Here is a 65,639-nt window from a genome sequence, read left to right as displayed (position 1 = left end):
CCACCTCCTCGCGAGCCCGCCTGATGAGGTTGCCTCTAAGGAAGCTTCCGGTCGTCCGCCCCGCGAGGCTTGGCCCCTCGCGAGGGTCTTGAGCTTGAGCTGATAAAGATGGGTCGTGCTAGGCCCCCACTTGAGCCACGCCGCAGGCCGCGGGCAGGCAAGTCTGGAGACCCTCGTTCTCAGAACGCCGACAGTAGCCCCCGGGCCCAAGGCGCGCCCGGGCTTGGCCTAGTAGGGAAGCGAAGGGGCGAGCGCGAAGCACCGCGGGCCCCAATAGCCTGCGGCCTTGGGCGCCGCGTGGCGATTGATTGGACGTGGGCGTCTGCGCTTCCCCATGATGCCTTGGCGACCGCACGACTTGACAAGTCCCTGCATGCAGAGAAACCGGTCATGATTACCTGCGATCGTGGTGCTCGGCGGTTGGCCTCCTCCGGCTATAAGTACGGGGCTGCGTGAGTCCCTTTAGCTCATCCCTTCTTGCTGCTCCTTTTCTTCTTCTTGGCTACTCGCCGTTCCCATAGCTCCAAAGAGATTCTCGGCCGCGGAGAAAGGAAAGGCCCGCCAGGCAGGGCCTGACTCCCCCCGACCAAGCGCGGCCGAGGCCGCCCTTGCAAGTATTCCACGGTCCCCCTAGTGGCCTCTCGCGGCCATGGAGGCGGTTCCCTGCGCGGTGGTGAGCGCCCGGTCACCGATGGGGGGCACGCCGTGGCTGCGCCCCCCCTAGGCCACGCTTTCGCTCTGCGAAGGTGTTGCCGGAGTTCGTCGTGTAGTCAGCGGACCTCACCAGCACCCGGCTCCAGCTCCCCCATTTCTTCGTAGGTGATCTGCCGGCCAGCGCCCGGTGCGCTTCTGGCTCCAGGCAGACGGCTGCTGCAGCAGGGCCTCCTGGGCTTCGCTGGAGGTCTCCGTTTCTGGGAATGGGGCCCTGACCCGCGGTTGGCAAACATTTGCCTGCGTGCGCGGCCTGGGCCAGTGGTGCACCCTGCACTTCAAGTTCGATGGCGACGCCACCCTCTACGTGAGGGTGTTCGGGGAAGACGGTCGCCGTATTGGGTGCTGCCCCGAAGACGATGACCGCGGCCGCCTGCCCAGCCCCGGTACTGACCAGGATGAAGACAGTGACAGGCGTACTGGCGGCGGTGCTCGGGGTTCGCGGAGCTTCGGTGACTCCCTCTCAGGCAGCAACTCCTCCAGCGGTGGCCGCGACCAGCCCCCGCGCCGTCGCGCCCGCCTGGGTGAAGGTAGCGGGTCAGCCCGCCGTCGCGCCCCAGTGAAGCGAGAGGAGGGATCCGCCTGAGCCCCAGGAGTAGCTCGAACCTTCGTTGTGGGTTGGTGCAGGACGAATCGCGCCCATTTTGTTTTCCTTCTTTTCCTATGCAGAAATAGAAGGTAGTATAGGGCCCCGCGGGGGCGTGTTAGAACTGATGCTGTTAACCATCGTGCTGCTTCCGCTACTTCTGCGCTGTGTTCCCGCGCCGTGCACCCATGTGCGGGAATTATTTTAGCTCGGTGGGGCTTGACGCGGTCCTCGCCTCCTGAGGCCGTGGCCTCGCCGTGCGCTTTGTGCCCTGCAAGGATCAGTAGGAGGGGTAACTTTCGGTCTTGGTTGTGAGGGCGATCGGCCCAAGTCCTGCGCTCGTGTCGTGATGCCCGTGAGGCACGGACTGGGAGGGGTGCTCCCACAGAGGACTCGGATAGGAAAGCTCCAAACGATCGGGGCAGAAGACACTCGCGAGGGCGCCCGCGAACCTCCCTCGTGAGACTTGTGCGAGAGAAAACGAGGCAAGCGAGTGAAAAAGACAAAGAGTCACAAGCCAAGAACGTCAATAGCTTCAATAAAACTTCAAACGAGAGTAAACAAGCCAACTGCAGAAAGCAAATGGAAAAGCCGCGTCGGGCACCTATTCTAGTCTTTGACGTCTTCTCACCAGCGCGGAGCTAAGTGCTGCCACTGGGCGTGGGCGGGAGCCCCCGAGGCCCAAGGGCGGCACTCCGGAGACTCCAGGGCGTGTACAGCCCCACTCATTATTACGTGAGAGTGTCACGGGCGGCGACCTTCACAGGCATTGGCCTTCTTCACAGGCACCGGGCCTTTCCCGAAATGCGGCAGCTTCACAGGCATTTGCCTTCTTCACAGGCACAGGGCCTTTCCCAAAACGTAGCAGCTTCACAGGCATTTGCCTTCTTCACAGGCATCGGGCCTTTCCCAAAACGCGGCAGCTTCACAGGCATTTGCCTTCTTCATAGGCACCGGGCCTTTCCTAGGTGCTAGGCCTCGCTCGGGGATAGAACCTCCGGAGATGTTGAATGTTCCACGCGTTCTGGATGGGTACCCCCTCCGTGGTCTCCAAGCGCGCGGTGCCAGGCCAGGAGACATGAACAACCTTGAATGGGCCCTCCCACATGGGAGAGAGCTTGTGCAGCCCCTCCCTGGAGAGAATCCGTCTGACCACGAGATCCCCTACCTCAAGAGTTCGGGGCGGATGTTGCGGCAGTGGTATCATCGCAGCGCCTGTTGATACCTTGCCGCTCGCAGCGCGGCTTCTCGACGGCGTTCCTCCCCCAGCACAAGATCCGTCCCCCGCATGGCGTCCTGCAGCGCCTCATCGAACGCCAGGACCCGTGCGGAGCGACGCCTGACCTCGTGAGGGAGAACAGCCTCTGCTCCATAGACGAGGAAGAACGGGGTCTCGCCAGTCGGCTTGGTCGCAGTTGTGCGGATTGACCACAGCACGGACTGGAGCTCGTCGTACCAGCCCCTGCCACAGGCCTCCAACTTCTTCTTGAAGGTCCTGGCTTTGAGGCCCCTCAGGACCTCCGCGTTGGCTCGCTCGGCCTGGCCGTTGCTCCAGGGGTGTGCTACCGAAGCGTAGCATATCTGCGTTCCAAGGTTAGCACAATACGTTTTGAAGAGATTACTGGTGAATTGCGAACCATTGTCGGTGATGATGCGGTTGGGCATCCCAAATCGGCTCACGAGGCCCTTGATGAATTTGACAACAGAGCCTGCCGGGATTGTGCGGACGGCTTCCACCTTAGCCCACTTGGTGAACTTGTCCACAGCGACGTAGAGGTAGCGATAGCCCCCTGGCGCCCGAGGAAACGGGCCCAAAATGTCCAGCCCCCAAACTGTGAATGGCCATGAGAGGGGTATAGTATGTAGACCCCCCGCGGGCTGATGTTTTTTCTTAGCGTGAAACTGGCAGGCCTCGCAAGCCTTCACCAGCTCAACGGCGTCGTTGAGCACCGTGGGCCAGTAGAATCCACTACGGAATGCCTTGCCGATGAGGGTTCGTGATGACGAGTGGTGCCCGCAGTCTCCGCCGTGTATGTCCGCCAGTAGCTCCTTCCCTTGCTCTCGGGAGATGCAACATAGGGACACGTCATTTGGTCGCTTCCTGTAGAGCTCTCCATCCTTGATGCAATAAGCTGTGGCCTGCCGCGCCACACGCTCCGCTTCCTCCTCATTCTCCGGCAGAGTCCCTTGCATCAGGTAGTTCTTGAGCTCCGAGATCCAACACCCTTCCTGAGGCTCTAACGCCAGGAGCAGGCGTGCCCCTGAGACCGGGCCGCAGACCGGGGCTCCTGAGGCAGGCGGCTGAGGGAGCTCCTCCCTTGGTTGCGCCGTGCTCGACAGTGACGACACCGCCAAGGGTTTGAAGAGCCGCTCCTCGAAGACGCCGGGCTCCTGAGGCAGCTGCCTAGATGCCCTCTTGGCAATGTCATCAGCCTCCTGATTGATGCCGCGAGGCACATGCTGCAACTCCAGCCCCCAGAACTGTTTCTCCATCTTGCGAACCTCGGCGAGGTAGGCTTCCATGTGCTCGTCCTTTGGCTCGTATATCTTGTTGGAGAAGTTGACGAGGAGCTGCGAATCGCTCTTGATGATGAGGCGCTTTACCCCTAAGGCAATTGCGGCCTTCAAGCCTGCTATTAGGACTTCGTACTCCGCTATGTTGTTGGAGACCTTTTCTCTGTGCTGGAAGCAGAGTTGTACGGCGTAGTAGAGTTTGTCCTGGGTGGGGGATACGAGCACTGCGCCAGCTCCCGCACCGTGTCGGGAGAACTCCCCATAAAAGTACATGACCCAGCCGTCCGGTGCTTCACTTTCCGGGGAAAGTGATCGGTCTTCGCCTGCCTCGAGACCCGGCGCTTCTGCCCATTCTGCCATGAAATCCGCAAGCGCGGCTCCCTTGATGACTTTGGTCGTACTGAATTCTAGCTGAAATGCATGTAGTTCAATGTTCCATTCAGCAACCCTTCCAGCCGAGTTGGGGCTCCTGAGTACTCTTTCCAAGGGGTATGCTGAGACGACTTTGATGGGATGGCCTTGGAAGTAGTGGCGCAACTTGCGTGAGGCCACTAGTAGCGCGAGGAGAAGTTTTTGAGGCATGGGATACCGTGCCCTTGCGTCCCGTAGCACCGTGCTGACGAAGTACATGGGATGCTCGACAAGGTTGAGGGTGCTGGCGCAGCTTGCGTCCTCCAGAGGTCGAGGCGTCTCTTGAGGCGACGGAGCTCCCAGTGCTTGGTCGCCTGAAGAGGCCTCTCCTGCTCCGGGTGCGCTCTCCTGCTGCGATTGTTCCTTTTCGGCTGTGGTCGCGGCCTTCGCGAGGCCCTCCTAGCTCTGCTTTGCTTCAGTTCGGACGGTCGATGCGGCCTTGGCATAACGCTCCTCCCTGATCGCCACCAGGGTTGCGCTAGCGGAGTAGGGGGTGGCCGCAAGGTAGAGCACCAGGGGCTCCCGAGGACGCGGAGCTACCATCACTGGTGGGCTGGTAAGGTACCTCTTGAGGTCTTGGAATGCCTTGTCGGCCTCTTCAGTCCATTCGAAGGGGCCCTTTTTCTTCATTAGCTTGAAGAAGGGCAGCGCTCGTTCCCCCAGCTTGGGGATGAAGCGCCCCAGCACAGTTACACGCCCGGTGAGCTTCTGCATTTCTCTGAGGGTCCTTAACGGGCTCATGTCTTCGACTGCCTTGACCTTCTCCGGGTTGGCCTCGATGCCCCTGTGGGACACGAGAAAACCTAGGAGCTTGCCCGAGGGGACTCCGAACACGGACTTCTCCGGGTTGAGCCGTAGGTCCACTTCGTTGAGGCTCGCAAAGGTTTCTTCCAGGTCCTGTATCAGGGTTCTTTCCTCACGAGACTTCACCACAATGTTATCGACGTAAGCTTCAGCGTTCCTCCCGAGCTGCCGGCCTAAGGCGATGTGCATCAGCCGCTGAAAGGTCGTGCCTGCGTTGCGCAACCCAAATGACATGCACGTATAGCAGTACACTCCACACGGGGTCAGGAAAGCCGTCTTCTCCACGTCTTCTACCGCCATCTTGATCTGGTGATAGCCCGAGAAGGCATCTAGGAAGCACAATAGGTCACACTCTGCGGTGGAGTCGACTATCTGGTCAATGTGGGGAGCGGAAATGGATCCTGCGGGCAGGCCTTGTTGAGGTTGGTGAAGTCGACGCACATGCGCTCCTTTCCTCCCTTTTTTGGCACGACGACTGGATTAGCCAGCCAATCAGGGTAGCGGACCTCGCAGATAACTCCTGCCGCCTCTAGCTTCCGGGTCTCTTGAACGATGAAAGCATGTTTCTCAGTGGACTGCCGCCTCGCCTTCTGCTTCACGGGGCGCACATTGAGGCACACATTGAGGTGATGCTCAATCACTTTCCTTGGGACCCCTGCTAGCTAATCAGGTTCCCACGCGAACACCTTTTTGTTTGCACGCAGGAACCTCATCAGGGCCTTCTCCTGCTCGGGCTTGAGGTTGGCCCCTATGGTGAAGGTAGCGCCAGTGGACCCGTCCTCGTCGACTGGTACCTGCTTGGTTTTCGCCTTGTCTTGGGTGAATAGCTACTTCTTTTTAGCCGGCGTAGCCCCCTTGGGCTCAAGGGCGTTGGTGCTAGTGGGCTGTGCCATTGCAGCCGCCCTGAAAACAAGCTAGAGCACCTGCAGCGCATCCCTTATGTCTCCTGACACGGTGAGGACACCGCTGCTCCCGGGCATCTTCATGAGGTTGTACGCCGGGTGAGTTGCTACCATGAACCGAGCCAGGGCCGGATAGCCGAGGATGGCGTTGTAGGGGAGGCTAGTGGGGGTGATGTCGAAGTCGATCAGCTCCGTGCGGAAGTTGTCGTGGGTGCCGAAAGTCACTGGGAGGCGGATCTGTCCCAAGGAGGCGGTGGAACCGGCTCCGACGCCCGAGAAAGGCATGCTGGGTTGGAGCCGCTCCAGCGGCACATGGAGGAGGGTGAAGGCCTCCACCGAGAGCACGTTGAGGCCAGCACCACCATCGATGAGGGTCCTGGTGATGGCCATTTGGCAGATGGTGGGGGTGCACAACATTGGAAGCGCGCTCGAACCGATGGGGTTGAAGGGGTGATCCTCCGAGTCGAAGGTTAGATCGGTCTCGGGCGCCACCAAGCCCGGGGGGCTTCCCGGCGCTTGGAGGTGGTGCTGATCCGGCGGGTGAACGGCTTGACGTGATGGCTCGAGGGTGGTGCCTGGGAGCCACCCAGGAGAGCTACGACGACGGGCGGCGCTGGTGCGGCAAAACGGGCGAGGAAGAGGTCGCGCAGCTCCTCCCAGGAGGTGACAGAAGCCGCCAGCAGGTGGAGGAGCCACGCGCGCGGGACGCCGGTGAGGGCCATGGGTCGTCGCCCCCGGCTCTGAGGACGGCCTCCTCATACGCCAGCAGGAAAATCATCGGGTCTGTCGGGCCGTTGTAGCGTAGTGGCATGTCGGGCTTGAACTTGTGCGGCCACTGCACCTGTCGCAAGGTGGGGGCCAAGGCCCAGAGCCCCCTGGCCCCAATGTCGGCATCCGTCGCTGGAGCGGGCGGCGCGTTGTCCGCCATGAGGGCAGGATGCGATGTTGGGGGAGAGCGGGTCGTCAGAAGGGAGAATTCCGGCGCACCCCTACCTGGCGCGCCAAATGTCGGGTTTTGGGTTTCGCCAGACCCTTGAGGTTCGAACACTGGGGTGCGCGCGGAGATCTCTCCCCTACCGATCTATGTCCAATCTCCTCGCGTGATCTAAGATGGAAACAACGAACAACACAAGGGACATAAGGTTTATACTGGTTCGGGCCACCCTTGTGGTGTAATACCCTACTCAAATGTGTGGTGTGGTGGATTGCCTCAGGGGCTGATGATGAACAGTACAAGGGAAGAACAGCCTCGCGAGAGGTGTTCTTGAGCTGGTGCGATGAACTGCTTTGGTGAGTTCAGTCGTCTCTCTCTCTCTCTGCTGGGGTTCTACCATATCTCTAGTTGTCCCTCTACTCTGTGGTGGCTAGCTCTATTTATAGAGGCCCTGGGCCTCTCCCCAAATAATGAGCGGGAAGGGCGCCAACACTTGGCCATTTTGAAGGGGAACATATAGTACAAATTATCCTGACCAAAGGTGGTCTTCGGCTGCCAAAAGCACTGGTGATGACGCCGTTTTGGGCTCCACGGTGACCTCCGTCCTGCCGCTCCGCTGGTCTTGGTCTCGTTGCACCGGAATGGTAACCTTTGCCCGATGCCTTGGCCTGTGCTTGCCCCCTTTGCACCAAAGGGGAAACAAGGACACTGCGCAGGCCGGCGCCCGCCTGGCGCCCGCCTGGTCTCGATCATCATGGCTTGCGTCACGGGCTCCTCGTGAGGTACCTCTGCCTTGATCTCTCCGCCTCCTCGCGAGCCCGCCTGATGAGGTTGCCTCTGAGGAAGCTTCCGGTCGTCCGCCCTGCGAGGCTTGGCCCCTCACGAGGGTCTTGAGCTTGAGCTGATGAAGATGGGCCGTGCTGGGGCCCCCACTTGAGCCACGCCGCAGGCCGCAGGCAGGCAAGTCTGGGGACCCCCGTTCCCAGAACGCCGACAGGCGCGGATTCCGGAGATTGTCCAAGAGCAAGTGCAACAACAACTGGGATCGACGCTCACTGGCATTATGCCTACCTTGATTCATGGGCTGACGACGTGGATTGCGAGCGGCCAACAGGGGCCGCCCCCGATTCCCAGCTTCACGGCCAGCAACTCGCACAACGCGCAAGCGGCGCCATTGGTGTCTCCGGCGGAGGCGGTATTGGTGTCTCCGACGCCGGCACGGGCATTGGAGCTTAATGCACCCGGGTGTACGCCGGCCGGCACCTCAGCAGCAAGCGGCCCCTCTGTCGGTTGCACGCCCGTCGTTGGCGGTGCCTCGACATTAGCCGAGCTCGACGCCATCATCAAGGTAACTAATTAAGCCTCTCGGTCGAGGACTTCATCTCCTTGCCTTTGACTGGGCATCCCTGACGCCCTACATGTTTTCGCAGGGCGCCGCCGACGGTCCGTGCACTCTCCTGCACTTCGTGAACGACGAGTTGGTTGATGTCGCCAAGGGCAAAATCGTTCAACCGGGCAACCCCGTGTTCCACGGTAATCCGATGCCACCCACCGTGTATAGGGTTCAACTGGTTCGGGTGCTGCCAGGCTGCGACGAGTTGTTACCTCTGATTCGACCCGCCGGGGCCGACGAAGATGATCTGATGACCCTCAGCGCCTGCCTAAGCTGGCCCCTGCTTTGGCCGAAGAGCCAGATTCGTTTGGGGCGGGGGACACCACCCCAAAGACAACACCGCCAGTCGTGCCGGCGCCAAGCCATGGCAAGACCGCCGCAACGCTACCGGACATGCCGGACATCCCTATGGCACAGGATCCGAACATGCATATGGCACAGGATCCGGACGACGATGACAACAACGATGGTACATTTACCAACGTCGATAAGTATTTTGCCGAACATGGGTACGATGAGGAATTCTCGGGGCCTCCTTCTCAAGAACCCAACCCTATAAAAGACGATCGCGATCTAGCTGGAACCGCGGAGAAACCCAATTGCAATAGGCGTCGTCTGGCGTTCAGTTCTCAGGAGATGCCTCCAACTGCCGACTTCACCGAGCCTCAGATAGCCGAGGTGCGAAATATTATCAGCCCCAACACACTCAAGAAGGCGGACTGTGAGCAGAACTCGGTCCCATTACAGCAGAAGAAGAAGGGACGGAAAATAAAGAGTAACAAGGGTGTGAGCCAGCCGGCACCGAGTACGATCCGTGCTTAGGACGGGCCACCTTCACCTAAGGATATCTCGAGGAGGGTGCATGTGGCGGGTAGGCTGATGCTACCGACTAATATGCTCAATGCTGCAACCGGTGCTATGCGGAGTCCGCATGACAGTGTTCTTTCTTTGGAGAAGCGGCGTCTCAGAGAGAATGACGTGGCATACCCGGTTTTCGTGGCCAAGGTGCTAGAGGGCAAGGGCTTTGTGGATAACGCCATCGGGGGTACGATCGTCCTGCGGTTTGATGACATCTTCGCTATGTTTAACCTTCATCCGCTGCACTACACCTTTGTTCGGCTATTTTCGCTGAGTATGGAGATGCGGATCATTAGAGACAAGACCCCGGACATCGTGATAGTCGACCCCTTCTACATGCGTGCCAAGATCTTGGGCAGCGCTGGGGACCGGGAAGTCGCGAGTTCTTACCTCGAAGGCGTCATTCTGGTAAACCCAGATAAGGATAACTTTCTCATGGCTTACTTTCCCGAATAAGTCGTCCCCTCAACCGCCCCGTAACATATGATTTCTTAGATTTCAATCGTTTTTTTAACATTCCGTGTTTTGTGCAGTGACACACATTGCACACGCATCCTCTTAAGCCCGAAATATTCCATGGCCACGTATTTCGACTCGGACCGTCAGTCGAAGAAAGACTACACAAATATCAAGAAAGTTTTTGATGGTGTTCTCCCCGGCTACGCCAAATCTGGAGGCACCTTCACCAGGGCAGTTCGTAAGTACGGCAAGCACGTGTTCGCCCACAATACGACGTTCTGCTGCGTCAAGCAGCCGCCTGGCGGTCAGAAGGATGCCTACTACGCCCTCCATCACATGCGGGCGATTGTACGGGACCATAATCACCTTCTGCTATCAAATAATCTCAAAGATTGGGCCGCGAGCTTGTCGGCAATCTAGGACGCGGACATCAGACAAGAATTCTTTCGCATTCAGTCGGAGTTTGCGGAAATCATCCATCAAGATGTCCTTCGTACCTCGGGGCAGTTCAACCTCAGAAATCAACCGTCCAATAGTGAGATAGACACAACGCTACAAATGCAGGCTGACAACGCCCACGATTTCATGAACATCACGATAGACGGCGGCTTCATCCACGCTCCGGTCCCTTGAGTCGAGTCCAAAGTAGTGATGCTATGTGTAGTTCTGAAACATCGATTGGCTCATGTTGTAATTAAACTTTAATGAACTTGTATGTCTCTTTGGTTTGGACAGTCGTTAAACTTAGATGTAATCGATGCTATTAATGTCTTGCTTTTCTCTTCTGATCCTTTTGTTGCATACTTATATATTGCTTATGTATCATCTGTGAATTGCTACTAATGTTTTGTTTGGCTAGTGCATAGAGATGCCGACGTATGTCGTGTACAAGGGTAAGGTTCCCGGAGTCTACGACGACTGGGAGGAGTGTCGGAGACAGGTTCACCGTTTCAGCGGTAACAGTTACAAAGGGTACACCACTAGGGCGGAGGCGGATCTAGATACGCACGCTATCTAGCGGGAGAGAGGAGGAAGCGTTGGAGGAACCGGATGAAGATCAGTTTCATCGCGATTATACTCATCGTGATGACCGCAGCTCTCTTCTATGTGATGGTAGTTTAGATGATCGATATCGACTTGTAATGTGAAGACAAACTCGCTACTCGCGGTCTCGAGACTTGTAATGTTCTATCTTTGTTCGGTTTTGAATTCGGAGACTAATATGATGATTTGTATTCAGAGACTAATCTTCTATTGTATTCGATGAATCTGCTGTTGCTGTGTGGTGTTGTCTAAATTATGTCCAATAATATATTTTGTAACCTGTGAAAATATCAGAAAAGAAAAAAATCTTTAATATTCATACTAGTGGCGCACCACTCAAGACACTAATGGCGCACTATAAAAATGACACTAATGGCACATCATCCACTAGTGCGCCATTAGTATGCCAAAGCACATGGGTACATATGACCCCTTGGGAGGCATTCTAATGACGCATTGTGGGCTATACTAATGGCGCACTGCTGGTGCGTCATTAGTACACCAGATACTAATGGCACATCAGTGGTGCGCCATTAGTATTTAATTCTAATGGCGCGGTGCTAGTGGCGCATCAATAGTGCGCCATTAGTAGGCAAAACTGGTGCGCCACTAGCATGCATTTTCCTAGTAGTGTATCGTTGTCGTCGATGCACTCTAGTGTAACACTGTGTGTTATGGGTAGCTATTAAGTATTAATTATATTCCATGCAAGCAACCAAACAACGTGCACTCATCTGACCACATACAATACGAGCAACCAGACGCGGTGCGTAGAAGCATCGTTATGATGCAGGGAGAGAACATGTAGGCAACCAAACTAAATGCAGATGTTGATTTTTGGTCTGTATTTGCTCGGCCCAACTGAGACAAGTATGCAAAAGGAGAAAAAACGATGCAAGTAACCAAACGTGCCCTTAGTTATGTATGAGTATGACCACAGAAGCATTTCTCCACGGTATGATAGTTGCCTGAATTGTGTGTCCTTGCGAGCAAAGAAACGTCGCATGAGAATCGCATGTCCATGGAAGCAACGATTTCTCCGTCAACTGCATTTGACTGAACGGTATTGATGCAAGTGTAGCACGCACTTAATGAAAGGACGACATTCTTGAGCAACTGAAACATCTAGTGGTAAAATTAAGTAGTGTGACACAATAAAAATGAAAAAGAAACTTGGTGTTTTTTTTATAAATTCGATCAATGTTAAAGAAGTTCGCCTTAAAAAAATTAATACATCGTATAACTACTAAGGGCCTCTTTGATTCGTAGGACATGTAAAATGTAGGATAAGGAAAACATCGGAATGAAGTGGCATTATATCTTCAATGCGACAGGACTAGTATGGTCGTTTGATAGTGCATAGAAAAACCGTAGGATTCTTCACATGAGATTAGAGTGGATGAAAATTATCCTATGAAAACTAGTACAAATTAATCCTACAGATTGTAATCCTACGAACCAAACAAGCTACATAGTTAACAAATCCTAAGGATTGGAACCCTCCAAAATCTTTAGGAATCATTTGAATAAAAGATGCCCTAAGCCAGCATCACCTCAGCAAAACGTACCCATCGACATATCACCATGCCCACATACATGCTAGCAGCAAATTAAACGGTTGCTTTGTAAAATCAACTGCAAAATGAACTAAGCTGGCTACTGCTTTTAAGATATTTTTTACCACATCTTTTGATAAGGTTTTTAGTAAGGATTACCCTTTTTAATAAATTTTCTTCCATTTTACCTCATTTAACTAGATTAGTATCACATTTTACCTTTTTAATTTGACACGTGTTCCTTCATACTGGACGCACCTGTCAATGCACATGTGGCGTGCGGGTTTACTTCCGAAAGTTTTTTCTCCGTTCAGCAGATTAGTTGGATATTCTTTTGCCATATTCATTTTGGAGTACATAATGATTAGTGATCTGTTTCTTAAGAATGAAATAAAAAATGCTCGGTTTTTATTTACTCTTCATATTAGTTTTGTCCTAAATTAAATTTTATAAAGTTTGACCGACTTTATAGAAAATAATATTAATACAAGTATACATGATGTGAAAATATATTCAATGAAGAATCTAATAACACTGATTTGGTATTGTAGATGTTAATTATTTTCTTTAAAAGCTATCTTGCGAACGTTCGCTAGGGGGCCAATTCTGACGAACGCGCTCTCTCCCGCCGGATTCGTTTGCACGAATCTTGGTGCGGGATTGGAGCCACTTTTGACTGTTAAACTAGCCATGCACCCAAAAAAAATTTTTCTCTTTTTTCACTAGATGACAGTTTTTCTAGATAATATTAACATGGGAGTTTATAATTTTTACAAACTATGTCATATGGAATTTTCAAAGAAAATCATTTTCTTCTTTTGTTTCACAAGTAAACTTTGCTTTTGTGCATGGCATTTTTATTATTTAAGAGATGGCATCTTTTATTACTAAGAGATGACATTTTAATTATTAACAGATGACATTTTTTATTAAGAGATGGTAATTATTTTATTAATAAATGTCTTTTTTTATTAAGAGATGGTATTATTTTGTTTAATAAGATAAAACATTCTTTATTTATTAAGAGATGGCATTTTTTATTTATTAAGAGATGGCAATTTTTGTTTTTTAATAGATGTAGTTTTTATTTATTGGGAGATGGCATTTTTATATTATTAAGATATGTCATTTTATTATTTAAGAGATGGCGTTTTTTGTCATGGCATTTTTTTTCCTCTTTGTTGATATGGCTACTCAGATTATAGACCACGACAAGTTTTAAATCCATGTTTTTAACACTAATGGTTAATTTTGATATTCGAGGGCGACGTTTTTCATAAATTCTTACATGGCATTTCAAAATTTAAATTTTCTCTGTTTTTATAAGAATTTTTATGCCATTTTATTTATAAAAAGGCAGTTAACTAGCCCTTTTGGGTCAATTGGGTCACCTTGGCCACCGCACGGCGAACGAATTGCTTGTGCGGTCCTCCTCGCTGGAGGTCGAATACCAGCTATTGGGGTCCCAATATTTTTTATAAATTTAGTTAAAGTTTATAAAGTTTGGCTTATGACAAAGTTATTATACACACTTAATGTCTGGACGTGTCTACGGACATTTGCAGAGAGAAATGCGTTGGAGATGCCCTTACACCCTACAATGTCGTCCAAGCAGCAGTGTGTTTCCATTTCAAGCCATGTGTGGGTTGTACGGGTAGCGTCTCTTTCTCATCAGATTGTTCATTTTCACATACACTAACATTATAAAATGCTCCAGTAATATTTGTTGTGAATATTGATCGTACACATTTTTTATAAAAAGCGTTTTTATTAACTTAAAATGTAGCATCAAGCGAATACAAAACATGATGATTTCATGCACACAACCAATTTGATTGTATACTACTTCATCCATTTCAAAATAGATGACCCAACTTTATACTAACTTTGTACTAAAGTTAATACAAACAGTCTGTTGGAAAGGGATCACTCTCTGATTCTGCTTCAAGTCCTGTGCGTGCCTGTTTCGAAGAATGCTATTCGCTCTAGTGTCCTGTGCCTGTTTCGAAGAATGCTATTCGCTCTAGTGTCCTGTGCCTGTTTCGAAGAATGCTATTCGCTCTAGTGGAAAAAGTAGCGATTTATGAAGTTGAGTCATCTATTTTGAAACGGAGGGAGTACTTATTACTCATATCCATATGGAAGCAAATCCATCGACATGGCATGCTACGTGTGCAATGGCAGGTGGACTAGCATGACAGAACATGCATGCACAAAAATTAAAGACACGATAAAATGTGGCGTAAGTTTAGTTAAATTGTGTAACATGAATGGAAATCCATCTAAAAATGACAAAATAGGGGATAGAAGGTGAAATTAACTCTAAACATTAGCTCAAATTTGTTTGAGCTTGAAATCCATCAATTCAAGAGGCACGTACTGCCCATTGACATCGCATGAGTGTGAGCGGTGCCAAACTCCGACGATCTCGATCGACTGGGACGACGCTGGTGAAGCCATCATCGTAGAGGATCCGGAGCTCGTGGGGAACCTCACGAGGGTGCTCGTTCTGGAGGACGACGCGGACGGTGGAGAGGTCGGGCGCCGCGAAGCAGGCCGGGTCGATCTCGCGCACGAACCCGAACTGGCTGCAGTTGTCCCTGACCATCTCCTCCGTGCGCTGCTCGACGGGGTAGGCGCGCATGCAGCGCCGCGTGGACGAGGTAGTCGTTGGAGACCCGCCGGACGTTGGGCGTCTCCGCCTCGCGCACGAGCCTCACGGTGACCCCGTCCAGCACGAACGGCTGCCGGCGCATGGCCGCCTCCCGGTGGTCGGGCGCGCGGAAGCGCACCGCCATGTCGCCATGGCAGGTGGCCGGGACCGGGAGGAGCTCGAAGTTCTGGGGCAGGTCGAGCGCCAGGGTGCGGAAGGCGCGGCGGATGAAGGGCCCCGGGTCGGCGCGGCAGGGGGCCTCCGGCGGCGTGATGTACGCGTGCGCGAAGCGCCGCGCGTGGTAGAGCGCCTCGGGGTCGCGCTCGCGCTTGAAGTTCTTCATGTACACCTTGATCGACTCCGGGCGCTCCGTGCGCGGCGGAAAGGCCAGGCGGACGGCGGTGGCGGCCGGAGGGCCGTCGAAGTACACACGGGTGACGAAGGCCGGGCGGTCTGTGGGGATCTCCAGCGCCGTCGCGCCCTCCGGCATGGCGCGGTGGGCGCCGGCCGGCGGCATCTTGGTCGGTGAGCTGGAAGTGCTGATGGAAGGAGGCTACGTGGGTGATGCGTTGGATGGGAGGCAGGAGCTGTGAGGGTACATATATGGTCACGGCGTTGATCACGGAGGCAAGAGATGGGAAGGAATTGGTGTGCGCAGTTATAATGGCAGACGGCGTGCGTCGCGGGATTTTGCATTTCGGCGGCAGACTTTGGAACCGCGGATTCTCGGGCCGGGCTGGGGTTAGCGTGATCCGCCATTCCATGAGAGGGCTTTGCATGTTTGACTCCCCATTGATTTCGTCGAGTAGTTCTTTCCAATTTTCAGGTCGGTCGGGAGTTCTCACAGTACAAGAGAGAATGAAGTTGGGACTGTCAATTCACCATTTACCTTAACAGAATGGCACCAGACACTTTTACTCGCAGCCATTGGATTAGGAATGAGCGGACAGATCTCCTTCAATCATCTTCTACCGGTCATGTTCTTCCTCCTTCCCCTGCAGCCTACCCAGCCCTGACCGCCTACCACCACCCCCTTTGGGCGATGGGCGCTGCCACGCGTTGCCTCGCCGCCCCACCCTTCCCTTGACCTCATCCCATCGTCGTGGTGGCCGCCTCCCTCGATCATCCCTCCAGCCATACCCCGATGAACAACCCTGGAACCCCCCCCCCCCCCCCCCCCCCCTCTCCCGTGTTAGTTTCGAACTCGATCCCGCCAGCCATCGCTGGCACCCGCGCTCGTACACAGCTCGGCCTCGTCGTGGCTAGTGCTTCTCACGCCGTTCCCACCTTCGGTCTCGTGTTTCACAGAAAAGTGATTGACGCCACACAAAAATTCAGGTACCTCATGTTTAGCAAGTGTGAATAAATATTCTAATTAACTGTAGGTTAACAATTATCACAGTGTACAACACTAGCACATGCACGTGCTCAAGCAGCAAATATTGAAGAATATAGTCGTGAAGCTTTAAGATTAACAAGGTCCACTTAGGCGGGGCGCACACGTTGATGAGGTGATGGACAACAGGTGGAGAAAATGGCAAGGGGACAGGGTGAAACTGGTGGCGGCGGTAGTTTTGAAGGTGTGATGGAGAGGGGAGGCATACATGGCGCCGAAGCTCAACACGAGGTGCACGGGCCACTCGGGGTGGCACGTGCTGTTAGTTGGTCAGCGCCAGGACGGAGAGAGTGTGAGGGGATGGAAGGGGTGCGGGGCGGTGAAGCAGGGTTTGCCATGGTGCAAGTATAGGTTGGTCAGTTGCTTTTGCGCCAAATGTGGGCTAGAGGGGGAAAGGAGTGAAGAATAGAGTTACGCCAGAGGCTGACTTGTGGGTCCTTGGACCCATTAGCACGAAGAGGAAGAGCCGTGGGCCCACTTGTGATAAGAGGAGAGATAGGGATGCTGCAAGGCTAGGCGAGGGAAGGAATTGAGCTAAACCTCACATGCCAAATGTTTTTCAACAGATGAGCTTTCGATGTTTAGCTCAAAATTGGTAGTATGTTCTAGATGTCAAATAGATAGAAGAGGGAAAGATGCACACCCGAGAATTATGTGATAATTTTGGATGATTTTTTATCAAGGCATTGATCTTTTTTTTTGATTTGGCTAATTTATATATATATTTCCAATTTTGGTTTCACATTTTCTAACCTCGGCTATACCTCAAAAATAATGTTAATTGTTTTTTTTTGTACTTTTAGTTACAACATGGTTTTGGGGAATTAAAAGGGGCTATTGAGTTTTTTGCCAAGATAATTTAAAATGATTTTTTACCCGCGGAACATGGTCATGGTATAGATTTGGGGTGGTTTTTTCAATAAGCAAAAAATATAAGACTCAAGTAAGCTTCAAAAAGTTTATTCATAGGTGACAGGGTACATGCATCTAGTCAGGCGAATGCCTGGCCGGAGTTGGCGAAGGGAAACAGATCATATGTGCGAGGAACTAGTCATAGGATCAACTACCCCTCATCAATGTGGTGCGCCCAGATTACCCAGCGTCCCTTTCGGCAGAGACCAACATGCACTGGCAGCGACACCATGGGAAAGCGCACATGTAGTGAAAAGGGCTGAGGGCCATCTGTGCTGCGTACTACTGGTAGAGTAGAGGTGAGCACCCAGCCCTATGCATGGACTAAGACCTCTGCCGCAACAAACCACATCACTGTTTTTCTACCTCAAAGCCACACTGGTAGATTGGGTGTGTGTGTGTGTGTGTGAGTTGGGGGTTGGGGGGGGGGGGGGGGGGGGGGGGGGGGGGGGGGGGGGGGGGGGGGGGCGGGGGGGGGGGGGGGGGGGGGGGGGGGGGGGGGGGGGGGGGGGGGGGGGGGGGGGGGGGGGGGCGTATATTACTAGTCATAAAATAGCAAAACGATAATACCTCTGTTCACTTTTAAGACTGTTTTAGGAAGTTCAGACAACCCCCATAGCAATTCAAAATCAGCTGTCTAAAGCGTCTTATAAAAAGGAACGGAGGGAGTATCAATGATCACATGGTAAGACATTTCACCAATAGTAAATAAACAAAACCCTAAAGCCAAATACATGCTCCATAAGTATATTGTACTCATCATACAATTCCGGCGAGGAACTTGTAGACCAGGCTGCCAACACGCCCTAGCCAACTTCAGAAAGATGCTCAGTTATCCAAGGGTGCTTCATACACAATCTGAGTCTCTTCATAAGAACACCGAGCTATATGGCCTGACGAACCACAGGTGGTCACCTCAGACAAATGGGAAATGAACTACAGAGCATGTACATCGTACGATCAGGCCGAACAAAGGGGGAAGCAGCAACGGAGCATGATTTTCTTGACAGTGAATACATTCTGCAATATCAGGGACCAATAAAAGGGGATGAAATAATACATGCATACCGACTGTGACAAGATACTTTTCCCCGGTAAACTTTATCAAAGAAAATCGACAGGCAGTGCACATAGGTATCATGTTCAAGGACTCGAGGGTAAGATGAACCCCAGTTCAGGTTTTGGTAAGATGGATTCAGTTAACCATGCAAGAAAATAGAGCCCAAAAAGTTATGCACCGTCCAGTGCATGTTTACACCCTTTCTGTGTCAGCTCTTCTAAAATGATGGGCCCGCAAGCCCCCTTGTCATCTAAATAAAGAGGGTGTGACTCAGGGTCGAACCCCTGTGTGCTGCATCTAGGCGTTGCTTGAGTCTGTCCTGTCGCCTTTTTAGACCTCCACAGAAGATATCACCCATGGTGCAAGCATTTACAAGGATCATGTCAAACTGTATACCCAAGTTGAAAATTACTGTGCTCAGTTGATCTTGGGCTTCGGCCTCCTTGGTCGCAAAAGAAACCAAAGCAACCCAAAAACAACTATAAAAGCAGGGATGGTTGTCATGTCTAGCTGTACGTCAATTTTCCTTTGACGAGCACATTTTGCAGGGTGTAGATTTGAGATGGTTGAGTTCACAGCATGAGAAAATCTGACAGGGAAAAAACAGCACATCAGAATACCAGGCATGTACCAGATCATTCCAGTTGGGGACACGACTCCATTTAATAAGACAAAAAAAACAACTTGAGCTTAATATTCTGATGTTTACAAATAAATATTCACAAATGCACATTAACAAATTCTACTTCACATAACAAAACGAATCGGACAAGACGTAAATAAAGTGTGAAAGCTCAAGGACTACTGACCCATTAGAAGCCTCCTCGAGCGACGACATGAGCTTTACCGCATCACCATACCGCAACCCTCTAGACATAAAGGCAACCTACAGACAAAACATTAGCCCCCTATACCAAAAATAACATAGGTAAAAGAGGCCTATCTGACAACAACTTACCCTTCTCCACATGTTAACAACGGAATTGTATTTTTCAACCATCACGCTCTCCTTGGTCTTGAAAATTTTAAAGCCTTGTTCAGCTGCAGATTGTTAAGGTTACAACAACAAAGCCTTTTTTGTCCCAAGCAAGTTGGGGTAAGCTTTGTTAAGGTTAATAGAAAAACATAATTGAATAAAGTGCAAACATCCCTGTTACAGCGTTTTTGGCTAGGTTTGAAGCCAAAAACATCCACTATAGTACAAGTTGGACTATCAATTGGCTAGCATGGATGTAAATTGTGCAAAAAAAAGTGTGTGGTGGCAAAAAAATGAATAACATATGGATGTTGGTTAGTGTACAAAGAAGATATTTTGCGCAAAATTTCTGCAGTGTGCATCATGATATTTTTCTCACAAATTTTCAAATGTGCATGTGTTTTTTTTTCAACTGAGAGCATGTGCCCCAACTATGAATCACTTGTGTGAAGTTCATAGTAGTTCTGTTCCAAGCCTCCAACTAGTTAAGTTCAAAGCAAGCATAAAAAGTATTACTCGCCGCTAATTTTCAAGAAATTGAATAACAAGACGATTATTAGGATACATGTCCTCTCTGTTATCAATCGTTGAATTGCTGAATTGACTACTCGTATGGATTCCTCCACTCCAGTAATAATATAGTTCCGAGCGATCACATCTTGCTGAAATTCTGAAAGTCGCCAACCTTTAGAACTAATAGATAAGGGATTACAACCCACAGACCATGTCCAGTCCTAGAAACATCAGACAAATAAGAAGGTATGAGAAAAGGAAGGGGCTCGAAAAGTACACACGCAAGCAGGTATTAAAAGGGGCAAAATAAAATCATGAAGGAATGCTAACAACAATGTGTATTAGGTCACATACAAGATATAAAGCTGCAATGGAGGAGAATATAGAAGTTGTCAACAAGCAATGATGGACAATTCGACACAACTAAGTAACAAAAAAATGGAAATGTAAATATTTATCAGGCAAAGTAAATATTTATCGACCTAGAAAGGTGGTAAATGCCACAAAATTTTCCTTACCTATGACATTTAGCAGTAACTTTTCAAGTTTTATCTTGGCAAATATAAGTTAATCATATCAGAAGTATTTCAGCAATATCTGGCATAGATGAAAACTGTTAATAAAAATTTTATGCAACATATCTATTCCCTTTTCATGCATGTGGTTTGGTGGGTGTAAAGCCTACAAGTAGCTCCAATGGAATTAAACACTACAACTGATGAAAATTGATAGCAAGTGTCACATGTACTCCCTCTGTAAAGAAATATAAGATCGTTTACATAGTGATCTAAACGATCTTATATTTCTTTACAGAGGGAGTACAACAGGAAGGTAATACATTCTGGATCGAACATCAAGTTAAGCCAACATGCACAATGGTTTGTTTGCGTCGAATACTGGAATTGCATGTCATAGCAAGACAATCATGGGATTGTGAAGACAGCATGTTGCTACGATATTGGTGTTAGAGCTGTACATACTTTTCATGCATTAGTTGTGTAATAACCCTATCATATACTCCCTCCGTCCCATATTATAAGAGCGTTTTTGACACTACACTAGTGTAAAAAATGCTCTTATATTATGGGACGGAGGGAGTAACTATATAAGGGGTATCTGCATATTTTCTACACCTGTACATGTATGTGGATCATAGCAAGAGAATCATGGGATTATATTGACATCATGTTACTAGGATATTGTTATTACATTTGTACATACTTAACATCTATATCTAAAAAATAACCCAATTGCACAAGGGGTTTCTGCATATTTTCCACACTCAGCCTACGGCCTCGTGGAAATAGAAGTTGCATACTTCCTTGCATGGTATCAGAGCCTAGGTTTAGGTATTGTCTTTCTCCCAATATATGTTAGGTTTAGGCAGGAGAGATATATGTTACACATTAGTCAACAAAGAATTAAACTGATAGACATGAAAGGCAAAACAAACCTCTGATGCAGTTTCATGAGCTGAGCTATAAGCCAGATGCATAGGAAGTAAACCAGATACATACTCAGCAGATGCAGCAATAGCCGCCTTAACTGGTTTCCTGTTTACAATGAGTTATTAGTACCATTAATGCAGTTGACTATAATGGCGAACATGTACGTGAACCCAAACTCAAAATGAGAAAGAAGACGGTATTAGCATGGGTACAATGTGTGTCAAGTTATGCGCTTGTTCTTATGACTGATGAAATAAGGGAGTTCACTGTGTTAGAAAGTCGACATGAGATCACAAACAAAACGGCTATTGTATGCCAAAGAAAAGTTAGCTGCCACATAGTTTTTTGCCCAACTCATATGGCAGGTGAAACAAATTATGTGTAAAATAATGAATTAAAAATGATGGTACAGTCCCATCTGTGGTCTCAAATCAAGCACACCCTAAATGCAGCAACCATTTGGCTTCATGAGAAAAAATTGGTCCAATTATATCTATTCAAATGACTTTAGTCAATGAATCAGAATTCAAATTTAAATAGGAAGTTAACATATGTTTACCCGCCACCTTTTAGAAAAATGGAATGTTTAAGCTTTGGTAAATGAAAATAAGGCTAGGATATTATATATTGCAAATGGAACCAGCCAGCAACACCAATGTTCTAGAATGGTAGCTCGCGAGGTTAACACCAATGTTCCCATAAAACTAATGAATAATACTACCAATCATACCTCAGATCCCATAAGATTGACCTCCCATTGCATTGTATGTGGCTTTCCCAAGAATCGACATCTGACTGAACCACGACGACCATGTTTGAAAGAGCCTTAGCTTGGTAATGTTTATCCAGTAATAGGGGTTCACTATGTATGAACCAGAATACTGGAACCTCCAATGTTGACCTGTGATTTGTATGTTCTCCTGTGTATAGAAGCAAAACATAGTTTATAATAATCCATCATACTGTAGCATGTGATGGTGGCCTAGGAGGTCATGACTAATACAAATGCAATTCAACATAGTAAAGACTTGCTCCATTTCTCTATGAACAAATCCCAGAGATGATAGTACATCAGTTCTTGAATACACGTTGACCTAAACACCACACAGTTATGGTATCAGTATGGCTACAACATAATCCAGAAAGTTACAAGCAAGACAATACATGGAAATGTTCTTGTGGTACATTAGGACTTTTGTGTTTATCATAGCATACAACAAAATCCAGAGGAAGATTCTATGCTTTCAAGTTATTTTTTTCTGGATCTTTTAAGCCCTTTTCCGTGCAAATGTTTTGTTGCCACAAAAAATGGCATCCAAACATTTTTTTCAACTGAAAAAACTAATTTGTATCACTATATGATTAATAAATTTTGCAAATACATAACTAGAAACGGAATAAACAAAGGTGTGTGTTGGATATCTGGTTGTCCAAAACAACAGATAAAGAGAATGGTGTTTAGCATTGCAAAAACAGATTCATCAACTTTAGCCTCATAAGATCAATAGCAGTATAGCACACAATCCTCGCATCAATCCATGCATGATGTTCTTTACTCATGTTCATCATCATATGCAAGACCAGACTTCAATCTGACAACTAAAACACATGCATGCGTGTGAATGGTCAACAGAACAGCATGAACTATGCAAACACTACCTTAACCGAATGGCATTCTTCAGGCTAAACAGCATTAAGTGCCCGGGATTATGAGAAGCAAAATATAACAAATCTATACCTTTAAGTGAAGTTTGCTCACTTAACTTCTGTAACTGGTGCTGGAGAATGGCAGAATCCAGGTATGTACGGACTGTGGACCTATAGGTACCATTGACCAATAGAAGTGGAACCGCGGCTGCACGGCGAGCCATAGAAAATGCCATCATCAATGCTGGTTCCTCTGACAATGACAGCCTGAACATCAACATGCAGAATTCAATCTCGTAAGAGTGGGGAAACAATTGTCAATATAGGTAATATCCACATAGGTAGTTTAGTCTTTGTGAACTACACTCAACATAGTTTGTGAGGATGTCAAGATAACTGTAAGAAGCACACAAGGCACACAACACTTTCTGGATTTTCCTGAATTTATATTCCTTATAAGCGAAAACTCATTTGGCTCTCGGGCGCCAGTGACCTCGCTATCCGGGGCACCTAGTTTGACCCAGCATCCATATGTCTCGCATCTAACCCATGCTGGTTCAGTTGTAAATATTGAACACGAGTCAGTATATAGATAACTAGGACCATATTCCTTGCTGTGCCAGGCACATTGATGTGCTGGTCCACTACTACTTATCTCATGTCTGCCTTCCGCTGAAAACGTCCTAGGTGGGTAGGTTTAGTTGTCAGTATTGTTAATCCATCCACACATAAACCAGTTCAATTAGGTACTCCTAATCTGCTGTGTGAAAGGAAATACTCCTGATCTACTTGTTATTGTATTGCTGCCAATATAACTTCTATTCATGGATTACAACACCATCATGTTAACAAGCAACGACAGATACTGTGTGAACACTAATCATGACTAACAGTCAGTTGTTAAGTAACAGAATGCTGCATCAGATAATTGTATCTATCCGCGTGAATCCTTGCATGGTTAGAGGTAGCAAAAAATAATTAGCAGACATTCAAGACAAATTTGTAAATACTATGAAGGATTGACAGAACAGACTACACCAACAATTTTGTACAGCACACATAAACAAAAGCCCCACCCATGTTCTTGCCCACATGAGACACAAATGAAAATTTTAGCCACTATTACAAGTTCATTACAATGATTTTTAGGGGGGTGGGGGGGACTAAATTTTCATAAGTTGCAGATTCATCCATCCCAGTTGAAAGTCTCATGCATGAGTTAGCATAAGAGAAAGAAGTACATGGATTTCACATGCAGAGTCAGATCACAAGTAGATGCACATGAATTTCACATACAGGTTCTATCTTGATTAGTTTTAAACCCTGTAGTAAGTTTATCATTCCATATTAGTAGCTAACGAAGCACTTCTTTTTGCTCTTGCTGATGGACAAAGGGCAAGTAATAGGGCTATAAACCAAGATTGAGAAAATGAAGTACACGTACATGTGTTGGGTAAACATTGACTTCTGAGATGGTAACAACAAAGAAATAAGGCCATCTCTGATGGATTTTACATTAATGGGCAACTGCTTTATGTTCCTGGCTTTCTGCAAAAGAAAAAGGACAATGCAGGGGGTGAGTAACTTTATTGATACAGAAAAATAGGCAAAAAAATATATAATAGCTACCTCTTGTGTGACGAAGTACAACTGAAATGATAGCTTCTCATAGTAATGGTATGCTCTGTGAGAAACAGATGGAGCAATTACATGCCTCATAGAGCCCCATAATGTTGACCCCAGGTGTGCAAGAAATGAATCACGAGCCACTGTGTAACTATGATGTTCCTGGAATTACAAGATGGAATTCTGCTATTAGAATACCTGTAAAAACATTGTTATTAAAAGAATGATTAACACTAGGTAAGTGTGTTGATATTAGCAGAAAGATGAGTTCATATTAAAACACAATTTTAGTGTAATTCTTCATCCTGCTTTTTGTTATTGTGCATGTCTTACTCTCTGCCTTCCTTCCGGTTCCTGTGTGAACTGTAATGCATGGCCAAATCTCATCATACTTCCTTCTTACAAAACCATCCGTCCAATTTCTGTTTTTCGTTCTGACATGCAAGGTGCAAGACTGAACATGTGATGTTGTACATAATTATTTTATAATCTTTAGATGATTGTATCAAACTAATATAGCATCTTACTTGCATTTTATTTGTATTATCGTGTTATATACGATGGGCCAATGAAAAAATGGAACAAAACAAGACCCATCTGATTATTTCTCAGCTACCAGTTATATGCAGTTGGGATGTACCACACTAGAGAGTTAACTACTTGCTACAAACTTTATAATGTTGGCATCTATACTGTTACTTCCTAGGCTCTACCATGTTGTGATTAGCAACACTTTCTGTTACTTGATGGCAACCTGTCAACTGATTAATACAAGCAACTGCAGGTGGTACCCTACATTATTTGGTAGCAACCATAGAAGTTATCCATGTGACTCCGTATTGTTATGTACCAGCTATTTATTTAAGTAATGAGTGTCAGTACTTCTGCATCCATCTAACCACTGGCACTTGTTACTAAAATAAAAATAACTGGGACAAAGCAATACAGAGTTAAATGGAGTAACTTCTATGAATGGTACCAAATAGTGTAGGGTCACCATTTGGTAGCAACACGTCTTCTTTTGTTAAGCCTATCATATGGTACACGATGGTTCAGACGGAGCACCAATTGAATGTTTGGTTAGCTTGATTCTTCTAAAGATAATAAGATGATGACATACAAGAACTGTATCTCCAATTGTCCAGTCCCCCATGTACATGACTACATGAGTAAATGTGTGCTTAAAAAGTGGCAAAACTGCATGCTCTCTGCTACAATGGTATAAGTAGTTGGACCAAGCTAACCTCAGAGGTATCTTTAAACAAGTTCCATTTTTCCATCCTCTTCAGGGCATCAAGAGCTTTCTTCTTATTAATTTCTTCAGAATCTCCACTATGGTAGCCCTCCAGTTCATTTTTCAGCTCGTGCATTCTCTGATCGAGTTCTGAGCAGAAAAATGAAGGTGGTAATTATGTTTCTGATAAAGTAATATTATGAACAGGATAAGACTCAAAAATGTAATTTACGAACGCTTCTGACAACTCGACCATTTTTCCAGGAAACCAGGGAATAAACAGGGCAAATTTATTAGAACTAATATTTTGATATTTTCATTATCTTAAACATATGCATGGATGTCAGGGAGGAGTAGCTGTGCTAGCTTGCCTGAAGCTTCTAGTCCAGCTATATCATAACATTTTTGAAGGAAAAGAAATACCAGTTACTTAGTAGCTTTCACAATCCATACGAAAACATGATGTTCATGCTTTTTTGGGTGGGTTAGGGGTTGGAGTACGGGTAAATACTTAATCCCTGGTGTGAGCTCCTGGACCAAAACGAATAAATAAACAAGTAATACGAAACAGCGGTGTAAGTGTGTTAAGGAGTATTAGTATTGGTCTAAGGGCATGTACAGTGGAGGCTACAGGAAGCGTTAGCCCCAGACATCCACGTAGATAAAGAGCACTGAAACAACCGTGTGAAATAATCTCATCCAATGCTACAACCTCCTCACTGGCCCCACCTTTCTCCCTCGTTTTCTTCACCTTTTTATCTTTCTCTCTTGCTTTTCTCCAAGACCGCATGGGTGCAGCTTAGCTTTGCCATTGTTTATGAGGGAGAAAAGGAGCCAATGGTACACCTACATCGTCAGCAGCAAACTTTTGTCAGCGGAGAGACAACCTCTTCTGCAGGAACCCGTTTTTCTCTCCAAGCATCACTTTGAGGCATTTTGGACCACCCGAACCTACGTGGAGGCCTGAGGCATCTGTCCATCGTGTAGCGATGGCCATGCCCTAAGTCTCCTTATATATTTGTATAATCGTACTGGTTTAGATTTCCTTACTTGTACTCAAAGTTTCTTTTTATATATATTTGCCCCTTGGGCTATGCAATACAGATAAGTTGCTTCTTAACAAAGTCACAACTTAGACGACAGATATCACCTACAAGTTTACCACCATGTAGGATAGTTAAAACAAAGGTGCAAATTTATGGGCATCCGGAAGTACCTTTGCAAAGGGCAAGTTGTATCCTTCTTTTCATGCAATGCTTGAAAGCAAAAAGTTCATATACATCAATTTCTGCCAATAGGATATCCACGGCATGGTAATCCTGAACCAAAAGAAATCACAGTCCATATGCAAATCAAGAGCTGGTTTCATTTTTCAAGATGTGACAACACAACAGAAAAGGAAAAAAAGGTGCTAAGTAGAGAAAGCCCATGCCCCTAAAGGCAGTTGGGGCGTCATTATGCTGTGAGAGATTAACCAGCTGTAAGGCGACTTATCAAGAGTTCAGGCATCAGAAGTATCGTTTAACACAGTAAAGGAAACAATTTCAAGTATCCCAAATCTTTCTGCTCCCTCTCTTCTTGCCTGTTATGCTGCCAGAGCTCTTCCTACCTCTAATGTTTCATTAATATCCTCTCACTCTCGTGGTTGGGGTAAGACAAGAAGAAATTTTGTAAAGCAGCACCACCACCCTTTATTACAAATCTACTATGCCCCATCATGGAGATCAGAATATAAAGGTGTCTCAGTTGATATTAGATTGAGTTGGCAGTATAGAAGAATATGTAAACGAATACTGATGGTACCTCGCCAACAGAAGAAAACCTTTCTCTGATTGTATCCTGTAGACTTTCTTCAGCCTCTTCCTCTGTGATTTCTGCATTAGATCAACTACAATCACTTCATGCTGAACAAACAAATTGGTGAGAAATTCCTGTGCTACAGAACATTATTGTAGACGTACACTAGAGAAAATGCACTCTACAGCTCAGTCTGCCACCTGGACAAGCCTACTCACTAGCTCGCTTGGGCTCTCATACCTGCTTCGGTCGAAAGATATAACACGGAGTTGCAATATACGACCCTTAAGCATTATATGCTCTTATTCTATGTTTGAACTCTATGCGGCAAAACTAATCCCACCGCTACCACACCTGTGCCCCACAGTCCACTAATTTGACCAGGACGCACCATGCAAATAGGTTAATGCCCTCAGCTATAGCCCATTTGTGCCGATAAATGCCTGGAACCCCCTCAGTAAACATTCAAACAGTTTACCCTGCAGGGACACATGCATTTGTGCTGATAAAGCAATGGTCATAATCCAGTAAGATTCACAACACCCACATCAAGTTGCTCGGCCATTTGACAGCCCTCAAGCGTTATATTATTCACTCCTTGAACTCTCTGTGTGAGACTAATCCGATACTAACCACCAGAATGCTAGCCTTATCAAGTACAAATGACATCCATCGTACTTTTATGATAGCCAACATTCTTTATTTCAGCAAGACATATGTTCTGGATGGTTTCCCCTTTAGCTCAGTCAACACGATAACTATACACCTGTCTTAACTTGTGTTCAGACTTTTCACCAGTTAATAACTCTAACAACATTATAACTGGTGTACTCTATATAAAGCTAACAGAATTTGGAACGACGTCATGAAATGAATACAGAACATCTTATGTAGGTGGTTTACCAAAAATGAGTTCAAGGCATAAACAGACTGACATGGTTAATAGATCAACTGTTCCTATAATTAACTGTAAAGCAACGACTAGTAAGATAATATATGGCCTTTAGAACAAGAGCAATAAACAGTAATGTAATATTAAGAACATGCTGGCAGCTAAGGAAACTAATGGGATATAACTTTTGAAAAGGTCAATAAACATAGTGACGCCATATGCATACCCAGTGCATAAGTAACCAGGCTCTGAAGTGCATAAACAGGTAGTAATGAAACATCATATGTACAAAGAAAAATGAAAAAAAAAAAACTGACCTGCGACAGCCCCAACAGTTTTTGCCACATTTGGCAGAGTAAGTTCTGTACGAACACCATCCCCACCGACAGCAGGGCCCCAGGAAAATGGTCCGGCAGTAAGATCAACAAAAGCAAACCTGGAAAAGGTAATTTTAGTTAGAAGGGAACCAATCCAACCTCAAAAGTATAGGAAAGAGTATACACTGCCCCCTGAGCTTTGATGACATGTCTGCTTTGCCCCCAGAACTGCAAACCAGGTTTTCTAAGCATGATTATTTATTATATTCAGGCTGTTAAGAGTTATCTTATGTTACCATGTATAGCCTGTTACCACCTGTACATGTATATATAACTGGCCCTTGGCCCCCAGGAAATACAAGTTGCATATTTCCTAACATGGCATTAGAGTCCTAGCCCCTAGGTTAAAAAGAAAAATTAGCACGCTCAACTCATGCCAATACAATCTCGCGTCGCCGCCATCTTCTCTGAGCCGACTATCATGCAGCCGCCTTCCAACTCCTCGTCTGGCCGACTATGCTGCCTCTCCTTTCCTGTCCATTGATCAGCACCATCCTGTGATGCCCCCGGCCTCCCGTGATCTGTGTTGTCTGCCGCCGCCGGCCCCCAGCGCCCGCCCACGATCCACCCACAGCCCGCGTCATCTGTTGTCGGGATCCAGCATCGGCCTCTCATCCGGTCGCCTACGTCTACATCGCCTCCTGGTGGCCTCCATCCATGCAACTCTATCTCCCTTGGTCGTTCACCTCCTAGCTGGTTATTTCCTCTGCCCCAACGCTCGAGGTGTTGGATTTGATCATTCGTCTGATTACTAGACTAGTTTGATCATTCGTCTGCTTCCGTTATAAAAAAAGTTACAATGAGTTTTGATGGTGCTAACTACACCGAGTTTGTTGCCTTTATGTGCATTCATATGCATGACCTTTGTCTCTGGGGTGTTCTTTTTGGCGAGGTCTCCTGTCTGTCGCACCCGGTTCCTCCTGTGTCTCATGTCTTCTACCCAGCCGACGTCACCGGCTCTTGCCACGGATGCTTCTCAGGCTGATAAGTATGCAGCAAAGGTTGTTGATGATGTGCGATTGATGCTTATGACCATCGGGTCTTACTATCGGAGGGCTCTTCACACTTACCGTGATACAATAGAGAGAGAGAAGTGCTACAGCTCTCCTTGCCACCGTTGAGAGTCTCTCGTGTAACCTCTGCTCCGACCCGCTCCACTCTTATCACCGACAGAAACGTCTGGCGATGTAGAGCTCGGAGGAGCGCGGTTTCCCTTTGTACATGGCGTATCTGGTTGTTGGAAGTGGAGTTGTGGAGATCCAGCTGTCCCAAGTGGCACAGTCCCCGACGATGGTGAAGCTATGAAGAATATGATGTGGACCCGATTGCATTTTTCTATCTCTATGCAGGGTCCTCTTCTCAAAAGTCAAAGACCTTGTCTGTAATTTTTGTTTTCCTTTGGGTTCTAATGTAATCTGCCCTTCATCACCACATTATTATTAACGCGGGTTTTGGGTCCTTCAGGACCCTACTAGTGTTCAAAGAAAAGAAACACTTACCATGATGACATGTTTGCTTACACTCAATGGTTTGAAAATGATGCTCGTGTCGCAGTTGTTCTCAGTGTCAGTGCCAGCTTTCTACATCAACTTGCCTCTTGAGTTTATGGGCCTTACTCTCGTCTTTGAGATAAGGACTCATCATCGACAGCACCATTAGCATCTGGTAATGCCCTATACTTGTCTGTGGTCCGCTAGAAGCATGCTCTTCAGCAGAATGACTCCACTGGTGATGATTTCTACACACAGTTCTGGTATCTTTGCATTGTCGGTTGTGTACTTGCTAGTGTCGCCAGGTTGTGCGGTCAGATTTCTGGAGTTCTACGAGTTTTGGTCTCGGCTTCGCAAGGAGTTTGAGCCGCGGCATGCTTAGCTGTTAGCTCGTGACCTGTCTCTTATGGAGGCGCTTTCTAACATTTGTGCTTCATGTTGAGACGCACCTACATGGTGCTGGTTTACTTGAGGTTCCCTCTGTGCTTGCTGCTCGAGCTCCTGCTATGTTTGTTGCACTGGCTCTTTCCAGCTCCACCACTCTTGCCCTCTCCTTCTGGTGGCAAGGGTCACTCTCGTAGTCACTGCAGCTACTGCAACAAGGATGGTCACGTGAATCTGGTTGCTTCAAGAAGAAGCGCCACATGCGCAACATGGAGCACACTACACCTCTTTGACATCATCAATTGTCTCCTCAACTGAGGGGGATATTGTGAGACTTAAAACGTACACTCGCCGCTTCAGGTTCTTCTTCGATGTGTGTTGTCTTATGGCACTGAGCTACCACCATTACACAATAAGGTACATCCCCGTGGGTTCTGGATTCTATGGCTTCCTTTCATGTCTTTTGATTCTTCCACCTTGTCCTCCATTAGATCTCTTGATTTTCCTGTTTATGTTCCTGCAGTTGATGGTACTCCTCTTTCTATTGCTAGTTGAGGCACTCTTACTGCTTTTTTTTTGTTCCCAATGTTGCTCATGCTCCTTGACTTACCATGAACCTATTTTCTGATGTTCAGATCAGGATCGTCGCACACAAGCTCTGGTTGGGGTTGGCATCATATTCCTTCCGTTGCCACCACTATTGCCAGCCCCTCAGCTTCCATCGCTTCAACTACTGACTCCTTCCAGCAGTCGCATCATCAACTCGGTCTTTTGGGGTCTGTCTCAACAAATGTCTCTTTAGAGTGCCAGGGTTGTAGCACAGGTTAAGTTACCTTATCATACTAGTGAGTCAATGTCTCGGCGTCCTTTTGATTCAGTTCATTCCGATGTATGGCACACTGCTCCCTTCACTTTGAAAGGGGGGCATCGATACTATATTATTTTTATAGATGATTTCTCTCGCTACACTTGGCTTTATTTTATGTCTTCTTGCGATGAGGCTCAATTTGCTGTCATGGCACACTCAGTTCTCTATGTCTATATGTGTGTTTCGTGCTGACTCTGCTGGCAAGTATATCTCCAAGATGTTGCGTGGTGTCCTTACTGAGCAGGGTACACTTGCACAATTCCTGTCCTGGTGCTCATGCTCAGAATGGTGTGGCTGAGCGCAAGCATCGTCCACCTTCTTGAGACAGCTCGTGCGTTGACAGATCGCCCCTCTCTTCCGCCTCACTTTTGGGTTGAGGCTATTTCCACTTCCACCTACCTTATCAACATTTAGCCCTCTACTGCTTTGTAGGGTGGCATTCCTTTCAAGCGTCTTTTTTATCATTCTCCTGATTATTCGACGCTTCGTTTATTTCGTTGTGTTTGTTTTGTTCTTCTTGCCCCCCATGAGTGCACCAAACTGACCGCTCAGTCTATCAAGTGTTTCTTCTTAGGATACAGTGTCTTTTCAATGGGTGGGGATATCTCTTTCTTCACTTTTCCTGACATATCTCTCACTTTGCCCCACCATCCCACTCATACTCATCCAACAGTTGCAGATCTGACGCCGCCATCTCCTATGGTTTCCACTCCTCACTTGTCACATGATTTTTGCACCTTCCATCTCTGGTAGATTCTCTGTCTCCATCACCTGAGTCTATTTAGCCAGTTGCTCCTCGTATTCTTCCCTCTTTTCCTCGCTATTATGCTTGTCATCCACGTGTAGTGGGTGAGTATACTGATGTGCCATCTACTTCTGATGTGTTGTCTTAGTTTTCGTGATCGGCCTCGCCTCGCCATTGACCGCTACGGTTTTTCTGGCGCTATTGTACCTCGACTTCTTATCACGATGTTGTCCATCCCGAATGGCAGATGAGATTGCTGCTCTTGAGTGCACCAGCACATGGGATCTTGTTTTTCTTCTTTGTGTTTGTCCCATCACTTGTAAGTAGGTCCACAAGGTCAAGGCTCGCACCGATGGTTCTCTTGAGTGCTACAAAGCTCGCCTTATGGCACGCGGCCTTCAACAGGAGCATGGTCATGATTACGATGGGACTTCTGCTCATGTGGCCCATATAACCACGGCTTGGTGTGGCCTCTGTTCGCCATTTGTCTGTATCTCAGCATGATGTTAAGAATGCCTTTCTTAATGGTTAGTTGCGTGAGAGGATTTACATGCAGCCACCACTTGGGTATTATGTTCCTGGTGGCATGATCTGTCATCTTCGTCGCTCTCTCTACAGTCTTAAGCAAGCCCCTCGCGCCTAGTTTGACCACTTCGCCTCCGTGGTGAGAGCCGGTGGTTTTTCGGCGAGTGCTCATGATCCTACGATGTCTGTCCACCTTTCTGCTCATGGGCTACTTGTCCCGTGGGTGCAGCTTGTTTGCCAACTATAACAACAGGAGTCCACACAACATGGATGCATACAGTTCATTCTGGTGGCTGGATGTCTTGCAACTGACAGGACATTTACAAAGGTGTCACGACTGTTGTGATTGGAGATGGAAAAACGACACTACTTTGGAAGGACTTATGGACCCAGAACGTGCTCACCGGTACACACCCTAGAGCCTTCTGCTTTGCTCACAATGAGGATGCCTTGGTGACGGACATTTGAATGTTGTGGATCTGGGCGACATCTTCCATTTGCCGCTATCAATTCAAGCCAGAGAGGAAGCGAGGGAGATCCAAGTCATAACAGTTCAAGGCTAGCAAATACTATGTGTACTTGTTTCTGAGAAGTGCATGCTGATCTGGCCTTCAAATGGATTTGGAAATCCAAGTGTCCAACAAGACTCAAAGTTTTCGTCTGGCTTTTGCTAGCTGACCCTCAATACAAGAAACATGCTTCACGAGAGACATTTTAATGTCCAGGAAACCGTGGAACACCTATTCTTCCAATGTGATTTCAGTGCTCATTGTTGGGCTTCCTTGGCCATTCTTGGCCTGCCTCTGGATCAAGACTAGAGTTGTTACATGCAGGGAAACAAAGCTGAGGCAAAACTATGTTTATGGAGATATTTGCCATGGCTGAGCCCTCGAACCAATCCTGGCTGACCAGATTCAAAGAGGACCTCTCTCTGTTGGTTCATAGATCTAATGAAAGACTAGAGCCTTTCATAACCTCCTTTGTAAAACTCAATTTGGTGCTCTACTCTCTTTTGATCTCCTTGTTTTATCCCTCAAAATGGGAGAGCCCCCCCCCCCCCCCCCCCAGTACATATGTAACATATTTTTATTTTTAATATATTTCAGTGAGGTGCTCCCTCATGGTCTTCAAGGTTAGAAAAACAGAGAAAGGTGAAGCGGAGCAGAGTAGAACTTCCCAGACATGTGGTTGAAAAGAATTAAAATATATCTGATTAGCCAAGTATTTGCCACTTTGTAGTCCATGTCATCGACCAGTAGCAAAAATTAGGGTAGTTATTCTCTCCGGTTTCAGAAAATCAAGGGGTGGGATAGCTAATCTGGTAGTCAAATTTCAGGGGGGTAATAATGACTTTTTCCAACAGTAAAGCAAAACAAAATCATAGCAGACCTGTTTCTGCCGACCCATATATCTGTAAGGCATTCAGCATGCAAACCCTTCAAATCACTGGACATGAGTGCGCTCTCTAGAACATCATGCAGCTCATCTTTTGCACCGTGTAATATCTAACAAGAACACATGACGTTACTTATATATACATGGTAAGATATTTAGTTGTGTGCACTGATATAAGTGTGGCACCTGAACAGCTTTGTCATAAATAATGTCCTCTTTACTCTTTCCTGCCTTCAACAGTTCAAAACCGCTTAAGGCTTCCTTGCACTGTTTTGACCAATCACCCTGTACAAGACATGAAAAGGGCATTTTATTGAGTTACACGTAATATTGTCACGATTGGTTTTCATGTAACCTTGGGTTACACACAATAATAATCCACCAGTCATACAGTACATCTTGGCAACAAAACAAGTACGTTGAAATTAAACAAGGTACTTGAAAAGCACATAAGGTATGATCCAAACTAGCAGTGCAAAAAGTTGGTGCTGATTCCTACTGGCTTCATAGTTTTTTGCTTTCATAAGACTAAGAACTGAATATCTAAACTCAAAAAGTTCAAGTGCCTCAAAACACAGGGCAGGTAATATAAACTGACTATGACAAACTAACAATCACATATGGATCAGTAGGTCCAAAGCTTAAGCACACTCGAGAACCAAACAGTGGTTGGATGCTTAGTGGATGGTTGTTACCCCGGAACACCAGGGATAAAACCCGAGTTTGGCACTTTGCTGTTTCATTAATGTGGATTATTCTTTCAGTGGGAGGCGACGTTCCAGTCGATAGCGAGGTGCGTGTGGTGACTTTGCAAATCTTTAAGTTCCGTGGCTCTAGTCTTTAGTAGACGATTTGTGTGTGTGTCTGTTTGTGGTGGCGTGTGTGTGTTTGTGATGGTGTGAGAGTGAGTGCGCGCATCTAGCTGTACTTGGTGTTTCTAAAGGAAAAGTTTGAGCACTCACAACACCCAAATTTGGGGTAGAAGTAGAAGACGAATAATATAGCACAAATGGAAATGCTGGACTGAAACAAAACAAAACATACCATATCCACGTTGTCAGTTGTGGTCCATGAAAATGATGACAGGGGGTGATTTTCATACAAGGGCCTTTTGTTGACTCCCTTCTCTATATCTGCTTAATACAGAGATGCTACATGGTAAAGTAGCGGAAAAGCATACCGTATAATTTTAATAAAAAATACAAGTGAGCTAATAGTGTTCTCTTCTGAGGGGTTTTACAGTGAAAATATCAACTTTTCCTTTACAAAGCAGAATTATTGCACAAAACAAAATATTTGAATAAAAGAAACACCATGTTTCTCAGTTGGGAGGAGTTGGGAGGACTGTATGCATAAAGTCCACATGGCCTTGGCCCCAGACCAGATTTTTCTAATGCTGAATAAATGTGTGGTATGCATAAAATGAATGCACAAAAGGCAGCTGCCCCAGTTTCCCTTTTCAAAACAGATGTTCGAGCACACTCTGGTATGTTGATTGCAGATGTGGATAAAAATATAAATTATTAAAAAGTTAAACTACACATAGATACGCTAAGTATCTGACAAGAACAGAACAAAGTTCAACATGGATATTATTTACAGGGATGTCAGAGAAAATTACATGACTGTTCAAGAAAATAATGAGCTAGGGAAGTTGTATAGAATTATGATAATAATATCAAAACCAACTCATGCAATCCAAAATTTTGGTATACCATAGTAACACGATATGGAGACAATCCTTATTCAGAAACCTATTTTTCAGCTTTGCATATGCATAGACTAACTTCTGAGGAAGCAATGTCAGCACCCACCGCATATATCTCTTATTGATCCAAATATTAAAATATGGGTCAATGAAGAGTTCTACTTATCATCTATATGTGTTTTCATCTTTAATGTTACATGAACTCAGAAATCAGAAGTTATAACATAAAACAGGAGAAGATAATATTTACCAAGATAGAGTTTTGGGTCCCTTTTAGATTGGAGTATCCGAGCTTGCAGGGTCTTATTCTGAAAAAATAACCACTAACATGTCATGTTCCAAAAAATTACAGCTTTACTCACTAAAGAATAGAATACACTCAAGATCAATAGGGAAATTCACATTAAATTAAACATAGGTTGTGCAGTATCCATGTATAGAATAAGAATCCCATGGAATCATAGGACATACACATTAAAAATTATAAGCGCTTAATATGCAGAACTCAGGGACATATGTAACTGTTAAGAGTTACATATATACTCAAATATAGTCATTGTAAATTTCTCGTTGTATAAGGTGCTTGCTGCATATTTTCCACACCTATACATCTATAAATACTGGCCTTATTGACCGAACTCCTGCTGCCATGGGAACTGTTAGGTTTTATAGGCTTTTGTGAAGCCTTCGCATCTCAACTTTTAACATGGCTAGAGAACCCTAGCAAAAAAATTACTTAAGGTTCAGCTTCTACTCATAACACTCTAGAAAATATTACTTGGAGGTTAAGAAAACAAACAAATACAAGAACATGACTTCAGGACCAACTTATCAGTAGAATCAATTTGACTTCAGATCTTTTTTCTTTACTTTTGTCTACTGTTCATCATCATATCTTCTATATGGGGACAATTAGTGACACTTGTGCTAATCGCAACCGTGCATATACTATTCTATTTTTTTAGGGAAACATATATTATTCTATTGCAATAGAGTCATCTGTTATGGGTTACTGGACCACATGGGCCAAACCTAGAGTCCTTGACCATGTCTACGGGCCACATTCACTAAGCCGTCCTGCATAAATGTATCACACTTCAAGAGAAAAAAGCCATGATGCCTTCTTGTTGCCAAGCCAACAGCTACCAATTGAAGATAGTTTCATGTACAAAAAATGCCAGAACAACAATATGCACACCAAAAAGATTCATGAAATCAACATTCAACAAGATAGAAGCACAATGATATTCCTCAATTCCTTGCAGGAAATTTGCTAAAGCATGCAAGCATACCTCCCTCAGTAAGTTGATCTCAGACTCGGAGAAGCCCTTCCTGTGAACACAAATAGCACAAAATACAAATAAATGAGTATGAAAAGAATTAGATGATGAGCTATTGGTTGCCAAAATGTACCGTTACTCTTGAATAATGAAACAGTGTGAGAAGGAATGCACAAAACGCTACCCAGAGAAACTAGAAATCGACAACTTGTAGAGTTTGTACCTTTTCCATCTTAGCAGCAGAATTAGGCTATTTGAAATAAATAAATTTCTAAAAGGCAATACACTATCTAACAACAATTGCTCCAAGTCCAAGCGTTTCCGGAAATGAGATGGTTGTGTGCAATACATGGCAACATTGCACAATCAGATTCATATAGTAAAAATAGGTTTCTAGATAGGTCTGGGTATGTTAAGAGTTAACAAAACAATTTAGAACTATGATGTGTGTCATGCTACATAATTACTAAACAATATTACCAATTGTTCCATATTTGAAGATCAATGAATTGAAAAGGTCATATGTGTTATATGTAGATTGCCCAACCTCCTTCATCAGTTTGCTGCTGGTTGGTGCATGAAACTTGAGATGGTATCATAGCCAAGAGGTCTTGGCTTCAAGTCTTGAATTTCGCATTGTAAATAAAAAATTATTTCCTCCCTTTCTGTTCACGTTTAGGCCTTATCGAGCCACATGTGAGAGGGGGTGTTGAAGCATATCTGGATTACCCAACCTTCTCCATCAATTCAGACTTTTAATTCTCTACTGGTTGGTACATGAAAGTTAATATGGTATCAGAACCAAGAGGTCGTGTGTTCAGGTCTTGCCTTTCACAAGTCTTGGTGCATGAAACTTATTAATATGCACATTTTCGTGTTCAAATTCTCATTCGCATATATATATATATATATATATATATATATATATATATATATAGGCTCGTGACTGAACAGACAAAAGTGTCCAACTCAGCCATGTTTAGTAATGACCATCTTACATGATGGACAGGCATGGTCGACCCCGAAGACGATATATACTGGAAATATTGGCTACATCCCTTTGAGTAAATAATAACTGACATGACAATTTAGACATTGATTATTTAGTAAATAAGAATATTAGTCTTGCAGATTCTACCTGGCCATACATCATCCCGAACTAAGTCTTTAGGAATTCAAGACAGGCCATGTAAATTGAAATGTCAGTGCAGAAAATTAAATCCAAAAGGTTCATACCATGAAAAGTTACCAAAAAATGACACATCATGTTCTTGTTTTATGACAATATTGTCATTAAATGTAAATGAGTGCATCTTCTATCAGAATCATGTTGGTGTTAACTACACAAAATGTAATGCAACATAAATATCTGCAAACTCACCGATATCCATACTGAGTACTCTTTTCAATAGGCTTGGGGTTAAGAATGAAGATGTTGTATGCTTCTTGTATCTGAAGGTGATCAACAAGTGTTGAAAATACATGCTCCATTTGATCACTGTCCACTTGCCAAATCGCCGCCCCACTTTCACTGTATAAAGTAAAGAAAATAATATTTGTAAGCAATGATAAAATGAGGGAAATGCGAGGTGGCATCGTAGAAGTGATTGTAAAGGCCATCAGAAAGGATTTCCAAGTAACTGTACGGTAAGAAGGTTTTACCCTGTAACAAGTCTAAAAGGAATTATCAAAGAAAACTAGAAATAAACTATAAACCAATAGCTACACACACACACACACACACTAAAGCATATTTCGTTGGATAATAAACACACAAAAATCTTGGATGTGTTATTGGTTTGAAGCACTACATTGCATTTCCAAGTAACAGAGGGAGATCATAACTTAAGGTTCTTTGGGATGCACAATCAAAATTGCAGTGTCAGTCTACAGTTACATTTTCTGGTATATGCTTGCACAATATGAAACACTTTACCAAATTGCAGAATGTCAAGAACTGCAACAATGTGTTTCAAGAACATCTGACCTGGGATCTGTGAGATCTTCTCTGCGTGATAGAACTTTTACAGCATGTTCAAAGACAGACATGATATCTTCTCCCATATGTATTGCATGCACAGAAAAACTACACCAAAAAGAAATGGAAATGGAATAGTTGAATCAGTACTCATGGAAGCATACCATGGCCTAATTACAGAAGAGGGTAAAACATTGCATGATAAATTGGAACAACTGCCTTAAGTGTAGAGGTTCATTACTTGTGATTCACGTGGCTGACTAAAGGAAGATCATATTTCTTTAGTCTCTTAACGGTAGTCTTATAGAACGGGCTAAGAACTTCTCCAACTGGAGGGATTCTCGTATGCTCAAATATGTGATCAATTTTTGTAAACCAGCGCTCTAGTTCTTCAGGTCCCAACTTAAACTCTGAAACAAATAGAGGGACTGTTAATGCTCGGTACAAACAAAAAGCTAAAGGGAATAGTATTATTGCCTAGGTATATACATAATTTACCATGGCCCCCTTTGCCATCAAATCCCATAAAGATGAAGTTGACAGGGATTGAAAAATATATCGAATCAACTTCCGCCAGGTTCATATAGTTTGCAACATTACCTGAATACAACAGAAGAATAAGCAAGGGATAAGCACAGTTGTAGAGAGAAATATGTTTTCTGATAAGCAATTGAGCACACAATCTTAAGTCCTATACTATACATATCTCGTGTGCAATCGATTGCTTCAGATGCGCATATATTAGTCCTGCCATCACTCTAATCACCTCTCCACACAAAAATGAAGCCAAACCCTCAATATATGATACTTACCATGAAGCAACACCAAAAAAAAAAAATGGTTGCCAAGAAAATGGCCACATGGCAATAACACTATCTGTAAAAAGTACACACGACGGGTTTGTTCATATCGAAGTTGCATCTGCCAGTTGCTCTGATCATTAATTCTCAACTACATACAAACCCTAACTTCCCTTCAATTCCCTTAGTTCTTTATTGCAGATCTTAGCCAGCAAGTTCTACAAGATACTGATATTGTTGTTACTGGCTAATGGTTACAGTGGTATAAACGAAAACGGTCATAGCACTCCTGCTGAAAGAATGGCGATAAGCCCATGGGCAGAAGTTTATCATAAGCTTTGAACCTACAATTCCAATTCAGAATATAACACAGTGGCGATAACATCCAAACATTGATTTAAAAGAAGTATCACTGAGGGACTATGCTGAAGCTACTGAAAAAGAAGCTTCTGACAAAGCTTCAGAGACATGACATTGAAGAAAATTGATGAGCCAAGACCAGAACCCACCAGCTCTCGTGAAGTTGAGAAGCCCAATGTTGATGGAGTCCCTTGACTTCGAGCCCTCCAAGTCATCGAACTCTACAAAAATCAAGAAACGCATAAGCACCCCCGACCCCATAATGCCACAGACAAGCAGGAACACCAGGCAGGTGCCAGGACAGAAACAAAATAATAATGAAGTGAGGAACCGGACCTGTCCGCATGACCGATTCCGTCCAGAACTTGCTCTGGGGCTTCATGTTGAAGAGCGAGAAGACCGAGGAGCCGGCGTCGCGGCCGAGTTTGCGCGTCCGGGTACCCGGCGTGGTGGGCTCGGCCGCCTCCGGGGACGGGACCTACGGGCGAAGGGCGAAACAGTGGGCGTCAGGAAGCCGAGCGGAAGGGGGCGGAATGATCAGATCTGACCAGAAAACTAGGTTCGCAGAAGAGCGGATTACCAGAGCGAGCAGCAGGAGGACGAGCGCGGATACTAAAGGGGCGGCGCGTGGCCGGAAGGGGCTCTTCATCTCGCCGGCCGGGGCGCCGCGGCGCCGGACAGCGGCTGCGTCGGGGAGACCGGGAGGCGAGGTTTTGGGGATTCCGGATCAGGGGTTCGTCGCTCGCTACTGTCAGTTCATCGCGCTTGGTGATGGTGCGTTCTGTTTCTTCTGACCAGTGCTGGCCTCTCTATCTGTCGCAAAGGCATCGCACAAGTACTCGCGTCCTGGGCCTTGCCCACGTCCAGCGCTCCTCCGATTTTCTTTCCTTTTGTGTTTTCTTCTTTTCTATTGGTTTTACCAGACGGTTTTTCCAAAAAGAAACCGGCTGCTGATTTTTTAATGATTTCAAAAAATATGTAATTACAAGATTAAAATTTTACAGAAAAATAAAACATGTCCGTTAGTTAAGCAAATGTGCATAAATTTTGAAAATGTTCACGAATTATAAATTGTTCACACATCAAACAATATTCATGTTTTCTGAAAAAAATTTAGTATATTTAAAATGTTGTCATATTTCAAAAATAAATGAATTTTTAAAAAATAGTATATTTCAAAAATTCTTGTATTTAAAATATATCCATGGATTTAAACATGAATTAGAAAGAAAAAAAGTGGAGAAACACATAAACAAAAAAAACCGAATAAACCAAGGTAAACCCAAAGGGAACTAGAAATAGAAGGACAAAGTGAGAAAAAGATGGAGGGCAATGTGGGTCGACCCAGTGCAGTCTCCTTGCGTGTTTGCCCATCAAAATGTCACGTAGACGATAAATAGATTTTACCCTTGACATTTTGCAAAGCTCTGAGTCTAGGCGGGAGACCGACCGTCTAGGGTCGAGGATCCCATATGTACAACCGAATAAACTAGAACAGATCGGCGTATACTCGTGCTCTGCCACTCTTAATAGTGGCACAACATAATGAACTTTGACAATTTGTCTTGGCTCTCGACGGCAACATGTCGATGTGCCTTCTCGCGGCATGTTGACCTCTCGGCCTCTCGCTCCACATGCAGATGCACCAGCTATACACGTGCGTCTATGATCGAGTCGTACATGACGTCGGATTCGTAGGGTTCTAGTTTCTAAAATTATAGTTCCATGTTTTTAGTCTCTTTCACAACTTTAGGTATTAGAATGGTCTCAAAGAAGTATTTGCTGAGTGTTGAAAGAAGGGAAAGACATACAATGAGAGGATCAACATACTAAATCACCAAAGGTGCTTTAAATAATTTATGTTGAGCTTCAAGTACCGTTGATGTCAATGAAGCTATGTGATGTATCAAGAAGGATGTGTTGGACAACTTTGATATTGGTATTGTCCTTGATGGGTGATGACTTTGCATGAAGAAAATGCTCGAAGAAGAAAAAAAATGAAGCATTATTATCGACTGAGTCATTGAAATAAAATTCTTGTTTGAAATAATCATGCTAGTTCCATTTTGCTCTTCGTTATTGTTTTTGCAATAATATGGCATTGCTCCGCGATCATTTTTAGACATCTCAAACTAAGGATGTGTGGTTAATTAAAGGTTAAGTCTTAATACTTTGCAAGTGAAAGTACACATATATGTATATATACCCATTGCACATACATGTGTACAGATATAAGTGCCCATCTTGTCGACTTCGCCCTAAGACCCTCCAGAACATAGTGTCGGCATGTTTAAAAAAGAAATAGTGTCGGCCTGCATGTGCATGTTTTTTCTATGTTGGTTCTTCATTGTACTTTTTTTTCTGCAACCAAGATCCTCCAACCTCGGTGACAACATACTAGCCAAAGTTTGCGGCACCTCCTTGGCAAAAATGTGAACGAGGTTGACGGGGCAATATACCCCAAGGCCGAGGCATCAATCATTTGAACAACACGATTAGCGGGGCCAAATTCAAACCTTGGAACCCTCACACACAAAGCGAGTGCAGCTTGGCAGAGACAGCCCCCGATTATGGTTGGATGACATCAGTCATGAAACCATATGGTCCTGACGCCTTCCTCCACGGCAACCGACGCATCATCTCATAGACTTCTAATAACTCACAAGTATAGGGGATCAATTGTAGTCTCTTTCGATAAGTAAGAGTGTCGAACCCAACGAGAAGCTAAAGGTAGAACAAATATTCCCTCAAGTTCTATCGACCACCGATACAACTTTACGCACGCTTGACGTTCGCTTTACCGGAAACAAGTATGAAACTATGAGTACTTTGTAGGTGTTGTTCGATGGATATGCAAGATAATAAAGAGTAAGTAAATAAAAAGTAGGGGCTGTTTAGACACAACTAAATTAGTTTTAGTAAAGAGCTTTTGTCAACAAGAAAGTTTTTTGTCCCTAAGCAATCGATAACTAGACCGGTAATCATTATTGCATTTTTACTTGAGGGAGAGGCATAAGCTAACATACTTTCTCTACTTGGATCATATGCACTTATGACTGAAACTCTAGCAAGCATCCGCAACTACTAAAGATTCATTAAGGTAAAACCCAACCATAGCATTAAAGCATCAAGTCCCCTTTATCCCATACACAAACAACCTACTTACTCGGGTCTGTGCTTTTGTCACTCACGCCACCCACCATAAGCAAATCATAAACATATTGCAAACCCTACAGCGGGAATCCCTCACGCTTGCGCGACACGGAGAGCACCATAGGACAGCACCAATAATAAAACATACAACTCAAACCAATCACGATCATCAAATAGCCATTAGGACAAAACAGATCTACTCAAACATCATAGGATAGCCATACATCATTGGGAAATAATATATAGCATTGAGCATCATGTTTAAGTAGAGATTACAGCGGGTAAGAGAGAGGTTACACCGCTGCATAGAGGGGGGAAGAGTTGGTGATGATGGCAATGAAGTTGTTGGTGAAGATCGCGGTGATGATGATGGCCCCCGGTGGCACTCCGGTGCCACCGGAAGCGAGGGGGAGAGAGCCCCCCTCCTCCTTCTTCTTCCTTGACCTCCTCCCTAGATGGGAGAAGGGTTTCCCCTCTGGTCCATGGCCTTCATGGCGTGGGAGGGGCAAGAGCCCCTCCGAGATTGGATATATCTCTCTGTCTCTCTCTGGTTCTGCGTTCTGTTCTGGCTCTGTTTCACCGTTTCGTATATATATGGAGATCCGTAACTCCGATTGGCCTGAAACCTTCGCCGTGATTTTTTTACGAATATTAGCTTTCTTGCGGCAAAAGAAGAGCGTCAACCGCCTTACGGTGGGCTCACGAGGGTAGGGGTGCACCCTAGGGGGGCGCCCCTGTCTCGTGACCACCTCGGGCACTGGTTCGCGTTGATTTTCCTTCCAAATTTTTCATATTTTCCAAAAATAAGCTTCGTCTGTTTTTATCCCGTTTGGACTCCGTTTGATATGGATATTCTGCGAAACCAAAAACATGCAACAGACAGGAACTGGCACTGGGCACTGGATCAATATGTTAGTCCCAAAAATAATATAAAAAGTTGCCAAAAAGTATGAAAGTTGAATAATATTGGCATGGAACAATCAAAAATTATAGATATGACGAAGACGTATCAGCATCCCCAAGCTTAATTCCTGCTCGTCCTCGAGTAGGTAAATGATAAAAAAATAATTTTTGATGTGGAATGCTACCTAGCATAATCTTGATCATATGTCTAATCATGGCATGAATGTTAAGACACGAGTGATTCAAAGCAATAATCTATCCTTTGACATAAAAATAATAATACTTCAAGCATACCAACCAAGCAATTATGTCTTATTGCAATAACATAGCCAAAGAAAGCTCATCCCTACAAAATCATATAGTCTGGCTATGCTCCATCTTCACCACACAAAGCATTCACATCATGCACAACCCCGATGACAAGCCAAGCAATTGTTTCATACTTTTGACGTTCTCAAACCTTTTCAACTTTCACGCAATACATGAGCGTGAGCCATGGACATAGCACTATAGGTGAAATAGAATGGTGGTTGTGGAGAAGACAAAAAGGAGAAGATAGTCTCACATCAACTAGGCGTACCAACGGGCTATGGAGATGCCCATCAATAGATATCAATGTGAGTGAGTAGGAATTGCCATGCAACGGATGCACTAGAGTTATAAGTGTATGAAAGCTCTAACTGAAACTAAGTGGGTGTGCATCCAACTTGCTTGCTCATGAAGACTTCAGGCATTTGAGGAAGCCCATCATCGGAATATACAAGCCAAGTTCTATAATGAAAATTCCCACTAGTATATGAAAGTGATAACTCAAAAGACTCTCTATATGAAGAACATGCTGCTACTTTGAAGCACAAGTGTGGAAAAAGGATAGTAGCATTGTCCCTTTTAATAATTTTATTTATTTATTTATTTTTATTTGGCCTTCCTTTTTTATTTGGCCTTTATTTTTTATTTGGCCTTTATTTTTTATTTGGCCTTTCCTTTTTTATTTGGCCTTTTTTTGGACAATGCTCTATTGAATGATGATCATCACATTTCTATTTACTTACAACTCAATATTACAACTCGATACTAGAACAAAGATATGACTATATGAATGCCTCCGGCGGTGTACCGGGATGTGCAATGATCTAACGTAGCAATGACATCAGAAAATGGACAAGCCATGAAAACATCATGCTAGCTATCTTACGATCATGCAAAGCAATATGACAATGATGCTCAAGTCATGTATAGGATGATGATGGAAGTTGCATGGCAATATATCTCGGAATGGCTATGGAAATGCCATGATAGGTAGGTATGGTGGCTGTTTTAAGGAAGGTATGTGGTGGGTTTATGGTACCGGCGAAAGTTGCGCGGTACTAGAGAGGCTAGCAATGGTGGAAGGGTGAGAGTGCGTATAATCCATGGGCTCAACATTAGTCATAATGAACTCACATACTTATTGCACAAATCTATTAGTCATCGAAACAAAGTACTACGCGCATGCTCCTAGGGGGATAGATTGGTAGGAAAAGACCATCGCTCGTCCCCGACCGCCACTCATAAGGAAGACAATCAATAAACACCTCATGCTCTGACTTCGTTACATAACGGTTCACCATACGTGCATGCCACGGGACTTGCAAACCTCAACACAAGTATTTCTCAATTTCACAATTACTCGACTAGCATGACTCTAATATCACCATCTTTATATCGCAAAACTATTACAAGGAATCAAACATATCATATTCAGCGATCTACAAGTTTATGTAGGATTTTATGACTAACCATGTGAATGACCAGTTCCTGTCATCTCTCTAAATAGATATAAGTGAAGCACGAGAGTTTAATTCTTTCTACAAAAGATATGCTCGTGCTCTAACAAATATAAGTGAAGCAAAAGAGCATTCTACAAATGGCGGTTGTCTATGTAAAGAGAAACAGGCAATCCAAACTTCAAATGATATAAGTGAAGCACATGAAGCATTCTATAAAGCCATACTCAAAAGATATAAGTGAAGTGCAAAGAGCATTCTATAAATCAACCAAGGACTATCTCATACCAGCATGGTGCATAAAAAAATAAAAACCCAAATGCAAAAGACGCTCTAAGACTTGCACATATCGCATGAATGAAACGAATCCGAAAATATACCGATATTTGTTGAAGAAAGAGGGGATGCCTCCCCAGCATCCCCAAGCTTGAGCTCTTGCCTCTCTTCCTTCTTCTCACATCGAAACCTTCTCAATCATCGAACACTTCATCCACACAAAACTTCAACAGAAAACTCGATAAGATCCGTTAGTATAATAAAGCAAATCACTACTCTAAGTATTGTTGCAAACCAATTCATATTTTGTTTTTGCATTGTGTCTACTGTAATATAACTTTTTCATGGCTTAATCCACTGATATAAATTGATAGTATCATCAAAACAAGCAAACTATGCATCAAAAACAGAATCTGTCTAAAACAGTATAGTCTATAGCAATCTGAACATTCACCATACTTCTGATACTTGAAAAATTCTACAAAAATTAGGAAAAATAAACAATTTGTATAGAAAGACAGTGCAAAAAGAATCAGAACCATTCGATGTTCCAGCTAAAAATATAAAATCGCGCACTACATCCAAAGTTTCTGTCCTGCACCATACAAACCATCAAGCAAATGTAAACATCCTAAAGGCAAACCTTGGCACATTATTTTTATAATACAATGGAATTGTACAAGGGGATAATTATTGTTGTTGAAAGGTTTCTGTAATTAAGGTTCACAAAGTTCCCATGGGCATGAACAAAGTTCAAGGATGTCCCCCACTTTCACAATGCTCGTCTCTCTCACTTTCACTTTTCTTTTTGAAAAAGTTTTGGGTTCCCCTCTTTATTTTTGTTGTTTTTAAACTATATGAAAGCACTCAACAGAAATAAATGACTCTCTAAAACTTCCGGGTTGTCTCCCTGGCAGCGCTTTCTTTAAAGCCATTAAGCTAGGCATATAGTGCTCGAGTAGTGAATCCACCCGGATCCCAAGGTATATCAAAGCCAATTTTAATTAACAATGATTTGTAATTTAGTAGTGAGCACAAAGTAAAATATATCATGTAACAACGTGGTCTAACTCTATTTCTATGCATCGGCATGTCATAAAAGAACAATTCATGCACACAAAGTAAAGGCCAATGCATAGTATAAACAGTTTCTTGCAATTTTATCGTATTGGAAACATAGAGAGGTGGAGATATAGTTCCTCTCTCATAATAATTGCAAGTAGGAGAAGCAAGCACATGCATATTATATTCATCAAAATCATCATGTGTAGTAGTAAAAGGCAACCCATCAATATAATCCTTAATAAGTGCAAACTTCTTCGATATAGTGTAGTCGGGAAAATTCAAAAAGATAATAGGACTATCATGTGTGGGTGCAATAGCAACAATTTAATGTTTAACATAAGGAACTATAGCAAGTTCATCTCCATAAGCATAATTCATATTGGCATCTTGGCCACAAGCATCATCAAAAAGGGATATTTCAAGAGAATCAAAGGGATCATAACAATCATCCTTCGGTAAGCACGAAGGGAAATTAAACAATGTATGAGTTGAAGAGTTACTCTCATTAGAAGGTGGGCACGGGTAGCTAATCCGCTCTTCCTCCTTTTGTTCTTCGCTCTCCTCGTCATCTTTTTCATCCAATGAGCTCACAGTTTCATCAATTTCTTCTTTCATAGACTCCTGCAAAATATTAGTCTCTTCTTGGACAGCGAAGTAGTACTCAATATATGGTTCAACATAGGCATTAGAAGCATAATTATCATAGAAATATTTAAATATGGCAAAATTTTCAGATTTGTGAAGAGTAGCATCATACTTTTCAATCAAAGAAGCAATTTCAAAAGCACCCTTAAAAGCAACAAATTCTTCAATTTATTGAACATCATAGTAATTATAAACACCCTTAGCATATGAAGATAAGATTCCATTATCAATAAAATCACATTGGTAGGGAAGGTGTTTCTTAGGGTTTTCAGAACAACAAGTAGAATCATATATTTCACATAAATTCCAAGCATAGCATTGCAAACGTTGAATTTGACCCCATAATAGTTTCCCTTTTTCAGATATACGGTGTCACACATAACAAGCATGCTCATCTAAAGATTTGCCCTCAACTAAGCTAGTTGGGGTTTCGGCACGAGCACAAAGGGATCGAAGATGATCCAAGTAATAAGCTTCAACAGTGTGATAGATTTTGATTGGTTCTTCAACCATTGGTTCAGTAGGTACAACTAATTTTTTTGGTATTTTGCGTTTCCTACCCATAACTAAAGATAGAAAACAACTAAGAACAACAAATAAAAATTACTTAGTGATAAAGCAAACAAGCACACACGAGAATATTCACCCCACACTATTGCTCCCCGGCAACGGCGCCAGAAAAAGGTCTTGATAACCCACAAGTATAGGGGATCAATTGTAGACTCTTTCGATAAGTAAGAGTGTCGAACCCAACGAGGAGCTAAAGGTAGAACAAATATTCCCTCAAGTTCTATCGACCACCGATACAACTCTACGCACGCTTGACGTTCGCTTTACCAGAAACAAGTATGAAACTAGAAGTACTTTGTAGGTGTTGTTGGATAGGTATGCAAGATAATAAAGAGCAAGTAAATAAAAAGTAGGGGCTGTTTAGACACGACTAAATTAGTTTTAGTAAAGAGCTTTTGTCAACAAGAAAGTTATTTGTCCCTAGGCAATCGATAACTAGACCGGTAATCATTATTGCAATTTTATTTGAGGGAGAGGCATAAGCTAACATACTTTCTCTACTTGGATCATATGCACTTATGACTGGAACTCTAGCAAGCATCCACAACTACTAAAGATTCATTAAGGTAAAACCCAACCATAGCATTAAAGCATCAAGTCCCCTTTATCCCATACGCAAACAACCTACTTACTCGGGTCTGTGCTTCTATCACTCACGCCACCCACCATAAGCAAATCATAAACATATTGCAAACCCTACAGCGGGAATCCCTCATGCTTTCGCGACACGAAGAGCACCATAGGACAACACCAATAATAAAACATACAACTCAAACCAATCACGATCATCAAATGGCCATTATGATAAAACAGATCTACTCAAACATCATAGGATAGCCATACATCATTGGGAAATAATATATAGCGTTGAGCACCATGTTTAAGTAGAGATTACAGCGGGTAAGAGAGAGGTTACACCGCTGCATAGAGGGGGGAAGAGTTGGTGATGATGGCGGTGAAGTTGTTGGTGAAGATCGCGGTGATGATGATGGCCCCCGGTGGCACTCCGGTGCCACCGGAAGCGAGGGGGAGAGAGCCCCCCTCCTTCTTCTTCTTCCTTGACCTCCTCCCTAGATGGGAGAAGGGTTTCCCCTCTGGTCCATGGCCTCCATGGCGTGGGAGGGGCGAGAGCCCCTCCGAGATTGGATCTATCTCTATGTCTCTCTCTGGTTATGCGTTCTATTCTGGCTCTGTTTCACCATTTCGTATATATATGGAGATCCGTAACTCCGATTGGCCTGAAACCTTCGCCGTGATTTTTTTCCGAATATTAGCTTTCTTGCGGCAAAAGAAGAGCGTCAACCGCCTTACGGTGGGCTCACGAGGGTAGGGGGCGTGCCCTAGGGGGGGCGCCCCCCTGTCTCGTGACCACCTCGGGCACTGGTTCGCATTGATTTTCCTTCCGAATTTTCCATATTTTCCAAAAATAAGCTCCGTCCGTTTTTATCCCGTTTGGACTCCGTTTGATATGGATATTCTGCGAAACCAAAAACATGCAACAGACAGGAACTGGCACTGGGCACTTGATCAATATGTTAGTCCCAAAAATAATATAAAAAGTTGCCAAAAAGTATATGAAAGTTGAATAATATTGGCATGGAACAATCAAAAATTATAGATACGACGGAGATGTATCAACTTCCTGAAGGAAATATGCCCTAGAGGCAATAATAAAGTTATTATTTATTTCCTTGTTTCATGATAAATGTTTATTATTCATGCTAGAATTGTATTAACCGGAAACATAATACATGTGTGAATACATAGACAAACAGAGTGTCACTAGTATGCCTCTACTTGACTAGCTCGTTAATCAAAGATGGTTATGTTTCCTAACCATGGACAAAGAGTTGTTATTTGATTAACGGGATCACATCATTAGGTGAATGATCTGATTGACATGACCCATTCCATTAGCTTAGCACCCGATCATTTAGTATGTTGCTATTGCTTTCTTCATGACTTATACATGTTCCTATAACTATGAGATTATGCAACTCCCGTTTACCGGAGGAACACTTTGGGTACTACCAAACGTCACAACGTAACTGGGTGATTATAAAGGAGCATTACAGGTGTCTCCAAAGGTACATGTTGGGTTGGCGTATTTCGAGATTAGGATTTGTCACTCCGATTGTCGGAGAGGTATCTCTGGGCCCTCTCGGTAATGCACATCACATAAGCCTTGCAAGCATTACAACTAATATGTTAGTTGTGAGATGATGTATTACGGAACGAGTAAAGAGACTTGCCGGTAACGAGATTGAACTAGGTATTGGATACCGACGATCGAATCTCGGGCAAGTAACATACCGATGACAAAGGGAACAACGTATGTTGTTATGCGGTTTGACCGATAAAGATCTTCGTAGAATATGTAGGAGCCAATATGGGCATCTAGGTCCCGCTATTGGTTATTGACCAGAGACGTGTCTCGGTCATGTCTACATTGTTCTCGAACCCGTAGGGTCCGCACGCTTAAGGTTACGATGACAGTTATATTATGAGTTTATGCATTTTGATGTACCGAAGGTTGTTCGGAGTCCCGGATGTGATCACGGACATGACGAGGAGTCTCGAAATGGTCGAGACGTAAAGATTGATATATTGGAAGCCTATGTTTGGATATCGGAAGTGTTCCGGGTGAAATCGGGATTTTACCGGAGTACCGGGAGGTTACCGGAACCCCCCGGGAGCCATATGGGCCTTAATGGGCTTTAGTGGAAAGGAGAAAGGGGCAGCCCAAGGTGGCTGCGCACCTCCCCCTCCCCTAGTCCTATTAGGACTAGGAGAAGGTGGCCGGCCCCCCTCTCCCTCTTTCCCCCTCAGGGAATCCTAGTCCAACTAGGATTGGGGGGGGAGTCCTACTCCCGGAAGGAGTAGGACTCCTCCTGCGCCCTCCTCCTGGCCGGCGCCCCCTCCCCCTTGGCTCCTTTATATACTGAGGCAGAGGCACCCCAGAAACACACAAGTTGATCCACGTGATCTATTCCTTAGCCGTGTGCGGTGCCCCCAGCCACCATAGTCCTCGATAATACTGTAGCGGAGTTTAGGCGAAGCCCTGCTGCTGTAGTACATCAAGATGTCACCACGCCGTCGTGCTGACGGAACTCTTCCCCGACACTTTGCTGGATCGGAGTCCGGGGATCATCATCGAGCTGAACGTGTGCTCGAACTCGGAGGTGCCGTAGTTTTGGTGCTTGATCGGTTGGATCGTGAAGACGTACGACTACTTCCTCTACGTTGCGTCAACGCTTCCGCAGTCGGTCTGCGTGGGTACGTAGACAACACTCTCCCCTCTCCTTGCTGTGCATCACATGATCTTGCGTGTGCGTAGGAAATTTTTTGAAATTACTACGAAACCCAACACTTCCTACTCCGTAAAAGGATCATAGAGGCTGACGAAGTCCTTCGAGCGTGAGCCTGGAAAATATAGGTTTAGCAAGAACTCACACCGCTCAGTCGTTCCCAAAAGTGAGTTAAAGTATTCGTAGGCCACCTCAGGCCGCGTAGTCCGACACCACCGCGTGCCATCAAGCACTAATCCATGCATCGCCTTCTATGCTTTCGGTAGGAGGTGTGCCGATGGAAGAACAATGTGTTAGTGTCGCCTTCACCCAGGCAATCTTTGAACGTTGGCGGGCCATGGTGCACTCTATCAAAGCGAGCTCCAGATGTCCATGCTTAAGCATGGCACGCAATTGGCGCTTATGCTCCAAAAGCTGCCGCGACTGCATGGCCACATGGAACAGAAGGTTGAGATTGATCTGATTCAACATGTATGATGTGTCATAGGGATCTAGTATTCAACAACCTAACCGAACAATCTGTTTCCAATTGATAAAATCAAATGAACCTTGATTTGTACAGTATATAATCTATAACTCTATAAATACAATATGCTCCATAATTTTTAAGGCCTCACATTCAAATTGAGGTCTCCAATTTAAAATTGACCCATCCAATTTTGACCAGGTCAATAATTTTCCAGGGAGCTCTCTTATTCAATGCTTTTAATTCAGTATGCTCCCTAATTTTGGAGCTTTCATGTTTGATTGATGTATCTAATTTTGGATTGAGGGAAATATGCCCTAGAGGCAATAATAAAGTTGTTATTTATATTTCCTTATATCATGATAAATGTTTGTTATTCATGCTAGAATTGTATTAACCGGAAACTTAGTACATGTGTGAATACATAGACAAACAGAGTGTCCCTAGTATGCCTCTACTAGACTAGCTCGTTAATCAAAGATGGTTAAGTTTCCTAGCCATAGACATGTGTTGTCATTTGATGAACCAGATCACATCATTAGAGAATGATATGATGGACAAGACCCATCCGTTAGCTTAGCACTATTATCGTTTAGTTTATTGCTATTGATTTCTTCATGACTTATACATGTTCCTATGACTATGAGATTATGCAACTCCCAAATACTGAAGGAACACTTAGTGTGCTATCAAACGTCACAACATAACTGGGTGATTATAAAGATGCTCTACAGGTGTCTCCAATGGTGTTTGTTGAGTTGGCATAGATCGATATTAGGATTTGTCACTCCGATTGTCGGAGAGGTATCTCTGGACCCTCTCGGTAATGCACATCACTGTAAGCCTTGCAAGCAATGTGACTAATGAGTTAGTTGCGGGATGATACATTACAGAACGAGTAAAGAGACTTGCCGGTAACGAGATTGAACTAGGTATGATGATACCGACGATCAAATCTCGGGCAAGTAACATACCGATGACAAATGGGAACAACGTATGTTGTTATGCAGTTTGACCGATAAAGATCTTCGTAAAATCTGTAAGAGCCAATATGAGCATCCAGGTTCTGCTATTGGTTATTGACCAGAGATGTGTCTCGGTCATATTTACATAGTTCTTGAACCCGTACGGTCCGCGCGCTTAATGTTCAATGACGATTCGTATTATGAGTTTTTGTGTTTTGATGTACCGAAGGTTATTCGGAGTCCCGGATGAGATCACGGGCATGACGAGGAGTCTCGAAATGGTCGAGACATAAATATTGATATATTGGAAGGTGATGACCCACAAGTGTAGGGGATCTATCATAGCCTTTTCGATAAGTAAGAGTGTCGAACCCAATCAGGAGCAAAAGGAAATGATAAGCAGTTTTCAGTAAGGTATTCTCTTCAAGCACTGAAATTATCGGTAACAAATAGTTTTGTGATAAGGTAATTTGTAACGAGTAGCAAGTATAGAAGTAAATAAGGTGCAACAAGATGGCCCAATCCTTTCTGTAGCAAAGGACAAGCCTGGACAAACTCTTATATGAAGGAAAGCACTCCCGAGGACACATGGGAATTATTGTCAAGCTAGTTTTCATCACGTTCATATGATTCACGTTCGATACTTTGATAATCTGGTATGTGGGTGGCCCGGTGCTTGGGTGTTGTCCTTACTTGGACAAGCATCCCACTTATGATTAACCCCTATTGCAAGCATCTGCAACTACAACAGAAGTATTAAGGTAAACCTAACCATAGCATGAAACATATGGATCCAAATCAGCCCCTTACGAAGCAACGCATAAACTAGGGTTTAAGATTCTGTCACTCTAGCAACCCATCATCTACTTATTACTTCCCAATGCCTCCCTCTAGGCCCAAACAATGGTGAATTGTCATGTAGTCGACGTTCACATGACACCACTAGAGGGATGACAACATACATCTCATCAAAATATCGAATGAATACCAAATTCACATGACTACTTATAGCAAGACTTCTCCCATGTCCTCAGGAACAAACGTAACTACTCACGAAGCATATTGATGTTCATAATCAGAGGGGTATTAATATGCATAATGGATCTGAACATATGATCTTCCACCAAGTAAACCAACTAGCATCAACTACAAGGAGTAATCAACACTACTAGCAACCCACAGGTACCAATCTGAGGTTTGGATACAAAGATTGGATACAAGAGATGAACTAGGGTTTGAGATGAGATGGTGCTGGTGAAGATGTTGATGGAGATTGAGCCCCTCCTGATGAGAGGATCGTTGGTGATGATGATGGTGATGATTCCCCCCTCCCGGAGGGAAGTTTCCCCGGCAGAACAGCTCTGCTGGTGCCCTAGATTGGTTCCGCCAAGGTTCTGCCTCATGGCGGCGGAGTTTCGTCCCATAAGATTGCTTCTGATTTTTTTCCTCGACAAAAGACCTCATATAGCAGAAGATGGGCATCGGAGGGCCACCAGGGGGCCCACGAGACAGGGGGCGCGCCCAGGGGGTAGGGCGCGTCCCCCACCCTCGTGGCCAGGGTGTGGCCCCCCTCTGGAACTTTCTCCGCTCAGTATTTTTTATTAATTCCAAAAAGGACTTCCGTGAAGTTTCAGGACTTTTGGAGCTGTACAGAATAGGTCTTTAATATTTGCTCCTTTTCCAGCCTAGAATCCCAGCTGCCGGCATTCTCCCTCTTCATATAAACCTTGTAAAATAAGAGAGAATAAGCATAAGTATTGTGACATAATGTGTAATAACAGCCCGTAATGCAATAAATATCGATATAAAAGCATGATACAAAGTGGACGTATCAACTCCCCCAAGCTTAGACCTCGCTTGTCCTCAAGCGAAAGCCGAAATCAGAAAATATGTCCACATGTTTAGAGATAGAGGTGTCGATAAAAATAATAAAATACGGACATGAGGGCATCATGATCATTCTTAGAGCAGCAACACACACACACACACACATATATATATATATATATTGTCATATGATCTCTTATGTTAAAGTAACAATTCAATCACAATTTCAAGTATTAATTATAAACTTCATTGAAAACTAACAAACTCTAATATCAGTCATTGAGGCAATTGCAATTTATCATAACATAGGAAAGAGTCAATATAAGAGCTTTTCAGCAAGTCCACATACTCAAACAATTGGTAACACTCACGCAATATTTATGGGTATGGAGTTTTAATCGGACGTAGAGAAAGATAGGGGCTTATAGCTTTGCCTCCCAATGTTTTACCTCAAGGGTAATGTCAACAATAATAGCTCATGCAGACTCACATCCAATTAGCTATATGTATCTGGATCTTTCCAACACACTGTGCTTGCTAAATGATAAAATGTAAAAAGGAAAGATGAAGATCACCATGGCTCTTATGTAAGGTAGAAGATAAAAGTAAAAGACAGGCCCTTCGCGGAGGGAAGCAGAGGTTGTCATGCGCTTTATGGTTGAATGCACAAAATCTTAATGCAAAAGAACGTCACTTTATATTGCCACTTGTGATATGGACATTTATTATGCAGTCTGTCACTTTTATTTCTTCCACATCACAAGATCGTATAAAGCTTATTTTCTCCACATTAATAAGTCATACATATTTAGAGAGCAATTTTTATTGCATGCATCGATGACAACTTTCTTGAAGGGTCTTACTCAATCCATAGGTAGGTATGATGGACTCTCATGGAAAACGGATTTAGGGGTATTTGGAAGCAGAAGTAGTATCTCTACTTGGTGCAAAGAAATTGGCTAGCATGAAAGGGAAAGGCAAGCTCAACATGTTGGTTGATCCATGACAATATAATTTATCTCAGATGAAAGAAAACATAACCCATTACGTTGTCTTCCTTGTCCAACGTCAACTCTTTAGCATGTCATACTTTAATGAGTGCTCACAATCATAAAGGATGTCCAAGATAGTATATTTATATGTGAACATCTCTTTCTTTATTACTTCCTATTAATTGCAACAATGACCAAAACTATGTTTGTCAACTCTCAACAACTTCTATTCATCATACTCTTGTATGTGAAGTCATTACTCTTCATAAGATCCATATGATCTCTTTATTTCTTTTTATTCTTTCTCTTTTATTTTATTCCCTCAAGATCATAGCAAGGTAATAAAGCCCTTGACTCAACACTAATCTTTATTATATATAGCTCACGGACTCGATTACATAGGAAGATCATAAAGCAAAACTCACAACTAGATCATACTAAAACTTTACTCTACTAGATCAAGATATTATCAAAAGGATCGAACTAAGAAAAACGGTAAAGATAAAAGTGATGGTGATACGATACCGGGGCACTTCCCCAAGCTTGGCAGTTGCCAAGGGGAGTGCCCATACCCGATGCTCAGTTCTTCTTTGTTGGTGAAGAAGGTGTTGGTGATGATGGGTAGTTGCACATCGAGCGTAAGAGATCCTCCAATTTGCGGATAATGCCCTTGAGTGCGATGATATGCTCCTTTAACAAAATATTTTCACTTGTGAGATACTTGTTTTGAATGTGAGCTAACTCAATCATCTTGAAAGCTTCAATCTCCGTTGGGGTAAAGAGATTGTGGTGAGGTTGAAGGATGTCTTCTTTTGCTACTGTCGGAACTTGATCCCCCATGGCCTTCTTGATCCCATCATCCTTGTTGATCTCTCCAGGTTCTTCTGTCTTCACCTCTATCTTCATTAGCCAAGCATCGTTGCCCTCATTGTTGGAGGACGAGGGAGACGACATGATGCTTGGCCTTGACAACCCTGGCAGAAAATAGCTCGAAACAAGAACATGAGATTTTTGCGTGATACGATGGTCAAAACCTTCAGGAGATTATATAGTGAATTTTTACCGACCAAAAGAAGTATCGTGCAAGAAAACGGAGTCCGGAGAGCACACGAGGCACCCACGAGGCAGGGGGCGCCCAGGGGGTAGGGCGCGTCCTCCACCCTCGTGGAAGCCCCGTGTCCTTTCCGGTCTGCTTCTTATTTTCCTATTTTTCTAAATATTCCAAAAGGAGAAAAATTGCCATTAGAACTGTTTTGGAGTCGGTTTACTTACCGTACCGCATACATATTCCTTTTTGGAGTCTGAAACGTTCTGGAAAGTGTCCCTTATGTATTCCTCCGGGGTTACGGTTTCAATAATATTGGTTTCAACATTTATGGGATTACCTGAGATGTAATGTTTGATTCTTTGACCGTTCACCACCCTCGGATTTGTGCCTTCGAAGTTGTTGATTTTTATGGCACCGGAACGATAGACCTCCTCGATAACGTAAGGACCTTCCCATTTAGAGAGGAGTTTGCCTGAAAAATCTTAAACGAGAGTTGTATAACAATACACAATCACCTACATTGAACTCACGCTTTTGTATCCTTTTATCATGCCATCTTTTAACTTTTTCTTTAAACAGCTTGGCATTTTCATAAGCCTGGGTTCTACATTCATCAAGTGAGTTAATGTCAAAAAGCCTCTTCTCACCGGCAAGTTTGAAGTCATAGTTGAGCTCTTTAATAGCCCAATATGCCTTATGTTCTAATTCAAGAGGTAAGTGACATGCTTTTCCATAAAGCATTTTATACGGAGGCATACACATAGGATTTTTATATGCAGTTCTATAGGCCCATAATGCATCATCAAGTTTCTTTGACCAATTCTTTCTAGATCTATTAACAGTCTTTTGCAAAATTAATTTAAGCTCTCTATTACTCAATTCTACTTGACCACTAGACTGTGGGTGATAAGGAGATGCAATTCTATGATTAACATCATACTTAGCAAGCATTTTACGAAAGGCACCATGAATAAAATGTGAACTACCATCAGTCATTAAATATCCAGGGACTCCAAATCTCGGAAAAATAACTTCTTTAAGCATCTTAATAGAGGTGTTATGATCAGCACTACTAGTTGGAATAGCTTCTACCCACTTAGTAACGTAATCAACAGCAACTAAAATATGTGTATACCCATTAGAGGAAGGAAAAGGTCCCATATAATCAAAGCCCCAAACATCAAATGGTTCAATAACAAGTGAATAATTCATAGGCATTTCTCGACGTCTACTAATATTACCAATTCTTTGACATTCATCACAGGACAAGACAAACTTACGGGCATCCTTGAAGAGAGTAGGCCAATAAAAACTGGATTGCAATACCTTATGCGCAGTTCTATCTCCAGCGTGGTGCCCTCCATAAGCCTCAGAGTGACACTTGCGTAGGATCTGTTCCTGTTCATGCTTAGGTACACAACGTCTAATAATACCATCTACTCCTTCTTTATAAAGATGTGGATCATCCCAAAAGTAATGCCTTAAATCATAAAAGAACTTTTTCTTTTACTGGTATGTGAAACTAGGTGGTATGAATTTAGCAACAATATAATTAACATAATCAACATACCATGGAGCAGTACGAGAAGCATTTATGACGTTTAATTGTTCATCGGGAAAGCTATCATCAATAGGTAGTGGGTCATCAAGAACATTCTCTAACCTAGACAAGTTGTCTGCAACGGGGTTCTCAGCTCCCTTTCTATCAATAATATGCAAATAAAATTCTTGTAGTAGGAGAACCCATCTAATAAGTCTAGGTTTAGCATCTTTCTTTTCCATAAGATATTTAATAGCAGCATGATCAGTGTGAATAGTTACTTTAGAATCAACAATATAAGGTCTGAACTTATCACAAGCAAATACAACTGCTAAGAATTCCTTTTCAGTAGTAGCATTATTTCTCTGGGCATTGTCTAGAGTTTTACTAGCATATTGAATAACATTTAGTTTCTTATCAACTCTTTGTCCTAGAACAGCCCCTACAGCATAATAGCTAGCATCACACATGATTTCAAAGGGTAGATTCCAATCAGGTGGTTGAACAATAGGTGCAGAAATTAAGGCAGTATTTCAAATGCTTCTACACAATCATCATCAAAGACAAAAGGAATATCTTTTTGTAATAGGTTAGTCAGGGGCCGAGAAATTTTTGAGAAGTCCTTAATGAACCTCCTATAAGAACCAGCATGACCAAGGAAACTTCTTATACCTTTGATGTCCTTGGGACACGACATCTTTTCAATAGCATCAACTTTAGCTTTATCAACTTCAATACCTCTTTCAGAAATTTTATGCCCCAAGACAATACCTTCATTAACCATTGTCGGTGTCAAAACCGGCGGATCTCGGGTAGGGGGTCCCGAACTGTGTGTCTAGGCCGGATGGTAACAGGAGGCAAGGAACACGATGGAGGTAAAACCCTACGTCATGCTTGATTAATATTGATGATATGGGTAGTACAAGAGTAGATCTACCACGAGATCAAGGAGGCTAAACCCTAGAAGCTAGCCTATGGTATGATTGTTGTATGATGAAGTTGTCCTACGGACTAAAACCCTCCGGTTTATATAGACACCGGAGAGGGTTAGGTTTACACAAAGTCGGTTAAAATGGTAGGAGATCTTGAATATCCGCATCGCCAAGCTTGCCTTCCACGCCAAGGAAAGTCCCATCCGGACACGGGACGAAATCTTCAATCTTGTATCTTCATAGTCCTGGAGTCCGGCTGAAGGTATAGTCCGGCTACCCGAACACCCCCTAATCCAGGACTCCCTCAGTAGCCCCTGAACCAGGCTTCAATGACGACGAGTCCGGCGCGCAGATTGTCTTCGGCATTGCAAGGCGGGTTCCTCCTCCAAATTCTTCATAAAAGTTTGTAAACACCAAGAGTAGTGTCCGGCTCTGCAAAATAAGCTTCCACGTATTGCCATAGAGAGAATAATATTAACACAAATCTAATCTGCTGACGTATTCCGCAGCGTGACATCACACTACGGCCAAGCCTTTATTCGAATTGTTTTCACTTTTCCACCTCAGCGTGTTTTGCGAGGCGGTTTCCTTGGCACGTCTTGTTAAAGTAGAGATCGTGTCCCCCATTTACGGGATTCTCATCAATACGGACGTGGGTAACCCAACCGCGCCATTTATCACAGCGCTTGGGAGGCAAGCGAGTTTTACTAGGCTGGTGGAGACGCATAGTCGCATCCGCCCATATAAGGGGATAAGGATCCACCTTTTTACCTACGCCTTCTTCCTCCTTTGCCTATCCATCTTCTGCGCACCCGAGCTCCAGCGCCCAAGCCCGCACTTCCTACCTCAACCTTCTCCAACAATGTCCGGAGCGGGAGGCAAGTGGATGGTCTCCTCCGTCACGGAGGGCCATGTCAAAAAGCTAAGGAAGGCCGGATACTTGTCCAAAGACATCGCGCACCGGCTTCCTGGGGAGGGGCAGCTTCTCCCCACCCCAAGGCCCCATGAGAGGGTAGTATTTCTTCCCCACTTCCTCCGCGGACTGGGTTTTCCTCTCCACCCATTTGTCCGCGGGCTCATGTTCTATTATGGCCTAGATTTCCATGATCTGGCCCCGAACTTCATCCTCAATATCTCGGCATTTATTGTCGTGTGCGAGGCTTTCCTCTGCATCCGCCCCCATTTCGGCCTCTGGCTCAAGACCTTCAACGTCAAGCCAAAGGTGGTGCGCGGCAACCAGGCGGAGTGCGGAGGTGCCATGGTGGGAAAAATAGCCAATGTCATATGGCTCGAGGGCTCCTTTGTGGAGACCTTGAAGGGGTGGCAGTCAGGGTGGTTTTACATCATCGAGCCACGCGATCCGAAGTGGACCGCAGCCCCTGAATTCCGATCCGGACCCCCTACGCGGCTCACGTCCTGGAAGGAGACGGGCTTGTCGTGGGGCGACGAAGAAGAGGTGACCGGACTGCAAAAATGCATCCAGTCCCTGGTGAACAAGCAGCTCAAGCTTGTCAACGTAGTCCAGGTCATGCTCGTCCGCCGGATCCTTCCGTGTCAAGAACGGGACTTCAATTTGTGGGAGTTCAACCCGGCGCAGCACCGAACTCTGAGCAGGCTCTTCGACACGACGTACGAAGATGCCTAGAAGGGGCTAACCACAGGCGCCGAGGCTCCCACATCCGCCTCCGAAGACCGCGGATTCAGCTCGCAGCGTCCTGCTGGCGAGGTAAGATATTTTCATCTTTTACAGGATGTTGAGTTTTTTCATAGTTTGAGTCTATGCGGGATCTAAACTCCCTTACCTTTGACAGGATTGGCAGGCGAAGTCCGGACTGATTAACTGTCCGGCTCCCTTGCCCGAAGACCCAGCCCCTGCTCTCCTAGTGAAGCTGCTGGTTCCGGCACCTTATGTGGTGCCGGAGAAGAAGGCCAAGAAGAAGAAGGCCATGGGGACTCGAAAGAGTTCCCGGCATACGGTGGTGTCGGACTCGTCGTCCGACGAGTCCGAGACGCACTCCTCCCGTGAAGACGAGGAGGAGGAAGAAGAAACCTCTCCCCCTCCAGCGGGGGGAGGAAAGAAGAGGAAGGCCACCCCAGTAGGGGAGGCCGAGGGGTCCAAGAAGAGGAAAACCCCTCCGCCGGACTACGCCCCCGACGCCGACGAGGACAAAGAGGAGTGGCCGGACAGGGCCAAGCGTCTGGCAAAATCGTAAGTGTTCGGATACCAGAGTAACTCATGATATTCCTTTTGTTGCACAGCTTTCCCTAATGTTGAATATAATCATGCAGCCCGCCCAAGGACGGGCTCGACGAGTCGTCGAGCGGCTCCCTGGATTCATCGGACGTGAATTCAGTTCCGCCCGATGCCTCCCGCTGTGCTGCGGATGACGCCGAAGTGGCGTCGCGACAAGCTCCGGGGCAAGAGGAGGTGGTCCAGGAGGATCCGCGAGGCGACCTCCCGGACTCCAGGAGTAAAGGGGACAAGACCCCCCAGGGCTCCAAGTCCGGCTTTAAGCCGGACACCGCGCCGGAATCGTCAACGGTTCCGGACCGCGGCAGGCGAACTCCTGCCAAGAGGAGCAAGCCTATTGAGCCGGCGTCCTCCGCCCAACCGGAGGCGCCGGACAATCTGCTGGACGTGCTTAAGGGCGCCTCCATCGACGAGGAGCACCGTACCATTATGAGTACGGTGGTCCAGAAGGTTCGGTCCGCCAAAAGCGGACTGACTAAAGCTTGTGCTAGCCTTCTAACAGGCTTCGAGGTAAGTAAAAATATGTAAAAATATTACCGCATAGACAGTAGCCCCTGATGCTCTGTTTGGCGTTCGGAAAGAAAAGCCGAATAGAGGATCTATTAAATATCGCAGGAGTCTAACTAAAAAGGAGTCAATATACGTATGCAGGCTTCATTGTTGGCCACCGCCGCACTGACTGCGGAGGTGGGTGCCATGAAGCAGGGCCTCGAGCGGACCGAGCAAGAGCTCGGCCTTGCCAAACGGCAGCTCGAGGAGAAAGAAGGTAAGAGATACCTTATAGAAAAAATGCCTATAAGAAGACGCAATTGCCAAAAATGACAGGAGTATACTGCTTATTGTGGGGGCCACAACTGAGGTGGCAACCCTCAAGCAGGCGCTGTCTGAGGCCGAGAAGAACGCGGCCACGGAGCGCACCGAGCGGGAGACATTTGAGGCGCAGGTCGGCGAGGTGCAGCAAGAGCTTCAGGCTCTCATGAAAAAACATGAGAGTTTGGAGCTCGACTCGAAGACGCGAGCGTCCGAGCTTGTTGCGGCCCTTAAAACTGCCAAATCTGCCAAGGCCGAAGCCCAGAAGGCCCTCCAGGAATTGGATGCGGTGAAAAAGATAGCGGCGGGTAAGGCATTCTCTATGCAAAGCAGACATATAAAAGTAAACTACTTGTTACTTACCCGAATCCGGAGCTCTCCAGGGGCATTCACAGATCTTCCCCGCAGCATATCCGATGCCGCCGCATTCTACCGAGCCGAGGAAGGCAGCTCGACGGAGAAGGTGTTCTGGTCTCAGTACGCTGAGGTCGGACACCCTGTGCCCTTGAGCGACCAGCTGAAGCAGCTGGTCGAGCTCCACAAGGCGGCCGAACAAGCCCTGAAGGGCTTCATAGTTCGGCTGTGGCCTGGAGAGGCCCTGCTTGGGAGCTACTTCGGACTGGTGCGGCGGCTGGTGGAGGCTTGTCCAAGGCTCAAGGTCATCAAGCGCTCCGTCTGCATCGAAGGTGCCCGTAGGGCCCTTGCCCGTGCAAAGGTGCACTAGGGTAAGCTGGATGGTGAGAAGCTTGTGAGGGTCGGGCCGCCGTCGGGGAAGGAGCATCGCAAGCCCGAGAACTATTACAAGGATGTTCTGGCCGGTGCCCGCTTTATGGCGGATGAATGCACCAAGGATGTAATTTTTGAATGAACTCGCTCGTGTTATCTTGTGCGCTGAAAACTTGTTCATATGCACTAAGCAATGCTTGAATTTAAAATATTACTTTATGTGCGGCCGTTTATCAAAAAATTGAGAGATGGCCAGTCGTCGGCTTCTGCCCCCATGCCACTAGTGCTGGGGTGTTCGGGATAAACCTGAGCGCTCTTTTTCCCATTATTGGGTCCATCGAGGGAGGCGCTCAGCACAACGAACAAGGCAATCGGACTATAATGCTTGAACACTCTCACTTAGCCATAGAACTCTATAATTTTAAATTTCGGCGAAGCCCCTAGTATTCGGAAGACCGAGTTCGGGGCGCTATCCATGCCTTGGCCGGACAAAGCCGGTTCCTCGCTCGTAGCGGCATAAGTCTTTAAGGACTCGAAAAACCTCTCGAACAGCGACCGGTCTCTCGCCTCATCATGATAGTCAGTTTTAGCTTTCTCTACTGAGGTGCTCAACCCAGCTCAACTGGGGCACAATCGCAGTAGTTCTCCTAGTTCTACCTTAGCTGATATAGCGGAACGTAAGGCACCAAAACATAGGAGCTGGGCAAACCCAACTATTGACCCAAATCATGATTCGGAGCCGATGTATATAGTGCTATAAGTTCGGGGTGCCGCACTTGTGAAAGTGTACGGACTTCTCACGCCATATTGATGGGTACTGAAGCCCCTGGCGTATTTTTGCCGTACCAGAGTGTACGGATGCAACATGTTATTGATAAACATATATATAAAAAGAGGATAATGGAAAAAATAGACAAAAAGCTATGCATTGTTTATAGAAAGGCTGCTATGAAAGCGGAACGATACAAATAGTGCGATAAGCAAAAGAAATTGGACTATTTAACATGTCCTGGCCAGGGGCAGGCCGCGGAATTGTATTGAAAAACAGGTATACTGCTCGCAATAGAGACCACCTGGGAGTTCCATAATGCGGCGTGGCTTGTCTGCTTTCCTGGATCTTGCATCGTTTGTGCGGCCGTTGAATTGCCGAACGGGTCGTCCAAAGTATGGAGTCCTGAGAGTAAGAGAAAAAAGAAAAAAAGGAATCCGGCAGCCCCTGGTGCGGTTTAAGCCGTATTTCGGGCGTGCCGTGATAGTGCCCCTTCCCCAGTGCCCATGGTATTTCAAGAGCGTAGTTATGTACGCGAAGCACTGGTTTCGCTATATCGCGAGGGCTAGGGTTGGGGCCGCATTGCTACGCTAGCTCAGAATGTGCCAGGCGGTCTTGTTGTAGGGTACTCCGGGCGCGCTTGACAGTGTCCGGCTTTTTGAATGCCGAACTGGAGAACTGCCTAGAGAGGCCGCTTTGTACTTCTGCTGCGAGCGCTGCCGTGTGCTCCTCCATTCGGAGGGAGCATTCAGTGTTCCCATTGACCGTGATTACTCCTCTAGGGCCTGGCATCTTGAGCTTGAGGTATGCATAGTGCGGTACCGCGTTGAATTTTGCGAATGCGGTTCGCCTGAGCAGTGCGTGATAGCCACTACGGAACGGGACTATGTCGAAGATTAACTCCTCGCTTCGGAAGTTATCCGGAGATCCGAAGACCACTTCCAGTGTGACTAAGCCTGTACAGTTGGCTTCTACACCTGGTATGACACCTTTAAAGGTCGTTTTGGTGGGCTTGATCCTCGAGGGATCTATGCCCATTTTTCGCACTGTATCCTGGTAAAGCAGGTTCAGGCTGCTGCCGCCGTCCATGAGGACTCTTGTGAGATGAAATCCGTCAATGATTGGGTCTAGAACCAATGCGGCGAAGCCGCCATGACGGATGCTAGTGGGGTGGTCCCTTCGATCAAAGGTGATCGGGCAAGAGGACCATGGGTTGAACTTTGGGGCGACTGGCTCCATCGCATATATGTCCCGTAACGCACGCTTCCGCTCCCTCTTGGGGATGTGGGTTGCGTATATCATGTTCACCATCCGCACTTGTAGGGGAAATCCCTTCTGTCCACCGTTGTTCGGCGGCCTGGGCTCCTCCTCGTTGTCGCTATACAGCCCCT

The 65,639-nt window shown here is 45.2% G+C and overlaps 1 protein-coding gene across 1 annotated transcript; it reads right to left on the bottom strand.

Moving 5' to 3' along the window:
- Positions 1-18,111: 18,111 nt before the first annotated feature.
- On the bottom strand, positions 18,112-41,049 carry LOC125511230. The gene is made up of 25 exons (XM_048676553.1): positions 40,817-41,049; positions 40,573-40,714; positions 40,386-40,457; positions 39,575-39,676; positions 39,318-39,486; positions 39,086-39,184; positions 38,480-38,629; positions 37,111-37,150; positions 36,069-36,126; positions 35,155-35,243; positions 34,297-34,395; positions 34,105-34,220; positions 28,644-28,762; positions 27,441-27,511; positions 26,854-26,956; positions 25,648-25,787; positions 24,407-24,565; positions 24,222-24,325; positions 22,869-23,044; positions 21,861-22,050; positions 21,136-21,235; positions 19,735-19,903; positions 19,152-19,234; positions 19,003-19,079; positions 18,112-18,782 (listed from the first exon to the last, which is right to left on the bottom strand). The coding sequence occupies exons 1-25, from the start codon at positions 40,883-40,885 to the stop codon at positions 18,611-18,613; spliced, it is 2,868 nt and encodes a 955-aa protein (XP_048532510.1). The 5' UTR covers positions 40,886-41,049; the 3' UTR covers positions 18,112-18,610.
- Positions 41,050-65,639: the final 24,590 nt, after the last annotated feature.

Source organism: Triticum urartu, chromosome 5 (assembly GCF_003073215.2).
Source record: "Triticum urartu cultivar G1812 chromosome 5, Tu2.1, whole genome shotgun sequence".
In the NCBI taxonomy this organism is placed as follows: Eukaryota; Viridiplantae; Streptophyta; class Magnoliopsida; order Poales; family Poaceae; genus Triticum; species Triticum urartu.
Note: the sequence above shows the minus strand (reverse complement) of the source record. Positions and strands in the feature narration are given on the sequence as shown.

What these genes read in the sequence shown, in the direction of transcription:
- LOC125511230 (XM_048676553.1), bottom strand. Translation starts at nt 40,885, where the DNA reads ATGAAGAGCCCCTTCCGGCCACGCGCCGCCCCTTTAGTATCCGCGCTC. An exon ending in GAAGATCTCACAGATCCCAG is followed by an intron (nt 38,630 to 39,085) that starts GTCAGATGTTCT and finishes TACTTTATACAG; the next exon opens with TGAAAGTGGGGCGGCGATTT. An exon ending in TCAATCTTATGGGATCTGAG is followed by an intron (nt 21,236 to 21,860) that starts GTATGATTGGTA and finishes CATTGTAAACAG; the next exon opens with GAAACCAGTTAAGGCGGCTA.